General features: G+C 49.9%; 3 protein-coding genes and 1 pseudogene across 9 annotated transcripts in view; 2 read left to right on the forward strand and 2 right to left on the reverse strand.

The window, feature by feature from the left end:
- The window catches only part of PYCARD (PYD and CARD domain containing), a 1,889-nt gene extending 442 nt beyond the window's left edge, over window positions 1–1,447 (forward strand). The window contains exons 1-3 of one of the 2 annotated variants that reach the window (XM_025370719.1): window positions 1–529; window positions 736–792; window positions 1,091–1,447. The exon at window positions 1–529 is cut by the window's left edge and continues 442 nt beyond it. In XM_025370719.1, the coding sequence (XP_025226504.1) occupies window positions 256–529; window positions 736–792; window positions 1,091–1,347 (588 nt within the window). In that variant the 5' untranslated portion in view covers window positions 1–255 and the 3' untranslated portion in view covers window positions 1,348–1,447. The remainder of the gene's footprint in view (window positions 530–735; window positions 793–1,090) is intronic. The other variant, XM_025370720.1, reaches the window with a different exon arrangement.
- An 11,030-nt stretch (window positions 1,448–12,477) lies between these two features.
- FUS (FUS RNA binding protein) lies at window positions 12,478–24,426 on the reverse strand. Of its 4 annotated transcripts, none has more exons than XM_025369382.1 (15): window positions 23,513–24,426; window positions 21,318–21,342; window positions 21,076–21,227; window positions 19,732–19,873; window positions 19,348–19,526; window positions 18,883–19,150; window positions 17,230–17,264; window positions 15,709–15,741; window positions 14,852–14,955; window positions 14,285–14,414; window positions 13,942–14,043; window positions 13,683–13,806; window positions 13,244–13,344; window positions 12,976–13,123; window positions 12,478–12,684 (listed from the first exon to the last, which is right to left on the reverse strand). In XM_025369382.1, the coding sequence occupies exons 1-15, from the start codon at window positions 23,523–23,525 to the stop codon at window positions 12,645–12,647; spliced, it is 1,596 nt and encodes a 531-aa protein (XP_025225167.1). In that variant the 5' UTR covers window positions 23,526–24,426; the 3' UTR covers window positions 12,478–12,644. The 4 variants fall into 4 exon arrangements, with proteins under 4 accessions (XP_025225167.1, XP_025225169.1, XP_025225166.1 ...); XM_025369384.1 differs by having other exon boundaries at window positions 18,883–19,146; window positions 19,329–19,526; XM_025369381.1 differs by having other exon boundaries at window positions 19,732–19,876.
- Window positions 24,427–28,960: 4,534 nt separating this feature from the next.
- LOC112613744 lies at window positions 28,961–29,215 on the reverse strand (annotated as a pseudogene).
- Window positions 29,216–57,677: 28,462 nt separating this feature from the next.
- On the forward strand, window positions 57,678–68,270 carry PRSS36 (serine protease 36). Of its 3 annotated transcripts, none has more exons than XM_025370808.1 (15): window positions 57,678–57,767; window positions 58,035–58,070; window positions 58,268–58,303; window positions 58,530–58,692; window positions 59,077–59,357; window positions 61,880–62,046; window positions 63,699–63,945; window positions 64,062–64,191; window positions 64,541–64,797; window positions 64,890–65,053; window positions 65,574–65,811; window positions 65,924–66,065; window positions 66,763–67,028; window positions 67,105–67,226; window positions 67,788–68,270. In XM_025370808.1, exons 1-15 carry the CDS (start codon window positions 57,731–57,733, stop codon window positions 68,064–68,066), a joined length of 2,565 nt encoding a protein of 854 aa, XP_025226593.1. In that variant the 5' UTR covers window positions 57,678–57,730; the 3' UTR covers window positions 68,067–68,270. The 3 variants fall into 3 exon arrangements, with proteins under 3 accessions (XP_025226593.1, XP_025226594.1, XP_025226595.1); XM_025370809.1 differs by having other exon boundaries at window positions 64,890–65,038; XM_025370810.1 differs by lacking the exon at window positions 67,105–67,226 and having other exon boundaries at window positions 66,763–66,841.
- The last annotated feature ends 1,191 nt before the right edge of the window (window positions 68,271–69,461 follow it).

Raw genomic sequence — 69,461 nt, forward strand, 5'->3', positions numbered from 1 at the left:
CTCACAGGCCAGCTGGAGGGCGCGATCCTGGCGTCCCCCGACGGCCTGGGGCCCCAATCCAGAGGCCTGGGTGGGCAGGGACCAAGGGCGTAGTCAGGGAGTGCCTTTTGCTGGAGGGCAACGGACCGGGGCGGGGAGTCGGGAGACCAGAGTGGGAGGAAGGCGGGGAGTCCAGGTTCCGCCCCGGAGCTGACTTCCTCCTGGTCGGCTGCAGCAGCCGGGTGAGCGGCGGCAGCGGCCGGGGATCCCGGAGCCATGGGGCGCGCGCGCGATGCCATCCTGGAAGCGCTGGAGAACCTGACAGCCGAGGAGCTCAAGAAGTTCAAGCTGAAGCTGCTGTCGGTGCCGCTGCGCGAGGGCTACGGGCGCATCCCAAGGGGCGCGCTGCTGTCCATGGACGCCTTGGACCTCACCGACAAGCTGGTCAGCTTCTACCTGGAGGCCTACGGCGCCGAGCTCACCGCTAACGTGCTGCGCGACATGGGTCTGCAGGAGACGGCCGGACAGCTGCAGGCGGCCACGCACCAGGGTAAGCCGCCCCCGTTCCCCTCCACCCGGTCTTCCCCTCCACCCACACCAGCACTTACCCCTCGGGCTCTTCCGCTTTCTGTTCCTCCTACCCCTAAACAAAGCTACTCTACCGGAAAGGAGGCTCCCCGTGCTCGGCCTCCCAAACGAGAGGACCCCGCCACACGGCGGGAAGGGAAGGGGACCACTTGGCTCATATCCTTTCAGGCTCTGGAGCTGCACCAGCTGGGATCCAGGCCCCTCCTCAGTCAGCAGCCAAGCCAGGTGAGGCCTCCACACCCAGCCCAGCCCCACTACACTCCCGCACAGCCTGCATCTGTGCTCCCGCAACCAGGGCAGGGCAGGGCACAGCTTGGCAACCCTGCGCACCCCACCCACCAGCCCACACCCTGCCGGGGAAGGGAGACAATATTACCCTCATCCCACTGCATGTGGGGTCCTCTTGGGCCGCCCCGTAAAGCCCCCGCCCCTAGGCTTGCAGAGGAATTCCTGAAGAACTCAAGTTCAGCAGGGACAGGCCCCACACCCTGGCTGCTGGCTCATGTTCTCCTCCCACTCCCAGGCCTGCACTTTGTAGACCTGCACCGGGCTGCGCTTATCGCGAGGGTCACAGACGTTGAGGGGCTGCTGGATGCCTTGTACGGGACGGTCCTGAAGGATCAGCAGTACCAGGAAGTGCAGGCCGAGTCCACCAACCCAAGCAAGATGCGGAAGCTCTTCAGCTTCATGCCAGCCTGGAACTGGACCTGCAAGGACTTGTTCCTCCAGGCCCTAAGGGAGACCCAGTCCTACCTGGTGGAGGACCTGGAGCGGCGCTGAGGCTCTTTCCCAGCAACACTCCAGTCAGCCCCTGGCAATCCCAACAAACTCATCCTGCATCTGATGTTTTTGTACACAATACATGAAAAGCCAGCTTGAACTTGTGTGTTTTCCTGCTTCTAGCCTGCTGGCATGTGCAGAGCTCAGCTATGCTTCAGAGGCTGCCCAGCCTCCAGCTCCATGTCCCTTATGCCTCCTGCACCCCAAATGCTTCCTCCATCCTTCCTGGTATGGCCATGGACTATCCCTCCTCATTCACCAGGTGGTGCTCCTTGAGTGCTCCCCTAAAGGGTCTAACCTTGCCATTATAGAAAACAGCCTGTGGCCCAGTTCCGAAGGTTAAAAGAGGCATGTACAAAAGGGCACGAACTGTGGTGGGCAGCTCTGTCCGAGGCATTTAGAAACACACTAGTCTTCATAGCTCCCCTACATTCCACATTCTCCACAGGAGAAAAATGCAAAATTAGAGACATTTTCAGGGGCAGACACATTAGAGCATTATCTAAACATAGGACAGAAGAGCACAAGTCACCAAATTACTCGAGGGCTCCTTCTGGCCCTGGCTCTAACAGGCTTAAATGCCCCCTCTGCCCCACCCCATTCCATGGGGGTAAGGCTCATAGGTTACACTTTGCTCAAAAAACATGCCAACCACCAAAGCAAATTTTCAGGAAATGAGTTGTGGTAGCTGCCTCTTTTCTTGATGCAATTTTTTTGGAGGGTTATTATTTATTCATTCATTTGAAAGGAACATTTAAAAATTTTTTTTTTGAGATGGAATCTCGCTGTGTCACCCAGATTGGAGTACAGTGGTGCGACCTCAGCTCACTGCAACCTCCACCTCTCAGGTTCAAGCTATTCTCATGCCTCAGCCAGTCAAGTAACTGGGATTACAGGTGCTTGCCACCACACCTGGTTAATTTTTGCATTTTTACTAGAAACGGGATTTTGCCACGTTGCCCAGGCTGGTCTCAAACGCCTGGCCTCCCTCAAGTGATCCATCCACCTCAGCCACCCAAAGTGCTGGGATTACATGTGCGAGCCACCGCGCCCGCCTTCTTGATGCAATTTTTGCCTACAAAGGGAAATATGAGTCTCTCACTCCAGGAAATTTGGTCTTTCCAGAGGCTGTTTGGGAAAGCAGGAATCTAGGGCTACTTCTGAGTATACTTTACAAGCAATCTTTTCTGGCCTTGAAGAGGGAAGATTTGCAAAGCAATGGGCAGATACCAAGGAGGCCCTGGATCCTATTCTTAGGAATCACCAGACAACCACTTTCCAACCTCACTGCCGCACCAGCCTTTTCTCTAATTACATCTTATCTGCAACACTTCCTACCTTGTCCTCCCTGCCTCTAGCTCCAAGAGCCTGAGAAATCCAAACTGATCATGGGAACAGACTCTCACTTTCTTTGAGATAGGATCTCATCTGTTGCTCTGGCTGGAGTGCAGTGGTGTGATCATGGTTCACTGCAGCCTCAAATCCCTGGGCTCAAGCAATCCTCCAGCCTCAGCCTCCTGAATAGCTGGGACTACAGGTGCACACCACCATGCCCAGCTGACTGTCATTTTTAACAGGACACCTAAACTCTCCTCCTAACCTGGCGCTTAACCCCATGCAACGTCTCCTCTCCTCACATACCCACGATCCCACCACTATCTGCTTACACCCAGTGCCCTAGCACATGCTGACCCCTTTATCTCTGGACACGCTGACATCTTCTACGTGCCCCAGACTGCCCATACGCATGCACTCCTCTGGATTTTAGAGGCTTTTCCCAGTGTCTCTGTGGCAATGCAAACCATGTGCTGGTCTACCTTCACAGAAGACTCCACCACTCCCCTGCTTAAATGGACGCTTAAATGGAGACATCTTTTCAACCTCTGTACAAGTGCCTTGCATGTAGAAAGTAATCAATATATGGCAGTTACTGTGTATCTCTAGTATCTAACAGGATTTTTTTTTTTTTTTTTTTTTTTGGTTGGGGTTGGGGTCTCGCTCTGTCACCCAGGCTGGAGTGCAGTGGTCGGATCTCAGTTCACTGCAAGCTCCACCTCCCGGGTTCACGCCATTCTCTGGCCTCAGCCTCCCGAGTAGCTGGGACTACAGGCGCCCGCCACCTCGCCCAGCTAGTTTTTTGTATTTCTTAATAGAGACGGGGTTTCACCGTGTTAGCCAGGATGGTCTCGATCTCCTGACCTCGTGATCCGCCCGTCTCGGCCTCCCAAAGTGCTGGGATTACAGGCTTGAGCCACCGCGCCCGGCCACAGGATTTTTTTAAACTTCACAGGAACCTAATCATTCTCATGGCATGGGGCCATATAGGTAACACATCCTTGCATGACAGACATCCTTAGAGTCACTACAAAACCCAGGGCAGACCTGAGGGAAGGAAGTGGTTCCAGTAAGGTTTCCCTAAGATAAAACATTTCTTGGGGCTTCCTTTTTCCTTTGGGCTGCAGGAGAAAGAATCCTACCAGAAATCTCCTCAGATTTTAGGCATAGCATAGTGGTTAACGACAGTTCTATAGCTAAAGAATAGAGGTTCAAGTCCCAGCCCCACCCCTCACTAGCTGTGTCAGCATCCCCTCTGTACAGTGGGAGTGACAGGACATAGCTCATCCTCTAACAGCAGCTGGCTCATGTTAAGTACACCTCAGCGTTAGCAATCACCTCCACTAGGACGGTTCTGCTCCTAGCCCCTCAGTGGCTGAGAACTGTAGGTGGGCACCTGTGCTATCCCAAAAACAATCTAGAGTGCCTCTCTGGCAGCACCCCCAGACTCATTCTGTTGCTCCCAGTCCTACTAGTGGCTCCATGGATGTGGAAAGCCCAGCCCCAGTCCAGATGGCCCCAGACAACTCCAGCATCTTGGGACACATCCCAGACAAGCTGAAGGGCAACCACTGCTAATGGCAACATTCCTGCCAAGCCCCAGAATTGGATTTCAGAGACATTCAACAAAGTGAAGGAGCAACTCAAAATCATCTTCCCCTAACACCTGAAGGGCTCTCCCATGCTTCTCTGAGGCCCTGCAGGAACCAAATCCCATCCCTGTGCTGAGGACTCCCTCCATGATGGTCCAGATCTCTGCATACCAGCAAAAATCCCACAAAGAGGACAGCATCCTCTTTTTTGCTCAAACCTCCCATCTAAGCTTCACAAGACTTAAAAAAAAAATTAACAGAAGCCAGTGTTGGCTGGGCTTTTGCTAATTACAAAAACCCACATGCAGGACCCTGTCTTCCTTTTCCTTAGCTCCCAGCCAGCACAGTTTATATAGAAATATAATCCTAGCACTTAGGGAGGCCGAGCAGAGAGGATTGCTTGAGCTCAAGAGTTCAAGACCAGCCTGAACAACCCAGGGAGACCTCATCTCCACAAAATAATTTAAATTAGCTGGACATGGTGGTTCATGCCTGTAGTCCAAGCCACTCGTGTGGCTGAGGTGGGAGAATTACTTGAGCCCAGCAGTTGGAGGTTGCAGTGAGCTGTGATCATGCTACTGCACTCCAGCTTGGGCCACAGAGCAAGACCTGTCTCAAAAAAAATAAAGCAGTGGGGTGGGGGAGGGAGAAAGATGAAAGTTTTGTACGAAGTCAAGTTCCCTTTCAGAAACAATTTGACTCTGCCAAACTCTAGAAGGTTACTCTAAGAGAAGCGTTGAACCAACAGCAGCATTATCACCAGAAAGCCTGTCATAAATGCTTTCTTTGGGGGGAGGGCAGGGGGACAGTCTTGTTCTGTCACCCAGGCCTGCAGGCTGGAGTGCAGTGGTGGGAACACAGCTCATTGCAGCTTCAACCTCCCCGGCTGGGACCACAGGTACATGCCACACTTTTTTTTTTTTTTTTTTTTTTTGAGACGGAGTCTCATTTCTATCGCCCAGGCTTGAGTGCAGTGGCATGATCTCGGCTCACTGCAACCTCCACCTCCCAGGCTCACGCGATTTTCGTGCCTAAGCCTCCCAAGTAGCTGGGATTACAGGTGCATGCCACCACACCTAGCTAAATTTTGTACTTCTAGTAGAGGTAGGGTTTCACCATGTTGGCTAAGCCGCCCACCTTGGCCTCCCAAAGTGCTGGAATTACAGGTGTGAGCCACTGCACCCAGTCAATGTTTTAAAATTTTGGTAGAGACAAAATGTCGTTGCTACCCAGGCTAGTCTCAACTCCTGGGCTCAAGTGACCCTCCCACTTCAGCCTCCCAAAGTGCTGGGATTACAGGAATAAGCCACTGCACCTGGCCTGAAATGCACATCTAGGGCCCCACCTGGACCTACTGAGCTAGAATCCATATGCTGACCAATGATAAAGTTCAATTTATAAATTAAGCACACGAGATTATTATACTGTACTGAAACTGTATAAGGCAAAACCATAGATAAGGGAGGATTCCTGTGTGTGTGTGTGTGTGTGTGTGTGTGTGTATTTTTATCTTTTTAATCTGTATGTGTGTGTACATATATATTCCCCCCCCCCAAGTTATAAAGGATGTGGTTCTAGCCATCTCAGACTGACAGGTTTGCGCACCCCTGCTCACAAGGATGGGCATTTGCCTTGTTTCCTCCTCAAGGGCACAATGAACAGGATGGGTCAACTTTCCCTCAAAGTCTGGAAAATCAAAACCAAAATTCAAGCACAACAAGCCTAGGTTCCCCCCCACCTATTTTTTTTTCTTTTTTTTTAGATAGAGTCTTGCACTGTCACCCAGGCCAGAGAGTAATGGCACAATCTTGGCTCACTGCAACCTCCACCTCCTAGTTTCAACCGATTCTCCTGCCTCAGCCTCTCAAGTAGCTGGGATTACAGATGCCTGCCACCACGCCTGGCTAATTTTTTGTATTTTTAGTAGAGACAGGTTTCACCATGTTGGCCAGGCTGGTCTCGAACTCCTGACCTCGCGATCTGCCTACTGCAGCCTCTCGAAGTGTTGGGATTACTGGCATGAGCCATCGTGCCTGGCCGCCAGGTCCGTTCTTAAGAACACTGCACTCAACAGTGACAAGGAATCTGTGTGATTGTGCAACACTGCCACCCCTCGGCGTGATGAGCACAGGCAGGATGTCACCTGGGAAACGGTTCCTGCCCACTTCATCCGGCCCTCTACTGCCCTTGCTTGGACCCTGCTCGCTGAAACGCTTCGTGGTTGGCTCCAGGGTCCAGCACCAACACTCTCACAGGGACAGCACATCCACCATCTTCAACCCAAGCACCCAAGCTTTCCTCTGCCTCTTGCCCCTACACCGGTGGCCCTCAATTGTTTTCCAGTTAAGAGTCTCTACTGCCCCAATATTTAGAGTTAAAGCCGCAATCCAAGGAGCTGACAGCATTAACCACCAACAGAAAGCAGTATTTCTTCCAGCTCCAAACTCCTGCTCGTAAACTACGTTCTCCAAGTCTGTTACTGCCTCAAGGATACTGGGAATTTTAGACTCAATGGTCTCCAAAAGCTCTTAGAATACCTTGAGATTGAGGATCTAATACTTCTTTTTGTTTTTTGAGACAGAGTCTCACTCCATCGCCCAGGCTAGAGTGCAGTGGCGCGATCTCCACTCACTGCAACCTCCACCTCCTGGGTTCAACAAGCGATTGTCCTCCCTCAACCTCCCGAGTAGCTGGGACTGCAGGCGCCTGCCACTACGCCCGGCTAATTTTTGTACTTTTAGTAGAGTCGGAGTTTAACCATGTTGGCCAGGCTGATCTCGAACTCCTGGCCTCAGGTGAGGATCCAATATTTCTACAACAAAAAATCCTGGTCAGATGTGCTGGCACAACCCACTTGACAATACTTTCTCAGCTTGTATATGCCAGCGCCATTGAAGACGTTTGCATTAAGAAAGTGAACACCGCAATTGTAGACCTTTTCTTCGAAGTCAAATTATTCCAAAATAGCCAGGTGCAGTACCACACCTGTAGTCCCAGTCATTCAGGAGCCTAAAGTGGAAGGATATCGCTAGGGCCTACTGAGACTAGCCAGGCCAAAAGTGAGACCCCGTGTCTTTAAAATTTCAAAATATAGTTAAAGATGAAAAAAAAGAGGGTTGGTCAGAACTGAGGATCCAAAGGTAAAAATGGAGTCAGAGTACTAGGGAGGAATGACTACAGATAGGACCCCACATTCCATACTAAGTTTAGCCTCTCTTGCAGGCTACGATAGAAAGTGAGACCTGGTTACAGACTCCATGGTGGACGGTTAAAAAGGACAAGAAATGTCACCTCACACCTGTTAGAATGGCTGTATCAAAAAGATGAAAGATAACTAGCAAAGACGTGGAGGAAGGGAACCCCTGTACGCTGTTGGTGGAAATGTGGACTAATACAGCCATTATGGAAAATAGTAGGAAGTCTCCTCAAATAGCTAATAGAAGTATCCTATGACCTAGCAATACCACTTCTGGGTGTACATTGAAGGGAACTGAAATCTACGTCGGCTGGGCACGGTGGCTCACGCCTCTAATCCCAACACTTTGGAAGATGGAGGCAGGCGGAACACCTGAGGTCAGGAGTTTGAGACCAGCCTGGCCAACATGGAGAAACCCCATCTCTACTAAAAACACAAAAGTTAGCTGGGCGTGGTGGTGCACACCTGTAATCCCAGCCACTTGGGAGGCTGAGGCAGGAGAATCGCTTGAACCTGGGAGGCAGAGGTTGCAGTGAGCTAAAACTGTACCACTGCACTCCAGCCTCGGTGACAGACCAAGACTGATCTGTCTGATCAAAAAAAAAAATCCGTACGTCAGAGACATCTGCACTCCCACCCAATGCAGTGTTATTCACACTAGCCAAGATATGCAAGCAACCCAAGCGCCCAATTGACGGATGGATTTTTAAATGTGCTATGTTGACACAACAGAACACTATTCAGCTTTTTAAAAGGAAACTGTTATTTGTAACAACATGGGTGAATCAATGAATCTAGAAGACATTATGCTAAATGAAGTAAGCCACAGAAAGACCACCTGAATTCATATACATGGAATCTAGAAAGTCAAACTCGGAAGCTGAAAGTAGAATGGGGGTTACCAGAGGCTTGGAGGTATGGGTAAGCAGGGAGACAAAGGGTACAACACTTCAGGTACAAGAAATGAGTTCTGGTAAGCCACTGCACAGCATGGTGACTATAGTTCATAAAAATGCCAGACACAGTGGCATGCATCCATAGTCCCAGCTAAGAGGCTGAGGGCAATAAGATCACTTAAGCCCAAGGAGTTCGAGTCCAGCCTGAGCAACATAAGGAGACCCGTCTCCACCCATTTATGCCATGCTGAGTGTTCCATTACAGGTGTGACCCACCACGCTTACCCAGAATACACCATTCCTGAATGATTGAAGTCTGTCTTCAATCATTTTTTGTTTTTATTTTTGGTCTGATAATTCACACACACAAAATTTGCAACCTCCAGCATAAAAGGGCTGAAGTAACATAAATTTCAAAATTTGCTGAGTGGTTTTATATGTTCTCATTCATGCTAATGATATAAAGTTATAGATACGTTACTTAGCCCGATTTGATTCCACAATATGTACGTGTACAGAAATAGGACATTGTACCCCATAAATATATGCAAGTCAACTGAAAATAAAATTTTCATAGCCAGACGCAGTGTCTCATATCTCTAATCCCAACACTCTGGGAGGCCAAAGTAGGAGAATCACTTGAGCCCAGAGTAGTTTTGAGACAACCCTGAGCAACATGGCAAGATCCCATCTCTACAGAAAATACAAAAAAAATTAGCCAGTCATGGTGGCAGGTGCCTGTAGTCCTGTCCCAGCTACTCTGGAGGCTGAGGTGGGCGGATTGCTTGGGGGTGGAAGGCAGAGGTTGCAGTTGGTCAAGATCACACCACTGCAATTCAGTCTAGGCAACAGAGTGACACAGTCTCAAAAAAAAAAAAAAAATTTTTTTTTTTTTTCTTTAAAAAGGATGAGACTGGAAGTAGAAAGACGAAGTAGGAAGACATGCCTAAAGGTGATCAGTGAGTCAAGTCTCACACGAGCTTAACTCCTGGTCAATCTACCCACCACTGACTTAACTGCAGCCCAACATCGAAGTACTGAAACCCAGGAAGGCCTCGCACGAGATGGGGAAAAAAAGCTGATAGGGCTAACCGAAGACTACATCAAGGAAGGGGCAAACAGACCTACAGCACACCTCTCCCCACCATCCTCACTTCCTAGTTAGCCTGTCCCAATTCCAACTCACAAAAATGGGGCACCTAATGCTTCAAGACAGATTTCAATCATTCAGTTAAGAGTATTCTGGGCTGGGCACGGTGGCTCACGCCTGTAATCCCAGCACTCTGGGAGGCCAAGGCAGGTGGATCACAGGGTCAGAAGATCGAGACCACGGTGAAACCCTGTCTCTACTTCAAAAAAAAAAAAAAAAATTTGCCAGGCGCGATGGTGGGTGTCTGTCGTCCCCGCTACTCAGGAGGCTGAGCTTGCAGTGAGCTGAGATTGTGCCACTGCACTCCAGCCTGGGCAACAGAGCGAGACTCCATCTCATAAAACAAGAGTATTCTAGCCAAGCACGGTAGGTCATACCTGTAATCCCAGCACTTTGGGAGGCTGGGGCAGGCAGGTCACTTGAGCCCAGTTCAAGACCAGCCTGGGCAACCCAGCGAAACCCTCCTAAGAAAAAAAAAAAAAAAACTACCCAGGTATGGTAGCGAGGGAGCACCTGTAGTCCCAGCTACTCGGGAGGCTGAGGTGGGAAGTTGGCTTCAGAGGCACCAATGTTCTCTCGGCTGCTAAGTGTCTCTATCCGTTCTCCTGGAAAATGCCCCCAAACTGGACCTACCCACTGAACAGTCACTTGGGACCCTATTTCCTTTTAAGGCCAAGGCCAATCATATAAGCCATTTGAAGGGCACAGGAACTTGACACTAACGGTCCCAGTAATCAGGTCTTACAAGGAGCTTCAACCTCCTCCACTCCTGGAAGAAAGAGATCAGGGGACCACAACCAAAGCTAAAATCCTGATAGGCAAAGCACCAACAGTGAACTACTCAGAAATATCCTATCTGGCCATTTCAACTAAACATTTAACAAAGAAACCAAAAGCAGCAGGGACAGCGACAGAACTGCCACATCCTTGTTCTCAGAAGCCTTCTCTACATGTACCAAGTCAAAGCAATGCCTGGGAAGGCCCACTTGACAATCCTTCAACATGCCAGACTACTCTTAGCCTACTGTTGCTTAGAGAGCACTCCAATGCTGGCAGGGAAGGTAAACCTACTATTCCTTTTAAAAGTCAGTTTCTTGGGAGGCCGAGGTGGGCGCATCACCTCGGGTGAGGAGTTCAAGACCGGCCTGACCAACATGGAGAAACCCTGTCTCTACTACAAATAGAAATAAACTAGCTGGGCATAGTGGCGCATGCCTGTAATCCCAGCTATCGCTTGAACCCAGGAGGCAGAGGTTGCAGTGAGCCGAGAATGCACCACTGCACTCCAGCCTGGGGACCAAGAGCGAAACTCCATCTCAAAAAATAAAGTCCTAGCTTCTGTGCCTCAAATCACCAAGATTCAAGGTTGCAGCAACTCTTCTGTAAAGAACATACTTAGGGAACACACTTGAAAATTTGAGGATGGCCGGGTGCAGCGGCTCATGCCTGTAATCCCAGCACTTTGGGAGGCCAAGGCAGGTGGATCACCTGAGGTCAGGAATTGAGAGACCAGCCTGGTCAACATGGTGAAACCACATCTCTACTAAAAACACAACAATTAGGTGGGCCTGTAGTCCCAGCTACTCGGAAGGCTGAGGCAGGAGAATCGATGGAACTCGCGAGGCGGAGGTTAGTGAGCCAAGAGTGCACTCTAGCCTGCATGACAGAGCAAGTCTCCAAAAATAAAAATTTGAGATGAAAGCACTTCCCAATTAGGGGTCCCCAGCACATTTATAAGCTATGTTTGTGATGGCAGCTGTCTTATAAACCAAGTTTGAAAACCCCGTTAACTAAAACCTTTTTGCTCTTGGGTTAATTTTACGCTGTGTAATTAAAATAAAAAGTATGCTTTAAAGTAACTGCTTGCCAGGTATGTGCAAGTTTTCAGCCACATGGTAAGAGGCTGAGGGGCACTGCTCCAAGGTTTTAACTCACTGGCTGCAACCCCTTCTCCGCTCTATCCTCATTCCCTCAGGAGGGCCTTCCACCCTCCAATCAAAAACGATCAAGCCTAAAATCTCAAAATGTCAATGATCTCAAGCCCTCCGAGTACAGGCAGGATGTGAAAGTGACCCAGCCAGACCAGTCTCCTTACAGCAAGTATCTACCTAAACCCCATTCACCAGGGTAGCTACGAAGGGAGTCACTCGCCTCCTTTAAATACAAGCAACTACCTCTACCTTCCTTTCGCGGAAAACCTTCCCCCTCTTCACCATCTCCATTTCCCAAGTCTCTTATTGTAGCATCCTCTTAAGACCTAAGTAAACCAGTGTGGGATAGGAATTTGGCCTCTTCAGGATCTCCTGCATGATGGTTTTAAGTCAAAATGCCATAAAACGGAAATGGAGTCAAGAAATCTTGAGTAGGACTCACTTCCAGCTTTCCCATTTTCTGGTTCTGAGAGCCATGTAATTCATGTACTTCCTTCTCAGCCATTAACTGTCTGGTCTCCCAGGGTTGACGATTAGATCCTGACTCCACAAACTCTGCAGCACTCAGCATGTACTAAGTTACTCTCCCTGTGAAAGACCCAGAGTGGCTAAGCACTCTCCACCATGGTCAGATGTGAATACTGCCCCATTTAAATCTAATTTGTTTGAGCCTCACCATTAAATGTGCCAAAGATGCAAGATCTTAAAAAGTTCTTAAACTGCTGCAAATAAACTGAGACCAATATGCAAATAAATGTGGTAAAGGAAAAATTCCCCATAGCTGGGCAAATTTAGGCCAACACTCATGACATCCCATGTTCTTCATTTCTCATTTATACATCCAACTTTGCCCATGACAGGAAAGTTTCATATCTGCTCTCAAGGGGTATCATTTGGCCTTCTCCCCTGGATTAAACACTGTATTCCAGTTCCTGCTGGGCAGGGTAATCTGAACAGGAAAACTCCCCACCTTCCTGATTGGGACATCATCAATCTTCCAGGAAACTGAAGAGGGGGAAGAGGAACAAAATTTAACTAAAATGGTCATTTTTAATGGGAACCAGAGGTATAGTTACAATTACATAGTCCGACACAAAAAAACCCTTGGGTGATCAGGAATTGGAAGGTTACAAAATAAAGAGGGTAACACTGGGTACAGGACAAAAAGCTGTTCCAGAATCTGGGAAGCCAGGCTAATTAATACGGCCTCTCCCTGCGATCCTGTCTGTGCTCACCCCTGCAAAAAAAAAAAAAAAAAATATTAAGTATCCATTGTATTTGAGTTACCAGTCTCTCCAAGCCTAGATATCCTATCTGCCCCTCCTACCTAAATCGACGAGTATCTTATCTCAAGTGGGTCTACAGATTCATTCCTCCTGAGTTAATTTTCCTTCCCTCTCCACTACTGGTTACAATCTCAGGTCCTTCCATCTAGCCCTCAAAATGAAACCACTTTCTCAACAAAACCCTGTTATCCTATGGCCTCTGTTCACCTGCTCTACTTTTTTATTCTGATTTAAAGTCTCACCTGGAATCCATCTTGCCAGGGCCAAAGCCGCCTCTGTCCCCACCACCCCGGCCCCCTCGGAAGCCTCCACGGTCCCCTCCGCGGCCCCGGTAGCCGCCTCGATCATAGCCTCCTCTGCCACCACGACGATCATCCCCGTAGTTTCCCCCTAGGACGAAAGAAGTAAGATCTATCATATTCCCATTCCCCTACCTTCCCCGAGCCTCCCTGCTGACAAATTAAGGATTCTTTGGTCCCAGCTCCTTAGCAACAGGTCTGCCTTTCTTACCCATGTGAGAGCCACCTGGTCCCCCTCCTGGGCCATCTGGTTTAGGGGCCTTACACTGGTTGCATTCATTCCTCCAAGAGAAGTTCATATTCTCACAGGTGCTAAGGAGAAGGAAGACAATTAGTCTAGAGGAATGGGGAATAGACGAGACCTAGAAGTAGGAAAAAACTACCATGACTTTAGAGATACAGTGAGGAAACTGAGGCTTCAGAAAGACAAAAAGGCTTGCTTCTCAAAGCCAGGAACAAAAATCATTACTGAACCCAATCCATTACCCTTCCCATTACATCAACCTTACCTAGGTAAGCTTTTGGCTAAATCTGACCCCAACAGTGCGGCCTTGACATTTACTTCTTTGGAAAACACACACACACCTCATTACCATAATATCAGAGCAGGCATGTGAGAGAACTAAGAAAAAAATTTAAGTTTCACTCACGGATTAGGACACTTCCAGTCACCAGCTCGCTGCTGTCCTCCACCGCCACCACCTCCACTGGGAAATCCTCCCCGGCCACCACCACCACTGCCACCACCTCCATAGCCTCCACGGCCCATGGGTCCTAATGCAGATAAAACAAGTATGGGTCTGCTCCCCCTCCAAGTTTGGTAAACCTAACCCATTCCACGCAAGCCTTTACCATCTTCTCTACTCTCCTCATCACCCCCCTTTGCACCAACAGCAGGTAGCTCCTCACCTCCTCGCCCTCGGCCTCCACGACCATTGCCACCACCCCGATTAAAGTCTGCCCGGCGAGTAGCAAATGAGACCTTGATAGGATTTCCGGAGAATTCTTTACCTAGAGAAATAAAAAAGTATCAAGAGACTTTAAATGCAAGATACATTAATCCAAAAATACAAGATAAGCGTGCCTTTCTCAAATGGTTTATAATCTACTGACTCATAAGCAAAAATGAGACTACTTGAAACCGCAGCTAAAGTGTCGGAAGACTCAAATGAACCCTCAAACTATGACTTGCTTCCTATGGCTTGCTGCCCTATATCCCCAGCGCCACCTCTGCCAGCCTTCTCATACATACCATCAAACCAGTCAATAGCTGCTTTAGCGGAAGGTGGGTCATCAAAAGAGACCGTTGCCTCTCCCTTCAGCTTGCCAGTCTCCCTGTCTGTGTACAAATTAATCATGGGCTGTCCCGTTTTCTTGTTTGTCTGAAGAAAGCAAAATGAGGTAACATCAATTTTAAAGGCTACAGTACTCCCTTTTCCATCTTCTTCCTCTAGAACATGAGGTTTATCATTCCCAAACTTCAGCGCCCCTCTTCCTAGTTACTTCGTCCTACCTCACATGTAAACCTCCATTGAGGAAAACTGTCTTTCCCTCCAATATTGAAGGATAAAACTAAAAATTACTATAAAGTACAAATTTCAGAGTTTAGGGCATTCTTATCAGTTATACTTTTCGTGTTAAGATAGAACTTCTTTTAGAAAACAGTAACTTAAGGCTCTTTCCTCAACAAATTAAGCTGGCAACAACCATTAAGATTTGTTTTTACTGCTGGCAACCATTAAAGACTTGCTTTTACTAATGTGTGAAATCCAAAAGCCTGCAACACTGACAGAAAGCACCCACTCCGCTCCACAAGTACCTTAATAATACCAATCTGCTTGAAGTAATCAGCCACAGACTCAATTGTAACATTCTCACCCAGGCCTTGCACAAAGATGGTGTTGTTGTCTGAATTATCCTGTTCTGCTTGTTGAACAGAGAAGAAAATGCAAATGTGAAAAGGTAAAATGACATAGGAAAAAACCTAAAGCACCTAGTATCCATCAAGCAACTTGTATTATTTGGTTTATGAAGACAACTGAAAAATCCACATCCCTTTTGAGTCCCTATATGCCACCCACGCTGATACATTTCAAATTTAGTTTGAAAATTATCCTTTGAAACATGTTAACACACAGTATACAGTACGGAAACACGGGCTCAGGAGCGAAATGCCCAAGACCACACAAAAAAGCCCATCAGCATTTATCAACTTCCAGTTGAAGGTCCCGAATTAAGAGACCCATTTTACATTCAAATCTAGTACACAAACATCAATACAATCTAAACAAGAGTTCAATGCTTTACTTCATGTGGTCTGGTCTTTGTTCACTAGTTTTTATTTACCAGCTTGGACATGATCCACATTTTTAAAAAACCACTGCTGTAAAAACCATCTGAATGTGGTGCAGACACATCAACATCACTAGGGACTTCTTAGAAAGGTAGGTTTTCAGGGTCATCTCAGACCTTCTAAATCGCTGGGGGTGGAACCCACAAGCCAGGTATTTCTGAGAAATACTTAATAATGAATACTTCTCACTGCTAGCTAAGGATACACCTAACTCCCTTCTCTATCCCTTTTTCAGTTTCCTTTTTATAATAGTTTCAAACAATATCCAGGCAAAGTCTTGATACCACTTTAGCCACTCTTCATGCCACCACCTGTGAACTCACCGGAGTCATGACGTGATCCTTGGTCCCGAGGGCCTTAAGTGACATGGAAAAAAAGAACAAAAAAAAAACAAAAACAAGGAAGAGGAGCCGTTAGTCAACAGGAAAAAATGGACAAGGAAAAAAATCAACACCAAATCCAAACTTGTAAAATATCATGTAAGTGCTCACAGCCTCACTCCAAACCCTTTCCTGGGTCGCCTGCCCGGAGAAAATTCTAGGCAGGCCCCTTAAGATCTGTAACTTGAGTCTCCACAGAGACAACTCCACACTTCAGAAAATGCTGCCTCCCCCAGCTCAAGCTGGGAAATGTCCTCAGCACAGATGGCAGGGGAAAGGGAGACCCATTAAAGTGAACAAACCAACTCAGCTTGGCCCAGTTCTCTCACCCGAGAGAAGAGAGATGGGCTCGCCACCAGCCATGAGATGTGCATCCATCCAGTTTCTCCCAACTTTACCAAAGACACTTATCCCTTGTGGAACAATTTTTAATTTCATCTTTAGAAACCATCCTTAAAACCGTGTTATGTTTCCCCAAAACCACATGAAAATAAAAACCATACATAATAGCTATTGTATTTTTTAAGCATGTCCCAGGGAACAGACCAGAAATCTTACTTTCGTAATGCAGCCTCTATTTTGTTTTTCCAGAGACCATCTTTGACCAATGTTTATCTGAATTCGCCATATATAAATATTGTACCCACACGCAATGACACCTAAGTTATGAACCCAAGCCTTTGGCTTTAAATGTTGATACAAATCAAGAAACCTTTTGTTAGTTAACCAAACCAGAAAAGTTCCAGCTTACTGGGAGACTTCTCAAATTTGTCATTTTTCCATGAATTCAGTTTGTGCTGTTTAAGACCTTCCCGGTCCATGAATTCAGTTTGTGCTGTTTAAGACCTGGTTATTTCCCATGAGCCACACATGCTTCCAATCTTTCTTGAAGTAGTGCACATGTTCCTTCCCAGAGCTAGTTTCTATTTGCCCATCTGAGTTAAGTCCATATACATAGAATTGCATTCATTGACACCATTCCGTACTTTATAAAGGTATACCAACTTCACCATTCTTAGGGCAATGTTACATCCCTCTTCCAGAATTAAAACATTTGGAGGTTGTCTCCCACTCTCACACACACACAAGCCTTGGACACAATGATCAAAAGGATCCTAAAGTCAAGATGGCACCACGTGTTCCAGCACGCACTCTCCAGTTTCTCATGATGATGGTCACTAAGTGCCAGGTGTGGCAACAGCCCTGTCCAAGGCCTACTAAACCCCTCTTATTAACCTGGGGCAAACCCATTTGGTAAAAGACGACTATTGAATCTCACCCCTGCCTGCTCCAGGTTAGCACACACCAGGCAACAGGTGGCATTCTACCCTACCCCTTTATGGAGGTGGTTCTGGACACCTCAAAACCTTTGACATTTAAATTAACACGCTAAGACATCTGCAAATGAACAATCAGACAAAGCATTGCTGGGAGTTGGGAATTTTGGAAACTCTGTTCACTTACCACCAAATTTATTGAAGCCACCACGGTCACTTCCGCTGGAGAAGACAAGTTAGAAGAAAGGACATGAAGCTTCCAACGGCTACAAAAGGGTGTTTTTTGATTTTGTTTAACATTTCCCAAACACAGGTAGGTGTTTTTGGAAAAAGATACAAGTGGCTACTAAAATACATCCCTTCCTGACCACCCCTTGTCTGACCTTTGAGCATGTCACACACACGTGTGCAATTTCTCAGACACAGTTTATAAAGATTTTGCTTTAAAAGGTTATGTATCTATTTCCTCTGGAAAAAAATGACCCATTTTCCTTGGTCGTTCTTCCGATGGAGCAGATGTTTTTTTTTCCTCTTGTCGCAAGTGGTTGACAACCAAGTAGTTGGTTTAAAAACCCTACCCCAATTTACCCAGAAGACATTTCACACCAGGCTGGGGTAGCCTTGAACACACTTTTGTGGTTTTTGCTTTGAAAGCAGCAAGCAGACCCAACCCCATTCCATAAAAAGTCAAAACCAAAGGCAACTTCCCCTTAAAGCAAGACAAACTTAGCTAAGCTCTGTCCTAACTACTGAGCTGTTTTTAATCTCCCCCAACCCCCGGGGTCACCCCTTCTACACTGCGAGAAGAGCGGAGTATTTTGCAATGTCACCTTTCATACCTGTGGCACATAAAATGCAGAGCAAGTTAACAGTCACATAACAGTTGTTTTTCTTTTTAAAGTTTTGCATTAAACACACGCACACAACAGAGTTTTCCTCATTTCTGTACGTTTTTGAGATTGCCCCCACCCACCTCTGCATACTTACCATATCCAAACTCAGTTTAAAAATCTACTTTTTCCAAAAACAGTTACACTGACATTCCTGCCCTTTTTCAAGGGAGACAGAGTAGGGTCCTTCAAATCGTATTTACCGACAGATTTGACAACTGTTTTAACATCAAATCTAAGGTTTTACTTCAAATCAACTTCAGCAGGAAGGAAAGAAGGTCCAGTTGGACAAGCTGATGAATTTTAAGTAACCAGGGTAAGGCAGACAGTGGAACAACTAGGTGGGAGACCACTGTCAAGCATATTTTTGCCCAAAAGGTCTGCACACTTCAGTCAGTTGGTCCCATAAACCAAGTCACACCCAAAATCAATGTCGGTCAAATTGGTGCAAATCAAGCTTGTGGATTCAAGTGACTACAGAAAACGGGAAGAGTAACCAATTCCTGGAAGCTGAAGTCAGGTTAACCATTACCAACTCCCTAGAGGACACACGGGAACACACATACCAAGTTTCCCTACTATTTCCCAGGAGTGGGTTCATCGGTTTCCCTTGCAGAGAAAGAAGTCTTCACTTCCATGTTTCTTGCCTAGGATATCAATGACTCCAATCCATTCGTATTGGAAATCCATGTATGATTTCTTTTTTTTGGAAACAAGTATCAATACTCAAAATCTCTATTCGGTGGTATGGATGGGAGTTCAGGCTCCCAAATTCTCACAAAAATAAAATGGGGATGTAAAAAGAAAATCACTGCCCCCAAATCAAAGCCCTCACAGATCCCCCAGACAACAAGAATACTAAACCATGCATTAGGGACTGGCTTCAGGGAGATTCATGCAATCCTCCACACTCCCCACCAAAGATACTCCCTGGCTCATGAGACACCTACCCCATGCCACCTCTGCCTCCACGGCCACCTCCACGACCTCTGGGTTCATAGCCACCACTGCTGCGGTTGTAACCACCACCGCCGCCGCCGCCACCACTGCTGCTGCCCCTGCCACGGCCTCCACGGTCCTGCTGTCCGTAGCCACCGCCGCCTCCACCACTCTGGTCTTGATTGCCATAACCACCACCACCACCACCACTGCCGCCGCCGCCACCGCCGCTGCCACCACCACTACCACTCATGGAGGATTGATCTTGGCCATAGCTACCTGTAAGGAAAAAAAGGATGGTTTAAAAAAAAAAAATTGTAAAGTAGCACAAAAAGGTTTGACAAGTGCCAGGCAATGAAGTACAAAAGAAATTAAAAAGACAGCTAGGAAATAAAACAGGAACCCTTTTAGGCTGAAACAGGAGAATACAAATCCTTATAGAAAATGGGCTGCAGACGAAGCTGAGGACATCTCACCTCCACCTCCACTACCACTGCTGCTGCTGTTGTACTGATTCTGCTGTCCATAGCCCTGAGGGGGATTATAGCTTTGCTGCTGTCCATAGCTTTGCTGCTGTCCACCATAGCTAGGCTGCTGGCCGTAGCCCCCACTCGGGGGCTGCCCATAGCTGCTGGTCTGAGAACTGCTACCGTAACTAAGGAAAACAAACAAAAAACACAATCACAATCCCAGCATACACCCCCAATTTCCTTTTAGTGGATTCCATTCTCTGTACTCAACACAGGCTCCCCTACCCCAATTACACCTCTAAACTGCTCCTACTGCTGCTGGTCCCTTTATCATTCCTCATCAATTCACCCCTCTTTTCAAGCCTTCCCCCGACATCGACACCACCGTACCTTCCCGAGGTGCTGCTGGGAGTTGGCTGCTGGCCATAGCCAGGGTAGGAGGACTGCTGCCCATAAGAAGATTGGGAGCTCTGGCTACTGCCATAGCCGCCAGTCGAGCCATATCCCTGGGGAGCTGACTGAGTTCCATAGCCTGCTACAAGAATAAGAAAAAAGAAGTCACAAAAGCCACCAGGAAAGACAAAATGTAAGAAATGTGTTAAAACATATACAACCTAATACCTATACTCAAAAAGTCAGCCTTTCAGAAGCTGTTCATAATCTTGCAACTCATAAAGATAGTTACCCCCCATAGTTACCCCCCTTTCAAAGCCCAAAGTTAATGCTCCAACTTCTATCATCTCTCTAAGACAGTTCCAATTTAACCCCGCCAACCCCAACACCATCTCCAGCACCACCCTCTAATCCCAAGCCCAAGGATTCCTGTTACCAGCACTGTGATATGCAGTTGTGCATGCAGTTACGTACAGGACAACCACCTTTCTTAGTTACACTTCAGGACCTTGGGGCAAATCCCACCTCCTTATGTATCACATGATTTCATACATTTGTTTCAAGCAAAACCATTTTCTCCATTTAAGAATTGGCCTAAAACTGGTTCTCCCTTTAGAAAATATGCTCTTTCATGCTGAGATGGGAAATGAGAGTCATAAAAATTAAAAGCCAAAGAAAACAAATGTAAACAGAATCACAAACCAAAAAACATTTTTGTTTTTTGAGATGGGGCCGCAATACACTGCCCAGGCTGGAATGCAGTCGCTGTTCAGTCACTATCATAGCTCACTGCAACCCCAAACTCCTGAACTCAAGGGATCCTCCTGCCTCAGACTCCTCAGTAGCTGGGACTACAGGTGTGCCACAATGCCCTGTAAAGGACTCAGACCCCAAAGAGTTTTAAGAATTATACACTCATTTAGGGAAAAGAAATATGGAAGAGTTTCAACACTTCAGTCCTGCTCAGGTTTAAGAAAAGCGACATTCAGGGCGTGATGGCTCACACCTGTAAGCCCAGCACTTTGGGAGACCGACGCAGGTGGATCACAAGGTCAGAAGTTCTAGACCAGCCTATCCAACATGGTGAAACCCCATCTCTACTAAAAATACAAAAATTAGTAGGGCGTGGTAGCAGGTGCCTATAATCCCAGCTACTCAGGAGGCTGAGGCAGGGGAATTGTTTGAACCCGGGAGGCGGATGTTGCAGTGAGCTGAGATAGCACCATTGCACTCCAGCCTGGGCAACAGGATGAGACTCCGTCTCCCAAAGAAAAAAAAGAAAAAAAAGAAAAGCAATATTCAGAAAGAGCAGGAAGAGGTGACCTGCTGAGAAAGACTCACTGCTCTGGCTCTGGCCGTAAGAAGAATAGCTGCTCTGGCCATAGCCTGAAGTGTCCGTGGACTGGCTGTAACCGCTGTAACTCTGCTGTCCGTAGGGCTGACTGCTCTGCTGGGAATAGCCCTGCCCAGGCTGGGTGGGGTAGGCCCCATAGCTAGATGAAAGGAAAACCAGCGTGATCAGAAAACACAGCTTGACCACCCTTCCCCTCTACAAACTCTGGAAGCCCAAAAACAGCACTCACCTTTGGGTTGCTTGTTGGGTATAATCTACAAAAAAAAAAAATACAATCATATTATCTTCAGCCGCCACTCTGAAACAGTTGAATTAAAGCTAAATTCCTTAACTCAAGCACTGATGTATAAATAGGACCACACAGGCCAGGTGCGGTGGCTCACGCCTATAATACCAGCACTTTGGGAGGCCGAGGTGGATGGATCACTTGGGGTCAGGAATTCGAGACCGGCCTGACCAACATGAAGCCCCATCGCTAATAAAAATACAAAAAATTAGCCGGGTATGGTGGCGCACGCCTGTAATCCCAGCTATTTGGGAGGCTGAAGCAGAAGAATCGCTTGAACCCGTGAGACAGAGGTTGCAGATCGCGCCACTGCACTCCAGCGTGGGCGACAGAGCGAGACTCCGTCTCAAAAAAACAAAAAAAAAAGCATCACGTTTCAATAAAGGGCATAAAATTCCCCCATTGAGACACTGGTTGAGAAGAGTAGCAAACTGGCCTATCAGCCAAGTGTTCTTACAAAAAAGAACAAGTGAAGAAAATGCAAGTTTCTACAGAGTCCCAGAAGCCTTAACCGTTGGAAAAACCAAGGTCTTGGTGGACAGCCACAACTTTCTGCAAGACCAATTCATGTCACTGATTGCTCTAAAACATCGCGCATTCGCTTCATCCACTCTATGACAAAGCCATTATTGCCGGGAGTCAAAACAGACTAACTCGCCTAAAGTCGTAGAGCTACCAAGTAGCACAGGTTTGAATTCGAGCAGTGTTCAGATTGTGGCCTCTGCTCTCTCAGCCCAGACCCACAGAACAAGAATGTCTCAAAAAAGGCCATTCTTCACTCTTTGACCAATTCCGGAGATGAAGTGGGCTTTTTAGTGCAAAGCCAGAGAATCAAGAGCCCTTGGACCCCAAATGACAGAGATCATCCAAGTGCTCGCCTTAAGAGGCCAAAGTCAACAGGTACTCGAGTCCCCAGTCGTGGGGCTCCAGATGGTTCTGTTTTCTCATCTACCCTGCCTTCCCCTGGGCGAACCAAAAGCAACGAAAGCCCTTTTGAAACGCCCCACTTTAGATACACGAACAAGATCAACTCATCCTCCCAGCGCAGGAAACGCGGCGCTTCCCCCGCAGGAAAAGGGAAAGGACCAGGAGAGGGTGTGGCCTCGACGGCTGTTATTCTCCGTCCCAATCTCAGAAAAAAGAAATTTAGACCAGGCGCGGTAGATCACGCCTGTAATCCCGACACTTTGGGAGGCCGAGGAGGGCGGATCACCTGAGGCCAGCAGTTCGAGACGGGCCTGACCAACATGGTGAAACCCCGTCTCTACTAAAAAACACAAAAATTAGCCGGGCTGTGGTGGCAGGCGCCTGTAATCCCAACTACTCAGGAGGCTGAGGCAGGAGAATCACTTGAACCCAGAAGGCGGACATTGCAGCAAGCTGAGATCGCACCACTGCACTCCAGCCTGGGCGACAGAGGGAGATCTTGACTCAAAAAAAAAAAAAAAAAAAATTTGGGCGGGAAAAACTCTCGGGCCAGGTCCCCGAGTCCGTTGGTGGAACCACGACCACCGCCTCCAAACCGTTAAGCCGGAGCGCGGCCCCGATACCAAGCCTCCGCCCCCAGCCGCGTGGCAACCGAGGCGGGAATGGAGCGCTCCCGCCCCTTCGCGAAAGACCACAGAGGAACAAGGCTCACACCGGACGCGCGCCGCCAAGTCTTCCGCGAAGGGTCTCGCGACAAAAAGCTGAACCGACACGAGGCGGGGAAGGGGTACCCGCGCCGCGAAGGGGGAGGGGCCCGCAGAGCGCGTGCGCGCCGCGAGTGCCCGGATGCAGCACTGCGACAAAGCGGGCCTGAGCGCGGGGCCGGGAGTTAGGGGAGGCGAGGCCACGGAAACCGGGCATTTTCCACCCTCACCTGATGCTTCAAACCCCTAAGAAGCGTCCCTCCCAACGACCACCCCAAGCAAACGGACTGCGAAGAGAAGACTTGCCGCCCCGCGCGCGAGGACCAGAGGAGCGAAACAAAATGGCGACACCAGCCTCCTCCAGTTACCCCTCTCCGCGGTTTCCCGCCACAGGGGCGCGAAAGAATCCCACACAGGATCGCCACCCCGGTCCCACCGAAAATGAAAAGCCTAGGTGGGAGGCCTCGGCCCGGTGCGCCGCCGCCGCCGCCTCGCGCCCTTACCTACCGTTTGAGGCCATGTCGGCGCACGCGCGCACAGCCAAGCAAGCAACAAGATTCCAACAACGCAGAGCACCGACGCCTGGAGGACTGAGCAGCCCCGCCTCCTGCGTCGAAGCTTAAGTACGTCCCGCCGCCTACGCACCGCGCAGGCGCGCACCAAACGCGGAAGAGCAGGGGGAGGCAGGAAAGCGCTCCGCCCCCTTCCTAGCGCAGGTAGAGGTTCCGAGCATGCAGGTGGGAAACGAGTTAACTAGAATCATGCAAATACTATACATAATGATATTTTTTGAGGAAGAACCCCTCTCTCCTCGGCAGGACTAGCCCACGATCTAACTCCACCCCCATGAAGGCACAGTGGTACGGCCTGAGTGCCCGCTGGGGGCGGGGCGGGGCCGGGCGGCTGGGGACGAAACTGGAGTCACCGCCGGGAGTCGCGGGGTGGAACCGAGATTCCTGTGGCCGGGCCTCTTCGCTGGGCCCCGCTTTCACCCAGGACGGCGAGCTCCTGCCCTCCGCCCTCTTGCCGCTGTATGGGGCGCCTTGTCCCCGCGGCTCCAGCCTCCCTCGTCGTCAGCACACTGGCCCTGCGCCCTGGTGTTGACTTCGTCGTCTTTCGGGGTTGCCTTGCTTTTCGGCCTTTCTGGGGTTCGGGAATTATGACGTTTGACCTGAAAGACAGCAGGGATTTCGGCCGGGACCCCTGAGCGCCGAGCTGGTCCAGCACTGGGCTCTCACCCGGACCCTCGCGGCTTTGCCCCTGGGGAGCCGCGGGGCGGAGCAGTCCAGGCCATCCTTGGGACAAGAGAGGGTTGGCCTCAGATGAAGGGCCCCCCAGCCTTTGCTCAGGGACCTCCTTTTTATTTTTCTGAAGCCCTACCAGGGAACCAGTGGCGATCCCAGAAATAAAACCTGTACAAGGCTTAAGTGGTTTCAAAATGCACAGATAATTTCCTTCTCATCAGTCTTACGAAGGAGGTAAACATATCTCCGTTTTCTACATAAGAAAAGTGAGACTCAGAGACCCAAGTAATTGTGCCTGATTACAGGGCAGCTAAGAGTCGTCGTGATTCGAATCCAGGTCTTGTAACTGCAAAACCTCTTTTTGGTGGCATGAATGCTAGAGTGTTTGGTTGCCTTTCCACTTTCTGTGAGAGCAAAAGCAGAAAGAAAAATTCAAATTAACTTGCAACTTGCACTTTCATCAGCCTTGCCTGGAGAAGGCAATTTGAAACTACTGAACAAAGCAAGACAAAAGACGTTAATTCCTGATACATACGCATGCAGGTTTTCCTTCCCAACTTAACTTTCAGCGGGATTTCGGAAGGTCTTTTGAGGGTTGGACCTTTCCTTCTAGAGAAACAATGAGGGCCATGTCCTGGGCCCCCCCAGCAAATTAAGCCCCACTAAGCCCTTGACTTCAGCCCTGATGGCCCTGAATACGCCAATATCCACCCCACCCGCGTTGGAAGGAGAGTTCAACTCTCCAGTGACAGCAAAAGAAAGGAAGTCCACCCTCATTCATGCATTAAGTCACAAATATTTATTTAGCACCTAGTATGTTCCAGGCACTGTTCTGGGCACTGGGTGTGCATTAGTGTACAAAGCAGATGAAGCTAACTTTTAATAATAAAGCTGACCGGGTGCAGTGGCTCACGCCTGTAATCCCAGCACTTTGGGAGGCCGAGGCGGGCAGATCATGAGGTCAGGAGTTTGAGACCAACCTGGCCAATGTGGTGAAACTCCGTCTCTACTAAAAACACAAAAATTAGCCGGGCATGGTGGCGCGCACCTGTAATCGCAACTACTCATGAGGATGAGACGGGAGAATCGCTTTGAGAAGGGAGAATCGCTTAAACCCAGTAGGCGGAGGTTGCAGTGAGCCAAGACGTGCCATTGCACTCCAGCTTGGGCGACAGAGGAAGACTCTGTCTCTAATAATAATAATAAAGCTGACATTTAATAATGATATACATTGTGCTCATCTATAATATATGATAGCTAACACTTTAACAAGACTTACTGTCAGGCACTGTTCTGACTGCTTTGAGTAAATTCTTGATTTTATTTTTCACAACAAAAGGCTGATGTGAGGATGACATTTTATCTTTTTTTTTTTTTTTTGAGACATGGTCTCACTCTGTCACCCAGGCTGAAGTGCAGTGGCGCCATCTCAGCTCACTGCAACCTCCACCTCCCATGTTCAAGCGATTCTACCACCTCAATCTCCTGAGTAGCTGGGAGTACAGGTGTGCGCCACCACACCCGGCTAATGTTTGTATTTTTAGTAGAGACGGGGTTTCACCATGTTGGCCAGGCTGGTCTCAAACTCCTGGCATCAGAGGATCCACCCGCCTCGGCCTCCCAAATTGCTGGAATTACAGGTGTGAGCCACCTCGCCCTGCTAAGGATCACATTTTACAGATGAGGAAATAAGCATAGAAAGATAGCAAGCTGACTGGGCACAGTGGCTCACCCCTGTAATCCCAGCACTTTGGGAGGCCAAGGAGGGAAGATCACAAGGTCAGGAGTATGAGACCAGCCTGACCAACATGGTGAAACCCTGCCTCTACTAAAAATACAAACATTACCTGGGCGTGGTGGCAGGCACCTGTAGTCCCAGCTACTCGGGAGGCTGAAGCAGGAGAATTGCTTAAACCCGGGAGGCGGAGGTTGCAGTGAGCCGAGATCACGTCACTGCACTCCAGCATGGGTGACAGAGCAAGACTCCATCTCAAAAAAAAAAAAAAAAGAAAGAAAGATGGAAAGTTATGCCGAAGCTACACAGGAAGTGGCAAAGCTGGGTTCCCAAGCCAGGTAGCCTGCTCTTAAGCCCTGCGCTTCAGCAGACATTGCCTGAGCACTGCATAGTATGTTCCAATCATGGGGCCGACTGGATGGATATGGATAAAGAAAAGCTCAGTCCCTAAACCACAGGACCAGCCAGTGGGTGAATGTGGGTAAGACACACAGACCACAAAGTATACTTGAGTGTAGTAAGTGCCATCACATGGAATCAGACTGGAAACCCTGCCAGGAGAGTAAGTCATCCATCAGGTGGACAACCACAGAACACTAAAGAGAGATGGTAACACTGAAGCCAGGCCTTACTGGATAAGTAGAAGTTCGCCAAGCAGCAAGGGAAGAAAGGCTATAATAGGCAGAACTGCGAAGACAAAGGCACAAGTGGTGAACATGCTGAGGCAGAGTTTAGGCTCCAACTGTGACTCTGGGCCGGTTGTGGTGGCAGATGAGACTCGGTCTCAAAAAAAAAAAAAAAAAAAAAAATTGTGACTCTGAAAGACTACATCAAGTGGCCATTTCTTTTTTTTTTTTTTTTTTTTTTTTTTGAGATGGAGTCTCACTCTGTCACCCAGCCTGGAGTGCAGCGACATTATCTCAGCTCACTGCAACCTCTGCCTCCCGGGTTCAAGTGATTCTTGTGCCGCAGCCTCCCGAGTAGCTGGGATTACACGTATGCATCACCATGCCCAGCTAATTTTCCTATTTTTTAGTAGAGACAGGGTTTTACTATATTGCCCAGGCTGTTCTCAAACTCCTGACCTCAAGTGATCCGCCCGCCTCGAATGTTTTAATTTTTTTAACTAGTTGCCAACACTAAGAATAGTGGGCCATTCCAGGCCCACTTCCATAGGCCAAGGGTCAGCTGGAGTGAGATGCTGTCACCATTAGCTGCCATATGTGCTTTAAATTCACCATAAGTGTCTTATTTACTTCCTATCTCTGACAGGAAAGTCAATGTTAAATTTTTCTTTTTTGAGACAGGGTCTTGCTATGTTGCCCAAGCTGGTCTTGAACTCCTGGGCTCAAGTGATCCTCCCAAAATGCTGTGATTAAAGGTGTGACCACCACACCCAGCTTCAATTAACATGTATATCAGATATTGGGCCGGATGTGTTGGCGCACACGTGTAATCCCAGCACTTTGGGAGGCTGAGGTGGGCAGATCACGAGGTCAGGAGTTCGAGACCAGCCTGACCGAGATGGTGAAACCCCATCTCTACCAGAGATACAGAAACTGGCCGAGTGTGGTGGTGCACATCTGTAGTCCCAGCTAATCGGGAGGCTGAGGCAGGAGAATCGCTTGAGCCAGGGAGGCAGAGGTTGCGGTGAGCCGAGATTGCACCATTGCACTCCAGCCTGGGCGACAGAATGAGACTCCATCTCAGTAAATAAATAAATGAACATGTATATCAGATATAAATTTTTTTTTTTTTTTTTTTTTTTTTTTGAGACAGAGTCTCTGTCACCTAGGCTGGAGAGCAGTGGTGCAATCTCGGCTTACTGCAACCTCTACTTCCCAGGTTCCAGCGATTCTCCTGCCACAGCCTCCTGAGTAACTGGGATTACAGATATGCACCACCACACCCGGCTAATTTTTTTAGTAGAGACAAGGTTTCCCTATGTTGGCCAGGCTGGTCTCGAACTCCTGACCTCATGATCTGCCTGCCTTGGCCTCCCAAAGTGCTGGGATTAGAGGCATGAGCCACCGCACCCGGCTTAGATATCCAGATAGTTAGTTAGTTAGTTACTTTTAATTTACTTATTTAATTTTTTTTTTTTTGTTTTGAGACGGAATCTCACTCTGTCACCCAGGCTGGAGTGCAGTGGCACGATCTCAACTCACTGCAACCTCCACCTCCCGAGTTCAAGCAATTCGCTGCCTCAGCCTCCTGAGTAGCTGGGATTACAGGCGCCCGCCATTACACCTGGCTAATTTTTTGTGTTTTTAGTAGAGACAGGATTTCACCGTCTTGGCCAGGCTGGTCTTGAACTCCTGACCTCGTGATCCACCCGCCTCGGCCTCCCAAAGTGCTGGGATTACAGGTGTGTGCACCGTGCCAGGAATTTATATTTATTTATTTATTTATTTGTATTTATATATATTTTTTTCAGACTGAGTCTCACACTGTTGCCTGGGCTGGAGTGCAATGGCACGATCTCGGCTCACCACAACCTCTGCCTCCCAGGTTCAAGCGATTCTCCTGCCTCAGCGTCCCAAGTAGCTGGGATTACAGGCACCCGCCACCACGCCTGGCTAATTTTTTGTATTTTTTTTTTAGTAGAGATGGGATTTCACTATGTTGGCCAGGCTGGTCTCAAACACCTAACCTCGTGATCCACCTGCCTCGGCCTCCCAAAGTGCTGTTACAGGTGTGAGCCACCACGCCTGGCCCCGGAATTTATGTTTTAAAGACGAGGTCTCATTTTGTTGGCCAGTTTTGTCTTGAACCCCTGGCCTCAAGCAATCTTCCTGCCTTGGCCTCCCAAAGTACTAGAGTTACAGTTACAGGCATGAGCCACTGTGCCTGGCCTAGATCAGATATTTAATGCAATTTTTCTTTCTCTTTCTTTTTTTTTTTGGGTGGGGAGAGGTTGGTTTTCACGTTTTTAGTGGGAGCCATGGGAAGGTCCTCCTCTGTCAGTGGAGGTGCTTACAATTTCTTCAGCCACTCCAAACTGGGGCCTTGGGGGTCCTGGGGGTGGCTGGGCACGTCGGGCGTGTTCCCATCATCGCAGACAGGCACGGGGTAGTTGTAGGGCATTGCCTCATTGATCATGGTGGAGTACTTGGTGTAGGGACTAAGTGGGGGTAGAATTACAGCGAGGCTCCAGATGATGAAGGACCCGACCAGCACTGGCTCCCTGGCCCAGGAAATCTTGAGGAAAATGCTGAGTCTCGTGGCCATCTTGGTCTCGGTGGTGGCAACAGTGGCCTTTTTTTTTTTTTTTGAGATTGAGTCTCGCTCTGTCACCCAGGCTGGAGTGCAGTAGCGTCATCTCAGATCACTGCAACCTCCGCCTCCCAGGTTCAAGCGATTCTCCTGCCTCAGGCTCCCGAGTAGCTGGGATTATAGGCGCGTGCCACCGCACCCAGCTAATTTTTTATGTTTAATAGAGATGGGGTTTCACCATGTTGGCCTGGCTGCTCTCGAACTCCTGACCTCGTGATCTGCCTGCCTAGGCCTCCCAAAGTGCTGGGATTACAGGCGTGAGCCACCACGCCTGGCCTCTTTTTTCTTTTCTTTTTTTTTTTTTTTTTGAGATAGGATCTCAATCTGTTGCCCAGGCTGGAGTGCAGTGGCGCAATCAAAGCTCACTGCAGCGTCAAATTCCTGGGTTCAAGCAATCCCCCAAACTTGGCCTCACCAGCATCTGGGCCTACAGGCCTGCACCACCAGGCCCAGCCTCTTTTTTTTTTTTTTTTTTTTTTTTTTGAGACAGAGTCTCGATCTGTCCCCCAGGCTGGAGTGCAGTGGTGCTATCTTGCCTCACTGCAAGCTCCGCCTCCCGGGTTCATCCCTTCTCCTGCCTCAGCCTCTAGAGTAGCTGGGACTACAGGCGCCCACCACCAGGCCCGGCTAATTTTTTGTATTTTTAGTAGAGATGGGGTTTCACCGTGTTAGCCAGGATGGTCTCGATCTTCTGACCTCATGATCCACCCGCCTCAGCGTACCAAAGTGCTGGGATTACAGGCGTGAACCACTGCACCTGGCCCATAAAGATGGGGTTTCACCGTGTTAGCCAGGATGGTCTCAATCTCCTGACCTCGTGATCTGCCTGCCTCAGCCTCCCAAAGTGCTGGGATTACAGGTGTGAGCCACCATGCCTGGCCTCTATTTGGGTTTCTAAAAAAGAAAGAGGGCCAGGCAGTGGCTCATTCCTGTAATGCCAGCACTTTGGGAGGCTGAGGCAGGAGGATCACTTAATAACATAGTGAGACCCTATCTCTACAAAAAAATTAAAAATTCGCTGGGTTTGGTGGTGTGTGACTGTGGTCCCAGCTACTTGGGAGGCTGAGTCGGGGGTGGGGTGGGGGGGTACTACCCAAAAAGTCAAGGCTGCAGTGAGCTATGACTGCCCCACTGTACTTCAGCCTGAACAGAGTGAGACCCTGTGGCAAAAAAAAAAAGAAGAATAAGAAAAAGAGAAGGAGGACAGTTAGGGATAATATATGTATGTTTACTTATGCATAAAATATCTCTGGAAGAAGAAAAACAATTCATAGCCTATTTCTGAGGAAGGAATCTGGGGAACTTGGGATCAAGGATTGAAGGAAATTCACTTTTTCTAGATCCTTTTATATTTTAATTTTTCATCATGTGCCTATAATGACCAATTTAAAAGCAAACTGACTCCTACAAAGCACCACAGCATAGTAGGTGAGGAGGGTACTATACAGGGTAAGACCAGTCACAGGGGAAGAGTGATTAGTTTTACAGTAAGTAGGCTGGGTCAGCCTTCACTGAGGAGTTGACCTTTTTTTTTTTTTTTTTTTTTTTTTTTGAGATAGGGTCTCACCCTGTCACCCAGGCTGGAGTACAGTGGCACAATCTCTGCTCACCGCAGCCTCAATCTCTTGGGTTCAGAAGATCATCTCACCTCAGCCTCCCCAGCAGCTCACACCACCATGCCCCAGTAATTTTTGTTTTTTGTAGAGACAGGGTCTCATCACATTGCCCAGGCTGGTCTCAAACTCCTGGGCTCAAGCAATCCTCCTGCCCCACCCTCCCAATGCTGGTATTACAGGCATGCGCAACTGTGCCCAGCGAGGAGTTGACATTTCAACTGAACGAATGAAGCATTTCTCAGTACAAAAACTGCACGAACAGAAGAGAGTAAGCTTGACCCAGAGCCCGTCCTGGCCAGGCACTTTAGCTGGGTTCTTGTATGTATTTATTTATATTTTAGAGATAGGATCTCGCTCTGTTGCCCAGGCTTCTTGAGTGCAGTGGTGCAATCATAGCTCACTGTAACATCGAACTCCTGGCCTCAAGCAGTCCTCCCGCCTCAGCCTCCCAAAGTGCTGGGACCACAGATGTATGCCACTGCCCTACCTAGGTCCCTATAGAAGGGCAAGGGAGGAAGAGCAGACAAGGCCCTCTCCTCAGGAGCACTCTGACCTGGGGAGCAGTGTGGAGGGATGATGAGAGTGCAGCTCGGGCCAGACCCAGGCCCCACCTCTAACCTGCTGCACATTTTTGTGCAAATTAGGAAAAGGCATCCCTTATTCCAGGCAGAAACCCACCCCCTACCCTGCCCCCCAGGGCCCAAGGCTTGGGAAGGAGAGCAGGAGCTGAATTTTACTCCACCCCATTTCAACTCTGGACAGAGGATTTCATGCAGGACGAAATGGTCACACTCCTAAGCAGAGGCCCTGAGGTATGAAACAACCTGCTATTTCACATCACTCAAAACAACAGGCGTGGGGTTGCTCACACCTCTAATCACAGCAATTTGGGAGGCAAAAGCATGTGGATTTCTTGAGTCCAGGAGTTCAAGACCCCAGGTTGATCTTGAACATGGCGAAACCAAGTCTCTACAAAAAATACAAAAATTCGCCGGGCTTGGTGGTGCACGCCTGTGGTCCCAGCTACTCGGGAGGCTGAGGTAGGAGGATCTCTTGAGCCCTGGAGGCAGAGGTTGCAACAAGTGGAGATTGCACCAGTGCACTCCAGCCTGGAGAACAGAGCAAGAACTGTCTCAAAAAAAAAGCAACTTCTACTGGGAATATTAAATGACATTTCCATCTACAAATTACCCTTAACTGGGCCTAGAACATAGTAGGCATGAATAAATGACCTTTTCTCTCTCACTCGTCCTTCAAGATGTACTGCTTCAAGCGAGAAATAATTGCTTTATTATCTCCTTGGGCAGTGCCCAGGACAGGAAGTGCCCCTGTCTGCATGGGGCCCACTCAGATTTTGTGTCTCTAGGAGAGGTTGTCATGGTAAACAGACTGGGAAAGTAAATGCTGGGCAGATAATTGGCCTGTGCTAAGAAAAGACCTGCTTGGACCAGCTAGAAAAGAGCAACACAGTGCTGGGTCTGAGGGAAAACTGCAGAAAGTCCCCCTGGAGGCAGGAAAAGGGCCTGGGGCAAGGTATGCAATAGTCACAGCAATAGATGGGAAATTGACCAGTCGTTGTGCCAGGTCCATTTCCAAACAGGTTAAAGTCCCAGGGAAACAAATTGAGCATCCTGGTACCTGGTTTGCAAAAACACAGTGTGGTCAGGCACAGTGGCTGACACCTGTCATCCCAGGGCTTTGGGAGGCTGAGATGGTGGGGGATATCGCTTGAGCCCAGGAGGTCAAGGCTGTAGTGAGCTATGATTGAACCACTGTACTCCAACCTGGGCCACAAGAAAACTCTGTTTCTCAAGGACAAAAACAAAAGTGTGCCGGGCGCCATGGCACACGCCTATAATCCCAGCGCTTTGGGAGGCTGAGGCAGGTGCATCACCTGAGGTCAGGAGTTCGAGACCAGCCTGATCAACATGGTGAAATCCTGTCTCTACTAAAAATACAAAAATAAGCCAGGCGTGGTGGCACATGACTGTAGTCCCAGCTACTCAGGAGGCTGAGGTGGGAGAATCACTTAAACCCAGGAGGCAGAGGTTGCAGTGAATCGAGATGGCGCCACTGCATTCCAGCCTAGGCAACAGACACCGTCTCAAACAAACAAACAAAACAAAAGTGTAACTTAGGCCAGGCGCGGTGGCTCACACTGTATTCCCAGCACTTTGGGAGGCTGAGGCAGGTGGATCACCTGAGGTCAGCAGTTTGAGACCAGCCTGGCCAACATGGTAAAATCCTGTCTCTACTAAAAATATAAAAAGTTAGCTGTGCATGGTGGCAGGCGCCTGTAATCCCAGCTACTCAGGAGGCTGAGTCAGGAGAATCGCTTGAACCCAGCAGGTGGAAGTTGCAGTGAGCCGAGATTGCGCCATTGCACTCCAGCCTGGCAACAAGAGTGAAATTCTGTATCAAAAAAAAAAGTGTAACGTAAAAGTATCTGTTAACAATTCCATATCGTTTGCCTTTTTCAAGGACTCAGGGCTACAGATTTTCTAGCTTTAAATAGGAGAAGGGAGAAGAGTGAGAGAGAGTATCAGTACAGGGGCTTCAGGACAAATATGCAAAAGAACGAAGAGGAAACTTCTTTATGCTTCAAGCTAAGCTCAGTGGCTCTCACCTGTAACCCCAGCACTCTGGGAGGCCAGCATTGGAGGATCACTTGAGCCCAGGAGTTCAAGATCAGCCTGGGAAACATAGCCAGACCCAGTCTCTACAAAAACTTTAAAAAAAAATTAGGCCGGGCACAGTAGTATACCCCTGTAATCCCAGCACTTTGGAAGGCCGAGGCGGGAGGATCACCTGAGGTCAGGAGTTGGAGACCAGCCTGACCAACATGGAGAAACCCTGTCTCTACTAAAAAAAATACAAAATTAACCAGGCATGGTGACCCATGCCCATAATCCCAGCTACTTGGGCAGCTGAGGCAAGAGGATCGCTTGAACCCGGGAGACAGACGTTGGGGTGAGCTGAGATCGCGCCATTGCACTCTATCCTGGGCGATAAGACTGAAACTCCGTCTCAAAAAAAAAAAAAAAAAATTAGCTGGGCATGGTGGTACGTGCCTGTAGTCCCAGCTACTGGGGAGGCTGAAGAGGCAGGATCATTTGAGCCCAGGAGTTCAAGGCTGCAGTGAGTCGTGATTGCGCCACCACACTTCAGCCTGGGAGACAGAGACTCTGTTTCAAAGAAAAAAAAAAAAAGAAAGAAACTTGTTTATGTTTGACCCTGCAAGGAGATTTAAACCCTAACATGCCAAATATGTATGTATACTTTTTTTCAGATTAATTTGCAAATATTTCCAGGAAGATACATGTAAAACTACTGAGAAGAGTTCTGACTTTCTCTGTGGGACAGCTAAAACAAAAATTACACATATTTGGCCAGGCATGGTGGCTCACACCTGTAATCCCAGCACTTTGGGAGGCCGAGGCAGGCAGATCACGAGGTCAGGAGTTCAAGACTAGCCTGACCAACATGGTGAAACCCGTCTCTACTAAAAATACAAAAATTAGCCAGATGTGGTGGTGGGTGCCTGTAATCCCAGCTACTCAAGAGGCTGAGGGAGGATATCACTTGAACACGGGAGGTGGAGGTTGCAGTGAGCCGAGATCATGCCACTGCACTCTAGCCTGGGTGACAGAGTGAGACTCCGTCTCAAAAAAAAAAAAAAAAATTACACATATTTATTTTTTATTTTATTTTATTATTTTTCGAGACGGAGTCTCTCTGCTGCCCAGGCTGGAGTGCAGTGGCGCGATCTCGGCTCACTGCAAGCTCCGCCTCCCTGGTTCACGCCATTCTCCTGCCTCAGCCTCCCGAATCGCTGGGACTACAGGCGCCCGCCACCACACCCAGCTAATTTTTTGTATTTTTAGTAGAGACGGGGTTTCACCGTGTTAGCCAGGATGGTCTCAATCCCCTGACCTCATGATCCGCCCGCCTTGGCCTCCGTAAGTGCTGGGATTACAGGCGTGAGCCACTGAGCCTGGCCTTATTTTTTTTTTAGACAGAGTCTTACTCTGTCGCCAGGCTGGAGAGCAATGACGTGATCTCGGCTCACTGCAACCTCCACCGCCCGTTTCAAGCGATTCTCCTGCCTCAGCCTCCCGAGTAGCTGGGATTACAGGTACCCACCCACACCCGGCTAATTTTTTGTATTTTTAGTAGAGATGAGGTTTCGCCATGTTGCCCAGGCTGGTTTCGAACTCTCAAATTCAGGCAATCTGTCCGTCTCGACCTTCCAAAGTGCTGGGATTACAGGCGTGAGCCACTGCACCCAGCATACACATATTTTTTTAATTTTGGGGGGTTTTTTTTGTTTTTTTAAGATGGAGTTTCACTCTTGTTGCTCAGGCTAGAGTGCAATGGTGCAGTCCTGGGTCACTGCAACCTCTGCCTCCTGGGTTCAAGTGACTCTCCTGACTCAGCCTCCCAAGTAGCTGGGATTACAGGCACATGCCACCACGTCCGGCTAATTTTTGTGTTTTTAGTAGAGACGGAGTTTCATCAAGTTGGTCAGGCTGATCTCGAATTCCTGACCTCAGGTGATCCGCCCACCTCGGCCTCCCGAAGTGCTGGGATTACAGGCATGAGCCACCTCGCCCGGCCTAATTTGTTTTAAATGGATGCCTCAAGGGAACTATTTTGAGCAGCATGATCTACTTATGTAATTTAAAATTTTTTTTTTTTTTTTGAGACGAAGTCTTGCTCTGTCGCCCAGGTCAGAGTGCAGTAGCATGATCTTGGTTCACTGCAACCTCTGCCTCCCAGGTTCAAGCGATTCTTCTACCTCAGTTTCCTGAGTAGCTAGGACTACAGGCCTGTGCCACCATGCCCGGCTAATTTTGTATTTTTAGTAAAGATGGGAATCACGATGTTGGCCAGGCTGGTTTCGAACTGCTGACCTAGTGATCCGCCCGCCTCAGCCTCCCAAAGTGGTGGGATTACAGGTGTGAGCCCCACTGCGCCCGGCCGTAATTTTAAATTTTCTAGGAGCTACGTTTTGTTTGTTTGTTTGTTTGTTTTGAGAAAACTGTTTTAAGGCACTGTGACATGAAAAGGGCTGCCAGGGATGTGTTCCTCCCCCCACTTCACAGCCAGCACGTAATCGCCCCTCTCCTTGACGATGTATGTGACGTTGTATTGCTGGTTGCCTACATGCTTCATGGAGACCTCCTCGTAGGGGGTGGTGGGCCCATGGACCCGGAGCAGCAGCATGTTGGAGCTGGCTTCGCTGCAGTCCACCAGGAAGGAACTCTTCTGGCGCACAAAGGCCTTCAAGAGCCCTGTCCCCTTAGAGGTCACCTTGCTGGAGTAATTTTTTTTTTTTTTTTTTTTTTTTTGAGACAGGTTCTCACTCTGTCACCCAGGCTGGAGTACAGTGGTGGGGATCATGGCTCACTGCAGCCTTGAACTCCTGGGCTCAAACAATCTTCCCACCTCAGCCTCCCAAGAAGCTGGGATTACAGGTGCACATCACCATGCCTGGCTAATTTTTCGTAATTTTAGTAGAGACACGGTTTTGCTATGCTGCCCAGGCTGGTCTGGAGCTCCTGGACTCAAGCAATCCACCTGCCTCAGCCTCCCAGAGTACTGGGATTACAGGTGTGAGCCACCATGCCCAGCCTTTTTTTTTTTTTCACACTAAGTTTTCAAAGTCTGGTGGGTGGGTCGCCAAGATGATTCTGGCCAGGCTACACACACCAAGAATGCACAGACACACACACACGCACACACACACCCCCCTGAAAGGACATCTCTTGGAATTTCCAATATCGATATTTGTTTCCAACTAAGCAGTTTTCCTGTTGTGTTTATTGGTGTGTGTGTGTGTGAGAAAGAATATTGTGACCAGGTGAGGTGGCTCACACCTGTAATCTCAGCACTTGAGGCCAGGAGTTTGAGACCAGCATGGGCAGCAACATGAGACGCTGTCTCTACAAAAAATACAAAATCGTGCCACTGCACTCCAGCCTGGGCAACACAGAGAGACCTTGTCTCAAAAAAAAAAAAAAAAAAAAAAAAAGAATTTTGGGGAGGGATAGCATTAGGAGAAATAACTAATGTTGATGCGTGCAGCAAACCACCAGGGCACGTGTATACCTATGTAACCTGCACATTCTGCACATGTACCCCAGAACTTAAAGTATTTATAAATAAATAAATAAATAAGAATTTTGCCCTCAGCACCAGCTTGCATGGTGAAATAAGAAAGAAGGAAAGTAAGAATTTTGCCCTAAGGCTCCTATCTATTAGCTGTTTAGAAACCAGAGAATTTAGTAACTGTTTCCTTTCTTTAGTGGAAACTTCATAAGAACTTATTTTGGAAAGTTTTGCCTACAAAATTAAAAAGGAAGCCGGGCGCAGTGGCTCACGCCTGTAATCCCAACACTTTGGCAGGCTGAGGCAGGCGGATCACCTGAGGTCAGAAGTGTGAGACCAGCCTGGCCAACATGGTGAAACCCTGTCTCCATTAAAAATACAAAAATGGCTGGGCGCGGTGGCTCACGCCTGTAATCCCAGCATTTAGGGAGGCCGAGTCGGGCGGATCACGAGGTCAGGAAATCGAGACCATCCTGGCAAACACGGTGAAACCCCGTCTCTACTAAAAATACAAAAAATGAGCCGAGCTTGGTGGCGGGCGCCTGTAATGCCAGCTACTCGGGAGGTTGAGGCAGGAGAATGGCGTGAGCCCTGGAGGCAGAGCTTGCAGTGAGCCGAGATCGCGCCACTGCACTGCAGCCTGGGGGACACAGCGAGACTCTGTCTCAAAAACAAAACAACAACAACAAAAAAATACAAAAATTAGGCCAGGCGCGTTGGCTCACGCCTGTAATCTCAGCACTTTGGGAGGCCGAGGTGGGTGGATCACCTGAGATCAGGAGTTTGAGACCAGCCTGGCCAACATGGTGAAACCCCATCTCTACTAAAAATACAAAAAAATTAGCCATGTGTGGTGGCGGGCACCTGTAATCCCGGCTACTCGGGAGGCTGAGGCAGGGCTGTTTTTTCCTTTCTGAAGGTGGACTGGATCCTTTTCATTTTTTATCCAAGTGGTCTAAATAACACAAAACCAGTATCTATATTCATTTTCACACAGTCTTAATTTATGACAAATGTACTCATTTTCAGCCATATAGCATTTTTCCCAACAAAAAGAGCCACATCCCATTCCTAACATTGCTATTAATGACAGCACAGGCATCAGACTTCACGGTGACTTGTTTGAGCACCCCTTTTTCTTTTGCTTTGGCTGAAACTTTACTCGTGTCATTGATGAGTCCCCAGCAGTTCTCAGTCCTTAATCTTATTTTAAAACCTGTGGTCATGGAGGCTCAGATGGGTCATAACACACATCAGGTTGGTCATTTCCTGGGCTACATACCTTGCATAGAATAGCATTATACAAACAAGTTCTTTTTAGAGTTCTGGTACACTTATAATAACCATAAAATAATAGGACTGGAGCAACTTTTTGTCCTACCTCAGTGACTTGATGTATACACTGGGAACAGTCCTCCATGCGGGGAAAATCAGTGGAAGTTTTTACTATGCAAGTCCAAATTATAAGGAAAATGAGTTCCATGATGATTCTCCTCATGCTTCGGCCATGCATAGACTAGTCAGCTTCCGGGTGTGAATGGAGCGGGGCTTGTCGTCCTCCTCAGAGTCACTTTGCAGGGGTTGTCCGGGCTCGGTTTTGCCTCCCAGGTTTCAGCGGCTGCAGGTTTCACACGGATGTGGTGGATCCAGACGGGGATTCCTTCTACCTTTACAGCCTTGGGGGTTGTCAGGATGACGGTCTGAGGTCCTTTCCACCGTGGCCGCAAAGGGGCTACGTTCCAGTCCTTGATCCACGTGCGATCACCTGGAGAGAAAGGGTGAACTGGGGAGAATAAGCTGATGGGACACCTCTCATTTACCCAAGTTGAGATTGTTTGTGTAATTTTTCCTAAAGCCTGTAGCTGTCGCTGTAATTCAATTTCACCTAACTCTCAGGGAGTGCCTGGAAGCTCCCGCAGTATAGGAGGAGGCCTATGATACAGTATTTCTTAAGGGGAGTATCCTGTTTTCTTAGAAGGAGTGCATCTAATTTTAAACAATACCATAGGAAGGGCCTGTATCCACTTTAATCCTGTTTCCTGACATACTTTCCCTAAACTATTTTTGACAGTCTGATTCATTCGCTCCATCTTTCCGGAACTCTGAGGTCGGTAGGCAGCATGTAGCTTCCAAGTGCTTCCTAATGCCTTTGCTGTCCTCTGTACCAAGTCAGCCACAAATGCCAGCCCATTATCTGAGCCGATTCGTAAAGGCAGTCCAAACCTAGGAATAAGATCTCGAAGAAGCACATGGGTTACCTCGTAGGCCTTTTCGGTTCATGTTGGATAAATCTCCACCCACCCAGAGTAAGTACACACAAGAACCAGCAAATACTTGTTACCTCCACATTTCGGCATTTCTGTGAAATCCACCTGAAGATCCTCAAAAGGAGCGGCTCCATAAGCTTGTATGCCGGGCGGAACAGTGGGGCCTTGCCTCGCATTGTATTGTTGGCAAGTAACGCACCGTTGTACTACTGCTTTGTCAAGGGCTGGCAAGTACGAGACGTAGAAGTACCGGCCTAATAATTTTTCAAGTGACTCTTGTCCTAGATGAGTGGTTTCGTGCATGGCCAATACGATTGTGGCTACCAGCAACTGCGGCACAGCTACCCTCCCATCTGGCAGTCTGATCCATCCTCCTTTTATTACTTGCCCTCCTACTGCGTGGAAGAAGTCTTTTTCTTCCTTGGAATAGGTAGGTACCAGGTCAGGTGTTTGAGGGAGTAAGGGAGCTGCTACTGATGCCCGGTAAGGGGTAGATGCTGCTTTTCAAGCTTCTGAATCAGCTCGAGAGTTTCCTAAGGCCACTGAGGTGGAGGCTCGCTGGTGTCCCCTGCAGTGCATGACTGCCCACCTTCTGAGGTTTCCACACTGCCTCTAATAATTGTAGAATTTCTTGTTGATATTTTATGTCCTTTCCCCCAGAGTTTAACAGGCCCTTTTCTTTATATAATGCTCTATGCACTTGGAGGATTAGAAAGGCATATCAAGAGTCAGTGTAGATGTTTACAGTCTTACCTTCCCTGAGTTCTAGAGCCCGAGTTAAAGCAGTGGGCTCAGGCCTCTGGGCTAAAGTGCCCTGTGGCAACGGTTTGGCTTCAATGACAGCATCCAAAGTTACCACTGCATATCCTGCACATATTTCTCCTTGTGGGTTGATGAAGCTGCTGCAGTCCACGTATCACTCCCAGTCTACTGATGCCCATGGCTGGTCTCGAAGGTCAGGTCTGCTAGGATAGGCTGAGTCCAACACCTCTACACAGTTATGCTTGGCCGGGCTCTCTGATACTGGGAGCGGGGTGGCGGGATTTAGGGTGTTATAGACTTCAATAGTTATGTGGGGATTTTCACATAGCAAGCTTTGGTACTTGGTTAATCTAGCATTTGTTAACCAATGATGTCCTTTGGCATTCATCAAAGTTACCACAGCATGGGGGGCCTTTATATTCAGGTTTTGCCCAAGAGTTAGTTTATCTGCTTCTTGTGCTAACAGGGCCGTTGCTGCCAGGGCCCTTAGACATGGGAGCCAGCCTTTGAAAACCCCATCTGGTTGTTTTGAGAGATAGGCCACTGGCCTTGGCCAGGGCCCCACAGGCTAGGTTGAAACTCCAACTGCTATTTTTTCTCTTTCTGACACATAGAGTGTAAAGGGCTTTGTCAAATCTGGTAGTCAGCTAGGGCTGACATAAGTTTTTCCTTTAACTTACAAAAGACTTGCTGTTGTAGAGGCCCCCATTCAAAAGGCTCCTGGTCGCCAGCCTTTGTAACCCCGCACAAAGGTTTGGCTAGTACTGCAAAGTTTGGAATCCATAATCTGTAAAACCCCACAGCTCCTAAGAATTCCCTTACTTGCCTTCTGGTTCTAGGTTCTGGTAGGCTGCAGATGACCTGCTTTCTTTCTGACCCCAGGCTGCGCTCCCCTTTCCGAATAGTGAATCCCAGGTAGCGTGCCTGCTGTCTGCAGATCTGAGCTTTCTTCTTGGACACCTTATACCCACAGTCCTCCAGGTGCCAAAGCAGGGCATCCGTCCCTTTTGCACACCCGACTGCCATGGAGTGTCCCAGTAGAAGGTTGTCCACGTACAGGAGCAAGACGCAGCCTAGGTCTTTAGCAGGAAACTTTTGCAGGTCTCGAGCCAGGGCCTCCCCGATGATAGCAGTGGAGTTCTTGAACCCTTGGGGAAGCCGGGTTCCAGTGTACTGAGTAGTGACACCTGACTCCGGATCTTCCCACTGAAAGGCAAACAGCTTCTGGCTCTTAGGAGCTATTCTGATGCTAAAGAAGGCATCTTTTAAGTCCAGACAGGTAAACCAGCTGTCCTCAGCCAGCAGCAGCCCTAACAATGTGTAAGGGTTAGGAACTGTTGGGTGCAAAGCCACTGTAGCTTGGTTGACCAAGCACAAGTCCTGTACTGGCAGGTGGTCCTTGCTTAGGGACAGGCAGGAGGGGGGTGTTCCATGGTGACTGGCAAGGAACTATAATTCCATAGGCTTTCAAGTGCCTGAGATGAACCTGGATTCCTTCCAGAGCTTCTCTGGGAACCGGATACTGCTTTTGTCTAATTGGTTGGGCCCCAGGCTTAACTTCTATGAGTACGGGGGCTTGGTTAACCGCCAGTCCCCGAGGATTATCCTCTGCCCATACTCGGAGCCATCGCTTAGCTAGAGCTGGTTTTATCTCTTGGTCTGGCTCGGTTAGAAAAAGCCTCCATTCAGGCCGGGCGCGGTGGCTCAACCCTGTAATCCCAGCACTTTGGGAGGCCGAGACGGGCGGATCACGAGGTCAGGAGATCAAGACCATCCTGGCTAACACGGTGAAACCCCGTCTCTACTAAAAAATACAAAAAACTAGCCGGGCTTGGTGGCGGCGCCTGTAGTCCCAGCTACTCGGGAGTCTGAGGCAGGAGAATGGCGTGAACCCGGGAGGCGGAGCTTGCAGTGAGCCGAAATCGCGCCACTGCACTCCAGCCTGGGCGACAGAGCGAGACTCCGTCTCAAAAAAAAAAAAAAGAAAAGAAAAAGCCTCCATTCTTCTTCCTAGGGGACTGTAAGGGCCATGATAACTCCTGTTCCTGGTAACTTTAGCTGTAAAGAGCCCTGTTTTGTAAAGGAGATGGCGGCTCTCAACTTGCTAAGCAAGTCTCTTCCCAGCAAGGGGAAGGGACAGTCAGGCATGTACAAGAACTGGTTAACTAGCTCATATCCCCCACCGAGCAGTTCCGTGGTAGACAGAAAGCCTGCTTAGTGAAAACTCCTATTGCTCCAATTATATCAACGGTTTTCTTGGATAAGGGGGTAACTGGGGTGGTCACTACTGAATGTTCAGCACCAGTATCGACCAAAAACTTAATGTCCTAGCCCCCAGTTGTAATCCTGACCGTGGGCTCCTTGGGGGCGCTTAAGCCCAGTCCCCTTCAGTCCAATAGCCCTTCAGCCGGATTGAACAAAGCTCCCTCATCTTTATCTGAGGTCTTTTGTTCCGAGTCACTTTGCTTTTCCTCCTGTTGGGGACACTCATCTTTCCAATGTCCTATTTCCTTACAATAGACGCATTGGTTATGTTGCAAGCATGGGCGATTAGACTGGGTATTCTTCCCGGAACCCCCCTTCCCTCTCCTTTTGGGGGAATTCCCCTAATGGCTGCGGCAAGTAAGTCAGCGTTTCGCCTAGCCTGGCGTTCGCCTTCCTTACAGCTTTCTCTGCGGTGTGTTGCATCTCTATTCACGAACACTTGATTGGCTATTTCCAGTAACTGAGGTATTCATACCCGCAAACCCAGCCTGTTTCTGCAATTTTCTCCTGATATCTTCTGCGCTTTGACTAACTAAGGCCATGTTAGTCATGCGCTGATTTTCAGGTCTATCTGGATCAAAAGGAGTCTACATACGGTAAGCCTCATACAGTGTTTCATAGAATTGCACTGGACTTTCCTCTTTTCCTTGGATGACCTCAGAGATCTTATTCACATTTGTAGCCTTTTGAGCCCCTTTCTTTAGACCTTCTATTAATGCCTCATGGTACCGTCTTAGCCTCTCCATGTCTGGTCTCTCGTTCAGGTCCCATTGGGGGTCTGTTCCTGGCAGCTGAATTCTTATATATTCTTGGGGGTTTTGGTAATCGGCTGGGACTTGCTCCTCTAGCCACTTAGTTGCCACCTGGAACACCCTTCACCTTTCAGCTGTATTAAAGAGGTACATGAGCAGCTGGTGGCAATCAGCCCAAGTAGGATTATGGGTCTAATATAATAGTTTGGAGCAAGTAAATTTAAGCTTGACGCTTTTCAGTGTAAGATGGAGTTTTATTTTTCCAATTGAGGAGGTCAGCAGAGGTGAAAGGTTGATACACAAAGGCACACCTTTTCACCATGTGTCCATCCTCATCTACCTCAGTATATCACTGCTCTCTCAGGGGCATTTGGATTCCAGTCTTGGGCCGTCAGCAAGCTGCCAAGGGAGGAGTTTCTTCCGTGGCTTCACTTCCTCTTTTGTCTACTCTGGGTCATTTGGGGTGTGGTCATCTGGTGGAGGTGTAGGTGCTGTGGGCTCAGGAGTGGGGAGCCCTTCCTCTCAATAAGGAAGGGGTACTGCTGGTACCAATTCCTGCCGTGATTCTTCTGGTGTTGGGTCAGACAGGACTTTTGGTGCCGACTTCCCTCGGCGGGTAGAGCGAGAACCTTCCTTAACTAACTGTCCCTTTGCTACTAATAATGCTGCTGCCTGTCCTCTTAACCACTGTGGGGGGTCCAAAACTAGCTGTAACCAGGAATCTGTGTATGGGAAGTGATCTGGGTGCCCTGGCTTACAAGATACCCTGTGCCTACTTTCGAGACAAGGGACCTGTCCAGGTTTCCTTCTGATGGCCAACCCACCTCTAATGCTGGCCAGTCTGTCTCACACAAAGTTCTAAGTTTTCCTGGTGTCATGGTGACTCCATAGTCTCCCTTAAATCCCTTTTTGAAATTTTTCAACGTAGTTCCTAGTGGGATGGGCTTACTTTGTGCCTGACCCATGTTTCCTCAAGACAAAATACCACGCTCACACCACATGCACACCACAAAACAACGAACGGGTAAAAAGGGCACACACACACTTTTACAGTTTACACCAAACCAGAATCAAAACCAAAATCAGAGTATCAAGAAATCCAAGCCAGGTCAAAACCAAAACCAAAGTATCAAGCAATCCAAGTCAAGTCAAAAACAAAAACCAAAGTGCTGGTACAGGCACGTCGTGGGTGATCAGGCCACACTTCCACTCAAATGGAGTGGGCAAGTTCCAAAGACTAGTCTTACCAAGTTTCAGATGTCCAGACTCCAAGTGCCAGTTCCTTCCCGGTGTTCAGTCACTGCGTTGATCCTCCATGGGGGCCTGCCACGCACTGCTCTGGCAAGGCGTTCCACCAAGGCAATTGCCTACCTGGGAGCACTCTCAGGATCCAAGTCGCTCAAGCTGGCCGGAGTCCCCTGCAGAGATGCTCCACAGGGCAGCTCTTTTTTTTTTTTTTTTTTTTTTTTTTTGAGACAGAGTCTTGCTCTGTCGCCCAGGCTGGAGTGCAGTGGCCGGATCTCAGCTCACTGCAAGCTCCGCCTCCTGGGTTCACGCCATTCTCCTGCCTCAGCCTCCCGAGTATGGGACTACAGGCGCCCGCCACCGTGCCCGGCTAGGTTTTTTTTTGTATTTTTTTAGTAGAGACGGGATTTCACCGCATTAGCTAGAATGGTCTTGATCTCCTGACCTCATGATCCGCCCGTCTCGGCCTCCCAAAGTGCTGGGATTACAGGCATGAGCCACCGCGCCCGGCTCCACAGGGCAGCTCTAAGCCGCCTAAGGGACTGCCTCGACCATCCATTAATCACCTCACTTCCCGGTCAGGGAACCAAGAAATGTAGCAGGACAAGCCGCAGACAGAACCCCTCAGACATCGAGTTAAAGAAGGAAGCAGTTTATTCAGACGGAAGACTCCTGTCTCAAGAGCTGAGCTCTCCAAGTGAGCAATTCTTCTCCCTTTTAAGGGCTCACAACTCTAAGGGGGTCCACTTGAGAGGGTCGTGATCGACTGAGCAAGCAGGAGGTTCATGACTAGGGGCTACATGCACCGGTAATTAGATCAGAACAGAACAGGACAAGGATTTTCACAGTGCTTTTCTATACAATGTCTGTAATCTATAGATAACATAACCGATTAGATCAGGGGTCGATCTTTAACTACCAGGCCCAGGGTGTGGCACCGGGCTGTCTGCTTGTGAATTTCATTTGTGCCTTTTGGTTTTTACTTCTTCTTTCTGTGGAGGCAGAAATTGGGCATAAGATAATATGAGGGGTGGTCTCCTCCCTTAATGGCAGCAAGGCATGCAGGGAGCAGGCGGGGACTGGGACAGTGAGCAGCGACCAAGGAGAGCTTGAGTTTACTGTAAGAGCCTTGAGCGGCCACAGAGACTTTTAAGCAGGGACAAACACCTTTTTTTTTTTTTGAGATTGAGTCTCTCTCTTGTTGCTCAACTGGAGAGCAGTGGCACGATCTCGGCTCACTGAAACCTCTGCCTCCCGGGTTCAAGCAATTTTCCTGCCTCAGCCTCCCGAGTAGCTGTGATTACAGGTGCCTGCCACCATGCCCAGCTAATTTTTTTTTTTTTTTTTTGAGACAGAGTTTCGCCTTTTTTTTTTTTTTTTTTTTTGAGACAGAGTCTTACTCTGTCGCCGGGACTGGAGTGCAGTGGTGTGATCTTGGCTCACTGCAACCTCCACTTCCCAGGTTCAAGCGATTCGCCTGCTTCAGCCTGGGATTACAGGTGCCTGCCACTACATCCAGCTAATTTTTTGTATTTTTAGTAGAAAGTGGGTTTCACCATGTTAGCCAGGCTGGTCTCAACCTCCTGACCTCATGATTCGCTCACCTCGGCCTCCCAAAGTTCTAGGATTACAGGCGTGAGCCACCTTATCCAGCCCGGAGTTTCGCTCTTGTTGCCCAGGCTGGAGTGCAATGGCACGATCTCGGCTCACTGCAACTTCTGCCTCCCGGGTTCAAGTACAGCAATTCTCCTGTCTCAGCCTCCTTAGTAGCTGGGATTACAGGTGCCTGCCACCACTCCCAGCTAATTTTTTGTATTTTTAGAAGAGATGGGGTTTCACTATGTTGGCTAGGCTGCTCTTGAACTCCAGACCTCAGGTGATCCACCCACCTCAGCCTCCCAAACTGTTGGGTTTACAGGCGTGAGCCACCACGCCCGGCCCTGTCCCTGTGTGTTTGATTAAACTAATCTCGATGGGTTTTCATTATCTAAACAGCATCCCCTCTCATACACACTCTTGTTTCAGACGTTTAGAATTCAGAAAACACAAACAACCCGCAGGAGAAATGGCTGCTCAGCTTGAGTACCTGAGGTCCCGCAATGCCCTACCTCCTTTGTTTTCCAGAGGGGTTCAGAAAGCTCGCTGTGCTCAGGCCTCCAAGTCAGGGCCATAAGCCTTGTTGCCTCCGGCCATGACTCAAAACCTCGCCCTCACCCCCATCCCGTCCTGACCTCCTCTCTTGCCCCCAAAAATTGCCCCAGACCCCATACAGTTTATGCAGGAGCACCTCAGAACTGCTCCCTTCAGAAGCAAGGGGTTGTCTCTCTCCCAGCAATGAGCTGCCACCTCCTCAGACTCCAACTCGATTGTTCTCTCTGTGTCTCAGGAACCACCCTCCAAATTGCATACAATGGCTGGGCACGGTGGCTCATGCCTGTAATCCCAGCACTTTGGGAGGCTGAGGCAGGTGGATCACCTGAAGTCAGTAGTTCGAGACCAGCCTGGCCAACATAGTGAAACCCGTCTCTATTAAAAATACAAAAATTAGGGCCAGGCACGGTGGCTCACACCTGTAATCCCAGCGCTTTGGGAGGCCGATGCGGGCCGATCATCTGAGGTTGGGAGTTCGAGACCAGTCTGACCAACATGGAGAAACCCTGTCTCTACTAAAAATACAAACTTAGCTGGGCGTGGTGGCACATGCCTATAATCCCAGCCACTCAGGAGGCTGGGGCAGGAGAACCACTGGAACCCGGAAGGCAGAGGTTGCGGTGAGCTGAGATTGTGCCATTGCATTCCAGCCTGGGCGACGCAGCGAGACTCTCTTAAAAAAAAAAAAAAAATCCATACAGCGCATCTCACAAAGTGAGGTATCATTGAAGTAGGGCAACTCATTTGAGGCTAAAGCTCTGAATCCTGGGGCAATCTGTGGCTCTGATAGGCTCAGGATACCAGCATGGTCCCTGGAGACCAAGAGGTGGGTAGGAAGTTGGGGGCAGAGTCTGGCAGAGTGAAATTGAAGGAGTAGTTACTCTTCTTGCCACGAGAGGGAGCACCAAGGCAATGTCTTAATCGTATCATGGTGTCAACCCACAACTCGTTCCCAATTTTATCAAGTCTCTCAAATATTCCCACTCAGAGGGTCCCTGATAGAATAGCATTTTAACTCCAAGTTTTTTCTGATAACAGGTTATTTCTGGCCAGACGAGGTGGCTCATGCCTGTAATCCGAACATTTTGGGAGGCCGAGGCGGGAGGTTCACCTGAGGTCAGGAGTTCGAGTCCAACCTGGCCAACAGGACCAAACCCCGTCTCTACTAAAAATACAAAATTAGCCGGGTGTGGTGGTGCATGCCTGTAATCCCGGCTACTGGGGAGGCTGAGGCAGGAAAATCACTTGAACCTAGGAGGTGGAGGTTCCAGTAAGCCAAGATCGTGCCGTTGCACTGTAGCCTGGGCAACAAGAGCCAAACTCCATCTCAAAAAAAAAGAAAAAAAAAGTTATTTCTTCCAAGCAGATATGCAACAACATAGTGACTTAGCAAGACAATGTTATGGAATAGGGAATAGGGTTGCCAGGTTTAGCAAAAAATTTTATTTTACTCCTTTTTTTTTTTTTTGTACAAACGGGGTCTATGTTATGTTGCCCAGGCTGGTCTCGAACTCCTAGACTGAAGTAAGCCTCCCATCTCAGCCTCCTGAAGTGCTGGGGTTATGGGCATGAGCTACCACTCCCAACCAGATTTAGCGAATAAAACAAGTGCCCAATTAAATCTGAATTTCAGATAAACACAAAAAATTTTTTTTAAAGACAGGGTCTTGCTCTGTTACCCAAGCTGGAATGCAATGGTACAATCATAGCTCAGTGAACTGTCGAACTCCTGATCTCAAGTGATCCTCCTGCCTCAGCCTCCCAGACTGCTGGGATTACAGACGTGAGCCCTGTGCTTATCTGAAACACAAATAATTTTTTTTTTTGAGATAGGGTCTGGTTCTGTCGCCCACGCAGGAGTGCAGTGGCACAGCTCACTGCAACCTCTGCCTCCTGGGCTCAAGCCATCCTCCCACCTCAGCCTCCCAAGTAGCTCCCACGTGCACACCACCACATCCAGCTAATTTTTTAAAAAACTTTTTGTAGAGATGGGGTCTTACTATATTGCCCAGGCTGGTCTCAAACTCCTGAGCTCAAGCAGTCTACCTGCCTCAACCTCCCAAAGTGCTGGGATTACAGGTGCGAGCCACTGCACTTGGCCCTACAAATAATTTTCAATATAACTCAAATATTTCCTGAGACCTAGTTATAGTAAAAAAAAAAAAAAAAAAAAAAAAAAAAAACATTATCTCAAATTCAGACTGAGCTAAGTATTTTCTATTTTATCAGGCACTCCGAAAGGAGTGACACATGCTTTAAGAGTTTTAGACACCAGCTGGGCGTGGTGGCTCACGCCTGTAATCCAAGCACTTTGGGAGGCCGAGGTGGACAGATCACCCAAGGTCAGGAGTTGGAGACCAGCCTGCCCAACATGGCGAAACCCCATCTCTACTAAAAATACAAAAACATTAACCAGGCATAGTGGCACCTGTAATCCTAGCTACTCGGGAGGCTGAGGCAGGAGAATCACTTGAGCCCGGGAGGCAGAGGTTGCAGTAAGCCAAGATCACGACACTGCACTCCAGCCTGGGAGACAAAAGTGAAATTCCGTCTCAAAAAAAAAAAAAAAAAGAGTTTTACAAACCAAAATGTTTGCAGTGGCTGCACTCACGCCTGTAATCCCAACACTTTAAGAGACTGAGACGGGTGGATCACTTGAGGTCAGGAGTTCAAGACCAGCCTGGCCAATATGATGAAACCCTGTGTCTACTAAAAATACAAAAATTAGCTGGGCATGATGGTGGGTGCCTGTAATTCCAGCTACTTGGGAGGCTGAGACAGGAGAATCACTTGAACCCAGGAGGCAGAGGCTGCAGTGAGTGGAGATGGCACCACTGCACTCCAGCCTGAGCAACAGAGTGAGACTCTGTCTCAAATAAAAAATGAAAATAAAATTCCGCTTTCTCTGTCATGGCACCCATTCTGGTGTGCATGAGGACAGACAGCCCAGATTATTTTTCGAGGACACATGTGGCCCTGCCCACAATATCTTCCACAGAACAGCCCTGACCAGAAGTGGAGTGACTCCCAGCTTCTGGCTTCCTCTTTTCACAGTGAGATGCCGCGCTCCTGAGCTTCCCTGGTGTGGAGCGCATGTGGCTGTGTGCTTGAGCTGTGAAACAGCCTTCCGCTGCCTCTGGTCAGCACCTTTGGAAAGTTTGGTGAGAGCAACAATACTGTCAAGGATTATCTGAAGAATGCCTGTTTTTCTATGTCAGTGATAACCAGCCATTTTAGTGACAAAGCCAATTCAGAACAAAGTAACCTGATACCAAAATAATTTAAAAGACATGATCTCTTTTATCACGAAATGTAATATCAACATCTTTAAGCATGCTTTTCTTGTTTTTCCAAATGCTGAAAGGTTTCATTATTTTAGCGAAGCTTTCAAAAACGACATTACACACATGCCCTGGTGTTATCTAATGTAAAGCTGCACCTTTTCCCAATGTTTTTGGTCCAGGAAAGCATTTTTGGAGCTAGTTCGTTTGTTTTTTTCTTAATTGACCCTGGAATCCATGGAATCCATTTATTTGCAAAGTGTGTTTTGTCTCTTTTTATTTCTTTTTACTCATGTGGAATAGCCATATAGTTCTTTTTATCTTTCTTTCTTCTTCTTTTTTTTTTTTCTTGGAGACAGAGTCTCACTCTGTCACCCAGGCTGGAGTGCAGTGGTGCAATCATAGCTCATTGCTGCCTCAACCTCCTGGGCTTAAGTGAGCCTTCTACCTCAGCCTCCCGAGTGGCTGGGACTACAGGTGCATGCCACCATGCCTGGCTAATTTTTATTTTATTTTATTTTAGGGAAGGAGTTTCACTCTTGTTTTCCAGGCTGGAGTGTAATGGCACGATCTCAGCTCACTGCAACCTCTGCCTCCCGGGTTCAAGCGATTCTCCTGTCTCAGCCTCCCAGGTAGCTGGGATTATAGTCATGCACCACCATGCCCAGTTAATTTAGTATTTTTTTTTAGTAGCGACAGGGTTTCACTGTGTTGGTCAGGCTGGTCTTGAACTCCCAACCTCAGGTGATATACCTACCTTGGCCTCCCAAAGTGCTGGGATTACAGGTGTAAACTTTTTTTTTTTTTTTTTTTTTTTTGGTAGAGATGGGGTCTCATTATCCTGTCCAAGCTAGTCTCAAACTCCTGGGCTCAAGAGATCCTCCCACCTCAGCTTCTCTAGCTAAGTTCATAGGGAGTCCTGATCTTAAGTGTACAGCTCAGTGAAACTCTGCATGTGTATATACCTGTGAAACAACCACTATTCTGATTCCTTTTTTTTTTTTTTTTTTTGAGATGGAATCTTGCTCTGTCACCCAGGCTGGAGTACAGTGATGCGATCTCGGCTCACTGCAACCTCCGCTTCCCAAGTTCAAGCAATTCTCCTGCTTCAGCCTCCCGAGTAGCTGGGATTACAGGCGTGTGCCACCACCACACCCAGATAATTTTTGTATTTTAGTAGAGACAGGGTTTCGCCATGTTGGCCAGGCTGGTCTTGAACTCCTGACCTCAAGTGATCTGCCTGCCTTGGCCTCCCAAAGTGCTGGGATTACAGGCATGAGCCACCGCGTCCGGCCACTACTCTGACTTCTACCACTGGGCATTAGTTATGCTTGTTCCTAAATTGCACATAATTGGAATCATGCCGTATGACACATATTTGTTGAAAAAAAATGTAAGATTCATCCATGTTGTTGTACATATCAGTAATTCATTCTTTTGTATTACTGCACAGTATTTCATTGTATGACTATGCCACAATTTATCAATCTTCCTGGGGCCGGACATTTATGTTCTGGATCTTGGCTCTTGTGTCTAGACCTTCTATGAGTGCCATGCTCTGCATATGCCTTATGGCATCCTCATTTCTCTTAGGTCTATACCTAGGATCTTGATTGTTGGGTCAAAATACAGGCATATGTTTAGCTTTCGTCTATTCTGCCAGTTATCTTTTTTTAATTCTTATTTTTAGGAATAGAGATGAGTTTTCACTATGTTTTCCAGGCTGGTCTCAAGCTCCTGAGCTCAAGTGATCCTCTTGCCTCAACCTCTCAAAGTGCTGGGATTACAGGCGTGAGCCACTGTGCCCAGCCTAATTTTTGTATTTTTAGTACAGACAGGGTTTCACTGTGTTGGTCAGGCTGGTCTCGAACTCCTGACCTCAAGTGATCCGCCCACCCTGGCCTCCCAAAGTGTTGGGATGGATTACAGATGTGAGCCACCATACCCGGCCCGGTGCCAGACTTCTAATCTTTAAAATTGTAACAAAATAAGTTGGTATTGTTTTAATCCACTAACTGTATGGGAATTTGTTACATCAACAATGGAAAACTAATATACTAGTTCACCTATCATTTCCCCTTCCACTAGTGAGACCAGTAGAGAACTGCATATGTATCGCCTCTCTTACCCAGGGGCACCACCGCATATCCTTATTTTATTAACTGTGGTTTGTTTATGGTGTCATAGGCTGAAATTAAGCAGCACTACAAAAATCAACCTTGGGCATGGTGACATATGCCTGGAGTCCCAGCTACTCAGGAGACTGACGTGGGAGGATCGATTGAGCCCAGGAGCTTGAGGCTGCAGTGAGCTTTGACCAGACCATTGCACTCCAGCCTGGGTGACACAGCAGAACTGTCTTAATAAATAAATAAATAAATAAATAAATAAATAAATAAATAAAATTGCCCTTAGCACCAGCTTGCATAGGGAAAAAAGAAGAAAAGAGAATTTTGTAGCCAGGCATGGCGGCTCACATCTGTAGTCTCAGCTACTAAAAAGGCTGAAGTAGAAGGATCACTTGAGCCCAGGAGCTCCAGGCTGCAGTGAGCTATGACCAGTGAGCACTCCAGCCTGGGCCACAGAGCAAGACTCCATCTCTAAAAAAAAAAAAAAAAAAAAAAAAGGCTAGGCATGCTGGCTCACACTTGTAATCTCAGCACTTTGGGAGGCCAAGGCACGCACATCACCTTAGGTCAGGAATTTGAGACCAGTCTGGCCAACATGGTGGAACCCCATCTTCACCAAAAATACAAAATTAGCAGGGCATGGTGGTGGGCTCCCATAATCCCAGCTACTTGGAAGGCTGAAGCAGGAGAATCACTTGAACCCCGGAGGCAGAGGTTGCAGTGAGCCGAGATTATGCCATTGCACTCCAACCTGGGCAAAAAGAGCGAAACTTCATCTAAAAAAAAAAAAAAAAGCTCATGAAACTATTTGCTGTTTTTGACATGATGTTGTTAAGAAAGATTTTATTATACCCAAGTAAAGAGACATGATCTCCCAATGTATGTTACCCAGACTGGACTTGAACTCCTGGGCCCAAATGATCCCCTCATCTCAGCCTCCAGAGTAGCAGGGACTACAGGCATGCACTGGCACATCTGGCTCCAAGGAGAAATTTATTTTCTGTCCTTGAACCTGGAAGAGAGAGACTCCTGCATGAGTTTCCCTCCTTACCTTGGCTGCTAGTTGCAGTCAACGGCATCTTAGAGTGGTGAAACCATCAGAATCACCTGGGCAGCTTTTGCAAACTGCACTTGCTCCTCCAGAAATTCCAATCTGTTTCCCTACAGGAAAATGTTCTCCTTCCTCCCACAAGATCCATTGCTTTGGCAAGCCTCTGTGCTATTTTTTTAAATATTTATTTATTTATTTTTGAGACGGAGTTTTGCTCTTGTTTCCCAGGCTGGAGTGCAGTGGTGCAACCTCAGCTCACTGCAACCTCCGCCTCCTGGGTTCAAGTGATTCTCCTGCCTCAGCCTCCCAAGTGGCTGGGATTATAGGCACCCACCTCCACACCTGGCTAATTTTTTGTATTTTTTAGTAGAGACGGGGTTTCACCATGTTGGCCAGGCGGGTCTCGAACTCCTGACCTGAGGTGATACACCTGCCTCGGCTTCCCAAAGTGCTAGGATTACAGGCGGGAGCCACCGTGCCTGGCTAACGTCTGTGCTATTTAAGAGCAAGTCCTACTACTCATGTCTGTTGAGTTGGGGAAAGGGTTAAGAATCATTATCTTGCCTGGGTGCAGTGGCTCATGCCTGTAATCCCAGCACTTTGGGAGGCTGAGGCAGGCAGATCATCTGAGGTCACGAGTTCGAGACCAGCCTGACCAACATGGAGAAACCCCTGGGCAACTGGGACTACAGATGCATACCACCACACACAGGATCGTGTTATGCTGCCCAGGTTGGTCTAGAACTCCTGGCCTCCAGCAATCCTCCCATGTTGGCCTCCCAAAGTGCTAGTACAGGCTTGGGCCACTGCACCTGGCCCAAAAATTTTATATATTTATTTATTTTGAGACAGAGTCTCGGTCTATCACCCAGCCTGGAGTGCAGTGGTGCCATTTCAGCTCACTACAACCTCCGCCTCCTGGGTTCAAGCCATTCTCCTGTCTCAGCCTCCCGAGTAGCTGGGATTACAGGCACCTGCCACCATGCCCGGCTAATTTTTTTGAGTAGAGATATAGGGTTTCACCATGTTGGCCAGGCTGCTGGTCTTGAACTCCTGACCTCAGGATCTACCTGCCTCGGCCTCCCAAAGTGCTGGGATTATTGGCGTGAACCACCACACCCAGCTCCAAAATGTTTATTAACCGCTAAATTGGAGCAAGCAATGTATCAGTGAGGGTCTCCAGGGCATGCATGTTTTGCGTTAATGACACCTGCACTCTCTTCTTTCCTACCTTTGCCCATTACCTCATTTATCTGAGTTTTTGTCAAACAATTGGTTATTTATCCTTTGAAGGGCAAATAGCTACTCAAGCAGCAAATTAAACAAATGGCTGAGGAGGCTCTGATTGTTTTTTTTTTTTTTTTTTTTTTTTTTTTTTTTTTTTTTTTTTTTTTTTTTTTNATTCTTCTGCCTCAGCCTCCCAAGTACCTGGGACTACAGGTGCACACCACCACGCCCAGCTAATTTTCGTATGTAGAGATGGGGTTTCACCATGTTGGGCAGGCTGGTCTCGAACTCCTGACCTCAAGTGATCTGCCCATCTGAGCCTCCCAAGGTGCTGGGATTACAGGCGTGAGACACTGTGGCCAGCCTCCTGCTTGGCAATAATCACGTATGAGAGCCCTTTTCCAGCACTGGTGTTATCAGACCCCTTGATCTTTGTGATCTTGTTAAGTGAGAAGCTGCCTCTCTCCTTAATAAGTGTTAATTACAAGTGGTAGGGAATAATCCTTGTGCATGTGGTTCCTCGAGGTCCTCTGATCCTGGTCCTGATATTGGTGTTGTTGAAGAGTCCCCTGAAAAAGGAGATGGTAAGTGTTATCTCTTTTTGTTTTTAATGCAATCTACCCAGCTTCTATGAAAACCTTTTTGCATGTATTGTTACTTGGCATATCCTAAGATATTTTACAGAAATTGTGACGGCTCTGAGTCCACAATGCAGCTCAGTAAATATTTATAAATGAATGTTCTTTTACATAGAAGGTAGTGAGAGAATTCCTGGAAAAGAAATATTTTTTTACACAATAGATATGAAATTCAGGATGAGGGCTAAACTGTGTTATACAAAGTACTATGACTTACTTTATTTTATTTTTTATTATTATTATTTTTTTTTGAGACGGAGTCTCGCTCTGTCGCCCAGGCTGGAGTGCAGTGGCCGGATCTCAGCTCACTGCAAGCTCCGCCTCCCGGGTTCACGCCATTCTCCCGCCTCAGCCTCCCGAGTAGCTGGGACCACAGGCGCCCGCCACCTCGCCCGGCTAATCTTTTGTATTTTTTAGTAGAGACGGGGTTTCACCGTGTTAGCCAGCATGGTCTTGATCTCCTGACCTCGTGATCCGCCCATCTTGGCCTCCCAAAGTGCTGGGATTACACGCTTGAGCCACCGCGCCCGGCCAAGGCTCTGATTGTTAAGAAGTCTGAAGTGAAGACTCAATTTACCTCCATCGTTTCCTGTGGACGGGTGAAGGCTAGCAGGTTTATCAATTGAGTCCAGTCCGTTGTTGGGTGGTTGAATTTGCATTTTCCCTCTTCCTGCTCACTTCTCATTTTCCCTCAGTCTTGCCACCCTGGGATTGCACCTCCCAATTAAGCATAAGCATGCAGGCTTTGCCTAGGCCTGTTTTCTAGGGCAACTGGACTCATAGACCAATATTATTATTAGCTGGTATTATCAGTAAGAAGATAGATATACATGTGTGGATATTCCCGGGTTGACCCTGCATTTCTGCTGTCCACCCTGATTTGTTCCCCAAGAGTGACCTTTATGGACCATATAATGGGCTCCCTTGCACTCTGGCCTCTGGGAGGTTTCAAACAATGAGAGGAGCCAGTGGGTGATCAGAGGATGGGAGGATCCCAGCACATTTGGAAGGCTGAGGCAGCAAGATCGCTTGAGACAGGACTTTGAGACAAGCCTGGGCAACATAACAAGACCCCATCTCTACAAAAATAAAAAACATTAGCTGGGCATGGTGGTGCATGCCTGTAGTCCCAGCTTCTCAGGCGGCTGAGGCCAGAGGATCGCTTAAGCCCAGGAATTCGAGGTTACAGTGATCTATAATCACAGCACTGCACTCCAGCGTGGGTGACAGAGTGAGACCGTGTCTCTAAAATTTTTTTAATTGGTTTGATTAAAAATAGAGAGGATGAGAGGAGAGTGAGATGGGGATTTTGATTTCCCAGCTCCCTCTCTGCTGGTAAAGGCTGCATTTCTCTACTAAAGGCCATGGCTCCTAACAGCTATCTGTTCCACAGCTGCAGCTCTTGCTGGATTCCAGTAACTGCCCTCTCTCTGCCTCTTCAGGCCAGCAGGTAGCAAGGGCTCTCCATTATTGCTGGCCCCAGGGTGCGTTACCATCCCTCTTTGGTTTCCTTTTTTTTGTTGTTGAGATGGAATTTTGCTCTTGTCACCCAGGCTAGAGTGCAACAGCGCGATCTTGGCTCACTGCAACCTCCACCTCCTGGGTTCAAGCGATTCTCCTGCCTCAGCCTCCCTAATAGCTGGGATTACAGGTGAGTTCTACCACACCCGGCTAATTTTTGTGTTTTTAGTATAGATGGGGCTTTGCCAAGTTAGCCAGGCTGGTCTTGAACTCCTGACCTCAGGTGCTCTGCCCGCCTCGGCCTCCCAAAGTGCTGGGATTACAGCCATGAGCCACCTGGCCTCTTTGGTTTCCTTTGACCCTGCCTACACCTCTATAGTTTCTTCCTTAAACTCTTTTCAACTCCTCTTTGAAGAGTCATATGTTTCTTTTCTCTTTTTCTTCTTATTTTTCTTATTTTTGTGGTTGTGGTTGTTGTTGTTCAGACAGGGTCACGCTTTGTCACCCAGGCTGGAGTGCAGTGGCACAATCATAGCTCACTGCAACCTCGGCCTCCCAGGCTCAGGCAAGCCTCCCACCTCATCTTCCAAGTAGCTGGGATACAGGTGTGCACCACCAAGCCCTGCCGTTCATAATTTTTGTATTTTTTAGTTTTTTGTAGAGATGGGATCTTGCTATGTTGCCCACGCTGGTCTTGAACTCCTAGCCTCAAGTAATCCTCCCACCTCAGTCTCCCAGAGTGTTAGGATCACAGGAGTGAGCCACCGTGCTCGGCCAAGTCATACGTCCCTTAAATGGGCTCTTACTGATACACACCAAGAGGTTGGGTGACTTTCCCAAAGTCACACAGAGTAAGTGACAGGGCAGCTGAGAGCATTGTCACTGGAACACAGAGCAGGGTGGAGGCTTTTTCAACCTCACCAGCCTGCCCAGCCCCCTCCCAAGGTCCCTATGCCCTGCCCAACCTGCTGGAATCTGTGATCCTTCTGTTGGGATGGGATTGAATTCCCTAGGGCTCCTGTCCTGGACCTGGCCAGCAGCTCCAGTAACCAGAGCTGTGTGAGAAGAAAAGGCCAAGCCACTGGGGCAGCCGCACCCCAAACAGAGGTGAGGTCTCCGATGAGTCATGCCCGTGAGGGGCCACTTCCCCTGTCCTAAGGGCCACTGCTCATCAAGGACCCAGAACCCTGTCCTCCTCTTTGACCTTTGCCTACAGTGTTTTTCATCCCTCCCTCTCCCACCCAACAGGTGTCCTGGAGCTAGGACACCTGTCCCCCACCCCCACCCTGGGCCTCCAGAGACGTGAGATGTACTCAGGGCTCTGGGTGGGGCCTTCAGGCTCCCCAACTTCCTCCTTCCAGCCCCAGATCCTCTCAGATTTCCAGAGATGGGCTCCAGCCAGGGAGGGTGGGGCTGCCCCTGGGACCATCAGGAGTCACGGGCTGCCTGGGCAGTGACAGAGCCCTGCAGGGAGCAGACCTTCACTTGGCTGTGCCTCCTCTGACTCTAACGCCATGGCCAGGCACCTGCTTCTCCCCGTTGTGATGCTTGGTAACCTCAGGGGACAGAAGTGGCTGCAAAGGGCCTGGGTCCTAGCACCTGGGGGACTGAAGAGCAGGATTCCTGGGTTCCGTGTGGGGAGGAGGACGTCAGAAGGAAGGAAGTGAGGCAGCAGAAGGCGAGGGTGTATCAGAGGAGGGAGAGGGAGGCCTGGGTGCCCTGGGGAGACGGAGGCTAGGAGGCTAGGGGAGGGAGTCAGGGAGGGCATCTACTGAGGGCGAGTCACCAGCCTCTTCCTGCCTGCCTCTGTCTTTCCAGTCATCAGTCCCATCCCAGGAGCCTTCCAGGACTCAGGTAAGGCAGCCGGACTGGGGGAAAGTCACGTGCAGAGGCAGAAAAGACCAGAGGACTGGCATGGATGCTGGCAGGGGTTGCTGAAGAGACAGGGAATTGGGAAGATAGGGTCGGGGGTTGGAGAGCAGGAAGTGGGGCTGGGCAGTGCAGGTCTGGAAGTCACAAGTGTCCTCTTCTCTTTACCCTCTGGCTCCCAGCTCTCAGTCCCACCCAGGAAGAACCTGAAGATCTGGGTAAGGAAGAGGCCTTGGCACCCTCAGACCTTAAAGGAGGCTAAGGCTGGTCAGGCCATGAGGGAGGTGGAAAAGACCAGAAATGTAGACAAGCCTGGGTCCTCTATGTTCTTTGTTCAGAGGGCAAACTGAAATGGGTGGAGGACGGGGCTTCGTGCTGAGTTACCTCGGCTTCTGGAGTGGGGAACCTGAGGTGGGCTTTGGCTTCCACGGCTCCCCGTTGCAGACTGCGGGCGCTCTGAGCCCTCGGCCCGCATCGTGGGGGGCTCAGACGCGCAGCCGGGCACCTGGCCTTGGCAGGTGAGCCTGCACCATGGGGGTGGCCACATCTGCGGGGGCTCCCTCATCGCCCCCTCCTGGGTCCTCTCTGCTGCTCACTGTTTCATGACGTGAGTATTCGCCCTGGACCCAGCCCCTCTCCGCCAAAGGCCAGCCCCGCCCCCGCAGTTGATCCCCTCCTCCCGCCCCACTTCATAATTTGGAGCCGAGCTGTCCCCAAAGCGAGGTGCTCTTCAAGGCATCATGGTTCTGAGTGGGGCAAGGCTGCCATACTGGTCCCACCACTCCACTGAATATCCGAGTCTGAATCCCAGCTTTCCAATGACCCCCCACCACCACCTCAAGATCGGATTTGCCCTTCCCCTTTGAGGAGTATCAGCACCAAATCTGGATCGGATAGCACCTGCCCCTCTGGCTCTGAGCCCCTTCCCCCCACGAGGGTCTGCCCCCTCCATAGGGTCAACCTAACCTCCTACTGCCCCGGCCGAGCGCAGGAATGGGACGCTGGAGCCCGCGGCCGAGTGGTCAGTACTGCTGGGCGTGCACTCCCAGGACGGACCCTTGGACGGCGCGCACACCCGCGCAGTGGCCGCCATCGTGGTGCCAGTCAACTACAGCCAAGTGGAGCTGGGAGCTGACCTGGCCCTGCTGCACCTGGCCTCACCCGCCAGCCTGGGCCCCGCCGTGCGGCCCGTCTGCCTGCCCCGCGCCTCACACCGCTTCGTGCACGGCACCGCCTGCTGGGCCACCGGCTGGGGAGACGTCCAGGAGGCAGGTGAATGGGACAGGACAAGAAAGGGGGCCTCGGGGAGGTGGGGCTTCAGGAGGTGAGGTTCCTAGGGCGGGGCCTCGGGAGGTGACGTTTCTAGGGCGGGGCTTCTGGAGGTGAGGTTCTTAGGGCGGGGCCTCGGAGGTGAGGTTCCTAGGGCGGGGTTTCGGGATGTGGGGCCACAGAGAGGAGCCTGGTGGGAGTCTTGGAGGGTAGGTTTCTGCGGGTCGGTAGATGAATCCCACGCCAATCACCATGGAGCCCTCTCCCCACAAGGATTCTCAAACTAAGACCACGGAATCACCCACAGGCACCCCATTCCCTCACCTTTCTTTCCAGTTTTTTCTTTCCTGGATTTAGGCTCCGACTAGGGTTCCCATCCCAGCTCTACCATGTCAGACAAAGCGCTTCACCCACTACATTTCCTCCTCTGTAACACGAGGAAAATAGCCATGCCCACTTCAAGAGGTGGTTGGGTGGATTAAATGAGAAAATCCATGTAAAGTTCATAGGACAGTGCCTGGCATAGCAATAACCAATGCACTTTAGATATTTCACCTCAGGTAATCTATAGTAAAGTAGTAAAGCACAAGGCTGGCCTATAATAGATGTTCAGTGAATGCCAATCTGTGCCTCCCTCCCGTCCGCCTTCCTCCCATCCTATCCACCCCCACTCATCTCTGTACTCCCCACCTCCTCTCTTCTCCCTACCCACCGTCATTCACTCAGTCATTCTTTCACTCAAGATATTTCTTGAGCACCTTCTATGTGCCAGGCACTGTGTTAGGCATTAGAGAGACACCAGTGAACATAAAAAGCCAAAATCCTGCCTTTTCAGAGTTTACATCCTAGCAGATAGACAAACAACAAGTTCAATAAATAAGCACACATTATGTTAGAAGGTGGGGGGGAATAGACCGAATCTCCATCCCCCTCATCCCCATCACCCAAGCTTTCCATGCTCCCAGGGTCCCCACAAATATCCCCATCGGCCGTGGTCAGACCTGTGCCCATCCTGGGGGCTTTGGCAAGGTGCTGCAGGGGGTGATGCCACAGCCTCTGCTTGTGGAGGTCCCATGAGGGCAGGAGGTGACAAGGAAGCGTCACTGTGAGCCCCAGGAAGTTTGTGTGAATGGGGCCAGGCCATCCTGACAATGGGCACCCAGAGAAGTAGATTTCTGCAGAGGTTTTCAAAGAGAGGGTGCATTGCAGGAAGACGGGGGGAGATGAAGGCCAGATAAGGACCCAGATAAGGCATGTTAGATGAAGAAGAGCCAGGATGCCAGGCTGGAGTGAGAAGGGGACAGGCACCTGGGCTGCAAAGGCTGCTGAGGGCCGACCATGAAGGCCTTAAGATCAGACTGAGGGCCAGAGCACTCACCAGCTCCAGGGATGCCCAGGACAATCCCCAACTTCCCTGGTGAGCCCCAAGTACAGCTTCAGCCATCACCTGACCTCAGATTCTTTTTTATTTATTTTTATTTTATTTTATTTTATTTTTTATTTTTTTGAGACGGAGTTTCGCTCTCGTTGCCCAGGCTGGAGTGCAATGGCACGATCTAGGCTCACTGCAACCTCCACCTCCCAGCTTCAAGCACATTCTCCTGCTTCAATCTCCCAAGTAGCTGGGATTACAGGCACCCATTACCATGCCCGGCTAATATTTTGTATTTTTAGTAGAGACGGGGTTTCTCCATGTTGGCCAGGCTGGTTTTGAACTCCTGACTTCAGGTGATCCACCTGCCTCAGCCTCCCAAAGTGCTGGGATTGCAGGCGTGAGCCACCATGCCTTTGACCTCAGATTCTGAGTGTGGTGGGGAAGGAGTTCTGTCTGTACTTCCCCCCACCTTTCTGGATCCTAAAGCTGTTTCCATCAAAAGCAGGATGGGGCTGCAGCACCAGGTTTAGACAGTGGGATCCATTTATTTTTCTTGGTGAGATCAGAACTGAACTTGAGTAACCTTCCTCTTCATTGCTGAAGTGAAGAGTGGATCAGAAGACTGGGTCAGTTATCCAGGCCCAAAGCTATGCATCCTCAATGAGAGTAGTTGGTGAGAATGCCAAGAAGTCACAAATGAGAGGTTTTCATGAACTGGGAACTGACTGGGGGAGGGGAGTTGAGAGAGGAGACAGGGATGACACCCAGATTCCATGCTTGGCAACTCGAGGCAGGATCATGTCAAGTCCATATGGCATCTTTGAGAAAAGATGTCTCCGGACCAATACAACTCCACATGAAAGCTCAGACTTAATGATTATAGTCCCTAAATTGCATCCTTTATTGCAGTGTACAACCTGCACAACCATGCATGGCAGCTCTCACTAGGAGCTTGATGGGACCATTCCTGAGATGAAGAAGTAGAAAGAATAGAGAGAAGCAGCAGGAGATGTGGTGAATGCGATGGGCTGAGAGGCCACGGGGCATCTAGTTGATGTCCAAGAAGCAGCCGCAGGGGGCAAACCTGAATCCTGGGAACTGGGGACACCATACCTGCCTCACAGCACCTGCTCTCTGGTTCTGCCCCCAGATCCTCTACCTCTCCCCTGGGTGCTACAGGAAGTGGAGCTAAGGCTGCTGGGTAAGGCCACCTGTCAGTGTCTCTACAGCCAGCCCGGTCCTTTCAACCTCACTCTCCAGATATTGCCAGGGATGCTGTGTGCTGGCTACCCAGAGGGCCGCAGGGACACCTGCCAGGTGAGGGAAGGCCCCTGCACCTGCCTGGCAGGGCCAGAGTCCTAACCGGTGACAAACAGATAAATGACATCTCTCCTAGCCTCATCTGCAAAAGGAGGACAAGATTGCCAAGCGATGGGATTGACGTGTATTTTTTTGTTTGTGTATTTTGAGACAGAGCCTCACTTTGTCACCTAGGCTGGACTGCAGTGGCACAATCTCGGCTTACTGCAAGCTCCCCCTCCCCCCACCCCCACCACTCAAGCGACTCTCGTGCTTCAGCCTCCCAAGTAGCTGAGATTACAGGCATGTACCACCACAGACTGCTAATTTTGTATTCACTTGCGCCTGGCCAAGTGAATTAATTAATTAATTAATTAATTAATTTATTTATTTATTTATTGAGACGGAGTTTCGCTCTTGTTGCCCAGGGCAGAGTACAATGGCATGATCTCAGCTCACCACAACCTCTGCCTCCCAGGTTCAAGCGATTCTCCTGCTTCAGCCTCCCAGGTAGCTGGCATTATAGGCATGTGCCACCACACCCAGCTAATTTTTAGTAGAGATGGTGTTTCTCTATGTTGGTCAGACTGGTCTCGAACTCCCAACCTCAGGTGATCTGCCTGCCTCAGCCTTCCAAAGTGCTGGGATTACAGGCGTGAGCCACCGCACCCGGCTATTTATTTATTTATTGAGACAGAGTTTTGCTCTTGTTGCCCAGGCTGGAGTGCAATGGCACGATCTTGGCTCACTGCAAACTCCACCTCCTGAGTTCAAGCAATTCTCCTGGCTCACCCTTCCAAGTAGCTGGGATTACAGGCATGAGCCACCATGTCCAGCCAAGGCCAAGTGAATTTAAAAACCAAAGACAGCATCGCCAGGAGCAGTGACTCATGCCTGTAATCCCAGCTAGTCAGAAAATTGAGGCAGGAGGATCACTTAAGCCCAGGAGTCTGAGACCAGCCTGAGCAACATAGTGATACCTCGTCTCAAAAAAGGAGAGGAACTGGCTTGGCACAGTGGCTCACGCCTGTAATCCCAGCACTTTAGGAGGCCAAGGCAGGCGTATCACTTGAGCTCGGGAGTTTGAGACCAGCCTGGCCAACATGGAGAAAATCCATCTCTACTAAAAAGACAAATATTAGCCGGCTGCGGTGGTGTACACCTATAGTCCCAGCTACTCGGGAGGCTGAGGCAGGAGAATCACTTGAACCCGGGAGGCAGAGGTTGCAGTGGGCCGAGATTGCACCACTGCACTCCACCCTGGGAAACAGAGCATTTCCCAGGCTGTCTCAAAAAAGAAAAAAAAAAAAGAAAGAAAAAGAAAGGGAAGGAAAGAAGGAAGGAAGGGAGGGAGGGGAATTATTTGAGCTAGTAACTGGACAAGAATCACTTGGCTCTGATGACACCTGCAGGATTCTCTTTCGTGGTCTTGAATGTACTCCCCCGGTGCTCTTGGCTCTGGCTGCCATCGGCCTTCTGCTTACAGGGTTTTCTTTTGTTTAGAGCTCCAGGGAATGCAGAGGACAAGGCCTAGCCAAGGAGGGTTTCTAGGAGAAGGGAGAAGGTGGTGTATCTTGGGCCAAAAGAAGGTGCAGGACCTTTTCGAGGAGGCCAGTATAAACGGGTGGGTCCCTGGGCTGACCCCTTGACATGCAGTCATCTGTCACTAGGGTGACTCTGGGGGGCCCCTGGTCTGTGAGGAAGGCGGCCGCTGGTTCCAGGCAGGAATCACCAGCTTTGGCTTCGGCTGTGGACGGAGAAATCGCCCTGGAGTTTTCACTGCGGTGGCTACCTATGAGGCATGGATACGGGAACAGGTGATGGGTTCAGAGCCTGGGCCTGCCTTTCCAACCCAGCCTCAGAAGCCCCAGTCAGATCCCCAGGAGCCCAGGGAGAACTGCACCATTGCCCTGCCTGGTGAGTGGGCGGCACCCCTGGATGTGAGTGGGACGTGGGAGAGTGAGTTGGGATGGAGACTGCTGGGAGTGATTGGGGTGCAGGAGGCCCACTGACCCAGGTCTCTCACCTCTCAGAGTGCGGGAAGGCCCCGCGGCCAGGGGCCTGGCCCTGGGAGGCCCAGGTGATGGTACCAGGATCCAGACCCTGCCATGGGGCACTGGTGTCTGAAAGCTGGGTCTTGGCACCTGCCAGCTGCTTTCTGCAGTGAGTGAAAATCTACGTTTCAAGCCGATCCTTGCCCCTCCCTACATCAGCCTGAGACACCATTTATTTGGCCCCAGCCTCTCCCCTGGGGGATGTGGGGCGTGTGGGATCCCATTCGGAGGTGTAGGATCCAGCACAAAAAGAGGGGTCCTGGCCTGGCAGGGGTGGATAGAGGCATGGTAGACGTTCAATCCCGGAGGCGGGGGTGTGAGTGAGCCGCTGGAATGGGGGTAGCGTGGGGATCCCACCAGGATGCAGGATCTTCGCCAGGCGAGTCTAAGCCAGGGGTGCGAGGTTTCTAGCCACGTGTGCGGGATCCGGCCCACGTCCCTCGCCCCCTATCCCGCAGCCCGAGCAGCTCCGACAGCCCGCCCCGCGACCTCGACGCCTGGCGCGTGCTGCTACCCTCGCGCCCGCGCGCGGAGCGGGTGGCACGCCTGGTGCACCACGACAATGCCTCGTGGGACGACGCCTCGGACCTGGCGCTGCTGCAGCTGCGCACGCCCGTGAACCTGAGCGCGGCTCCGCGGCCCGTGTGCCTACCCCACCCGGAACACTACTTCCTGCCCGGAAGCCGCTGCCGCCTGGCCCGCTGGGGCCGCGGGGGTGAGCTGGGGCCCGGCGCTGGCCGGGGCGGCACCGGGCGGTGCAGGGGCCGTCTGGGCCGCAGCGCGGGCTCCCTGCCTTTTCCCTTCCAGAACCCGCGCTTGGCCCAGGCGCGCTGCTGGAGGCAGAGCTGTTAGGCGGCTGGTGGTGCCACTGCCTGTATGGCCGCCAGGGGGCGGCAGTGCCGCTACCGGGAGACCCGCCGCACGCGCTGTGCCCTGCCTACCAGGAGGAGGAGGAGGCGGGCCACTGCTGGGTAAGCGGCGGGGGCGGGGCCTGCGGAACGCAGGTCCGAGAGGGCTCTAGGAAGAGGGCGGGGCCTGTGGAAGGCGAGTCCAAGTGGGCTCTAGGGAGAGGGCGGGACCTGCGGAAGGCGGGTCCGAGTGGGCTCTAGGGAGGGAGCGGGGCCTGGGGAAGGCGGGTCTGAGTGGGCTCTAGGGAGGGGCGGGACTTGCGGAACTGGGAATGGGGCGGAGCCGAAGTGGAGGCGGGGCCAGAACGAACTGGGGGCGGGGCCTGGCCCTGGAAAACTTTTGGGAAGGGGCTGAGGCGGGCTCTGAGCTGGTGCTATGATTTCTCTCTGTCCCTGGATTTAAGGAGAATCCTAAAGTGAGGGCTGAATTCTTACACAAATTAGTATTTGGAGTCTGATTTGGAGAATGTGGAACTTGATATTTCTGCAAATGGGAAAATCTGGAGTCCTGGAAAGCCCCAGGAGTTCTGATATTCTCTGCACACACGCAGAGGCAAGTAACACACGCACTTTGTTGCTGCAGAATGACTCGCATTGGAGCCTTTTGTGCCAGGAGGAGGGGACCTGGTTTCTGGCTGGAATCAGAGACTTCCCCAGTGGCTGTCTACGTCCCCGAGCCTTCTTCCCTGTGCAGACCCATGGCCCATGGATCAGCCATGTGACTCAGGGAGCCTACCTGGAGGACCAGCTAACCTGGGATTGGGGCCCTGATGGGGAGGAGACTGAGACACAGACTTGTCCCACACACACACAGCATGGTGGTGAGCAGGACGCCTTTGGGCTCTAGGGGCTCCTGGGGGTGCATAGACCCGTGGCAGGGGCTCAGGGGTCAGCCATGGGGCCCCAACTGAGGTGGCCACCTCCTCTCCCTAGCCTGTGGCCTGCGGCCGGAGGCTGCTCCAGTGGGGGTCCTTTGGCCCTGGCTGGCAGAGGTGCATGTGGCTGGCGATCGAGTCTGCACTGGGATCCTTCTGGCCCCAGGCTGGGTCCTGGCAGCCACTCACTGTGTCCTCAGGTGGGTCTTACTCATCTCCTAGGCGAGAGGCAGGAAGGGAGAATGGAACAGAGCCAAAGACTTGTTTGTTTGTTTGTTTAAAAAAAAATTAACAATGGGATCTTGCTGTGTTGCCCAGGCCGGCCTCAAGCAATCCTCCTGCCTTGGCCAATGTGCTAGGATTACAGGCATGAGCCACTGTGCCTGGCCCAGAGGACTCTTAAAAGAGTGGAATAGTCTCCTTTAAGCATCTTACAGCCGGGCGCAATGGCCCATGCCTGTAATCTTAGCACTTTGGGAGGCCGAGGCGGGCGGATCACGAAGTCAGGAGTTCAGGACCAGCCTGGCCAACATGGTGAAACCCCTCTACTAAAAATACAAAAATTAGCCAGGGGTGGTGGCACCTGTAACATTACCCAGCTACTTGGGAGGCTGAGGCAGGAGAATCGCTCAAACCCGGGAGGCAGAGGTTTCAGTGACCCAAGACTGCACCACTGCACTGCAGCCTGTGCGACAGAGCAAGACTCTGTCCGGGGTGGGGCGTGAGGGAAGAATCTTACAGCACTGGGAGATGTTTTGACCTGGAAGGGAGATTTGGAAGGAGGGATGATGAAGGAGTGAGTGGCATGACCCCAGAGAGTCATCCTTCCCCTGGGCTGGGAAGGACTTTGCCTGCAATAGGAGGAGCAGAAAGTTACATTGGGCCTTGTTCCAACAGGCCAGGCTCTACAACAGTGCCTTACATTGAAGTGTATCTGGGCCGGGCAGGGGCCAGCCCCCTCCCACAGGGCCACCAGGTATCCCGCTTGGTCATCAGCATCCGGCTGCCCCGGCACCTGGGACTCAGACCCCCCCTGGCCCTCCTGGAGCTGAGCTCCCGGGTGGAGCCCTCCCCATCAGCCCTGCCCATCTGTCTCCACCCGGCGGGTATCCCTCCGGGGGCCAGCTGCTGGGTGTTGGGCTGGAAAGAACCCCAGGACCGAGGTGAGACTCCTGGGTCGCGGGAACAAGGAGTGGCTGGAGGCCAGAGCCCTGGAACAATTCTGTCTCCTCTCCCCAGTCCCTGTGGCTGCCGCTGTCTCCATCTTGACACCACGAATCTGCCACTGCCTCTATCAGGGAATCCTGCCCCCTGGAACCCTCTGTGTCCTGTATGCAGAGGGGCAGGAGAACAGGTGTGAGGTAAAGGAGCCTGGGCATCCTGGAGTAGGCAGGAGAGAGGCAGTGTTGGACTGTGGTACCCTAGAGAGAGAGCAGGATTGGAATTTTTTTTTTTTTTTGAGACTGAGTCTCGCTGTGTCGCCCAGGCTGGAGTGCAGTGGCACGATCTTGGCTCACTGCAGCCTCTACCTCCCAGGTTCGAGCAATTCTCCTGCTTCAGCCTCCCTAGTAGCTGGGATTGCAGGCATGCACCACCACGCCTGGTTAATTTTTGTATTTTTAGTAGAGACGGGGTTTCACCATGTTGGCCAGGCTGGACTCAAACTCCTGGCCTCAAATGATCCGCCCACCTTGGCCTCCCAAAGTGCTGGGATTACAGGCGTGAGCCACCGCATCCGGCCAGGACTGGAATTATTGGGTGTTTGGCCCCAAATGGGACCCTAGCTGGACCCCGGAGAGAAACTGGGGACCTGGATGTCTAGGGATGCAGACCAGAGTGCTTCGTGGCCAGACCCTGGGGAAAGGGGCAGGGGACCAAGAGGAAGGGCAGCAGACCCACGTGGCCTCGCTTCAACTCTGCAGATGACCTCAGCACCGCCTCTCCTGTGCCAGACGACGGAAGGCTCCTGGGTCCTCGTGGGCATGGCTGTTCAAGGGAGCCGGGAGCTGTTTGCCGCCATTGGTCCTGAAGAGGCCTGGATCTCCCAGACAGTGGGAGAGGCCCACTTCCTGCCCTCCAGTGGCTCCCCACACTGGCCCACTGGAGGCAGCAACCTCTGTCCCCCAGAACTGGCCAAAGCCTCAGGATCCCCGCGTGCAGTCCACTTCCTGCTCCTGCTGACTCTCCTGATCCAGAGCTGAGGGGCTAGGGTCCCGGTGCCACTTCCCCCTTCTCCACCCTCTACTTCCCGGCTGGAATGTGGCCCAGCCAGCTGGAACCTCAAGGGCCCCACCCACCTAGATTGCAGAGGCTCGGGCTAATTGGGCCTCAGTGCCCGGGCTATTTTGAACCTAGGAATCCTTGGGGGTGGCGGGAAGAGCGGGACAGTAAAGGTGTAAACACAGGCACCTGTGTGGCCTTGTGGCATTGCTGTGGGCAGGCTGAGGGGCTGGGCATCAGAGGCTAAGCCGGAAGCCCAAGGAGGAGGTCCCCTCCCTCCTCCCTCCTCCGGCCTCTGAGTCAGGTCTTGGGCTCTCAGGAAATGCACCCTGATAACCTGGCAGCAATTCCTTCATTCCTGCCCCAGGGCAGGGAGGTCGGGTGGCCAGCTGGCTGTGTGTCACCTGTCCAGTGGAGTCAGCACCCTCAGCACGTGCTGGACATCTCAACCCCAGCTCAGACCTGCTGCCCTCGCTGCCTGCCATAGACACATCTCAATGCATGATGCTCCGATGTGTCCCCCACACACACACAACACATGGGCCCTTCAAGAGTCCACTGCTTTCACATTCTGCCCAGAACTTGGGTCCCTTGTATGTGAACCCCACTCCCTCACCCACTGCTTACCTGCACCTTCCTACATTCATTCAACCCCCGTTCCCTGGTGGCTACTAAGTCGTGGCACAATTGGAGTCTGATATATAAGCCCACAAAGCCCTCCCAATCTAGTGGGGACACATGTGGACACCCCTGGCTGGGATCGGGAAGAGGTCATACCAGTGATGTTTGAGCACAGGAAAAGGGAAGGTGGTTTCTAGCCAGTGAATGTACAATTAAAAAGTAAAGCAAAACCAGAGACAGGGTGCAGTAGCTCATGCCTGTAATCCCAGCACTTTGGGAAGATCACTTGAGTCCAGGCATTCCAGACCAGCCTGGGCAGCAAAGCAAGACCCCCATCTCCACCTTTTTTTTTGAGACAGAGTCTCACGCTAATGCTCAGGCTGGAGTGCAGTGGTGCAATCTCGGCTCACTGCAACCTCCGCCTCCTGGGTTCAAGCGATCCTCCTGCGTCAGCTCAAGTAGCTAGGATTGCAGACCCAAGACACCACGCCCGACTAATTTTTGTATTTTTATTTATTTTATTTATTTATTTGTAATTTTTGAAACAGTTTTGCTATTGTCGCCCACGCTGGAGTGCAATGGCACAATCTCAGCTCACTGCAACCTTCACCTCCCAGGTTCAAGCAATTCTCCTGCCTCAGCCTCCTGAGTAGCTGGGATTACAGATGCCCACCACCATGCCCAGCTAATTTTTGTATTTTTAGTAGAGATTGGGTTTCTCCATGTTGGCCAGGCTGGTCTTGAACTCCTGACCT

This window comes from Theropithecus gelada, chromosome 20, assembly GCF_003255815.1.
Source record: "Theropithecus gelada isolate Dixy chromosome 20, Tgel_1.0, whole genome shotgun sequence".
Lineage (NCBI taxonomy): Eukaryota > Metazoa > Chordata > Mammalia > Primates > Cercopithecidae > Theropithecus > Theropithecus gelada.

Bases quoted from the DNA above. Each gene is read 5' to 3' on its own strand.
- FUS (XM_025369383.1), bottom strand. The intron at 17,265-18,882 runs GTAGGTGTCTCA...TGTCTTCTCCAG, and splicing joins GGAGGCAGAGGTGGCATGGG to CGGAAGTGACCGTGGTGGCT. The intron at 14,415-14,851 runs GTACTTGTGGAG...TGCTTTCTTCAG, and splicing joins AGCAGATTGGTATTATTAAG to ACAAACAAGAAAACGGGACA.
- PRSS36 (XM_025370808.1), top strand. From the start codon at position 57,731: ATGGCCAGGCACCTGCTTCTCCCCGTTGTGATGCTTG. The intron at 62,047-63,698 runs GTGAGGGAAGGC...ATCTGTCACTAG, and splicing joins GCCGCAGGGACACCTGCCAG to GGTGACTCTGGGGGGCCCCT. The intron at 66,066-66,762 runs GTGGGTCTTACT...TTGTTCCAACAG, and splicing joins GCCACTCACTGTGTCCTCAG to GCCAGGCTCTACAACAGTGC.